The sequence below is a fragment of the Acipenser ruthenus genome, chromosome 10 (assembly GCF_902713425.1).
Source record: "Acipenser ruthenus chromosome 10, fAciRut3.2 maternal haplotype, whole genome shotgun sequence".
NCBI lineage: Eukaryota > Metazoa > Chordata > Actinopteri > Acipenseriformes > Acipenseridae > Acipenser > Acipenser ruthenus.
The window spans coordinates 35,876,287-35,933,913 of NC_081198.1; the positions used below are offsets into that span (position 1 = coordinate 35,876,287).

The 57,627-nt window shown below is 37.2% G+C and overlaps 4 protein-coding genes across 8 annotated transcripts in view; 3 read left to right on the top strand and 1 right to left on the bottom strand.

Annotated features, from left to right (window-relative positions):
- Positions 1 to 17,890, bottom strand: part of LOC117408428 (hyccin 2-like) — a 63,131-nt gene extending 45,241 nt beyond the window's left edge. The window contains exon 1 of the mRNA XM_034013422.3: positions 17,514 to 17,890. The gene's annotated coding sequence lies outside the window, so the exon portion shown is untranslated. The remainder of the gene's footprint in view (positions 1 to 17,513) is intronic.
- A 2,379-nt stretch (positions 17,891 to 20,269) lies between these two features.
- Positions 20,270 to 22,740, top strand: LOC117413489 (NADH dehydrogenase [ubiquinone] 1 beta subcomplex subunit 3-like). Its single transcript, XM_034022718.3, has 3 exons — positions 20,270 to 20,422; positions 21,578 to 21,709; positions 22,364 to 22,740. Exons 2-3 carry the CDS (start codon positions 21,579 to 21,581, stop codon positions 22,515 to 22,517), a joined length of 285 nt encoding a protein of 94 aa, XP_033878609.1. The 5' UTR covers positions 20,270 to 20,422; position 21,578; the 3' UTR covers positions 22,518 to 22,740.
- Positions 22,741 to 25,379: 2,639 nt separating this feature from the next.
- LOC117413297 (CASP8 and FADD-like apoptosis regulator) lies at positions 25,380 to 37,987 on the top strand. Of its 2 annotated transcripts, none has more exons than XM_034022270.3 (10): positions 25,380 to 25,500; positions 29,274 to 29,668; positions 29,839 to 29,944; positions 30,600 to 30,735; positions 31,534 to 31,598; positions 31,806 to 31,872; positions 32,662 to 32,711; positions 33,204 to 33,282; positions 33,755 to 34,238; positions 34,596 to 37,987. In XM_034022270.3, the coding sequence occupies exons 2-10, from the start codon at positions 29,376 to 29,378 to the stop codon at positions 34,729 to 34,731; spliced, it is 1,416 nt and encodes a 471-aa protein (XP_033878161.1). In that variant the 5' UTR covers positions 25,380 to 25,500; positions 29,274 to 29,375; the 3' UTR covers positions 34,732 to 37,987. The 2 variants fall into 2 exon arrangements, with proteins under 2 accessions (XP_033878161.1, XP_033878207.1); XM_034022316.3 differs by having other exon boundaries at positions 32,668 to 32,711.
- A 955-nt stretch (positions 37,988 to 38,942) lies between these two features.
- LOC117408587 (caspase-8-like) lies at positions 38,943 to 51,666 on the top strand. 4 transcript variants are annotated; one of them, XM_034013727.3, is made up of 9 exons: positions 38,943 to 39,047; positions 41,242 to 41,573; positions 42,477 to 42,579; positions 45,349 to 45,487; positions 45,935 to 46,003; positions 48,129 to 48,175; positions 48,971 to 49,085; positions 50,147 to 50,627; positions 50,856 to 51,666. In XM_034013727.3, the coding sequence occupies exons 2-9, from the start codon at positions 41,266 to 41,268 to the stop codon at positions 51,010 to 51,012; spliced, it is 1,419 nt and encodes a 472-aa protein (XP_033869618.3). In that variant the 5' UTR covers positions 38,943 to 39,047; positions 41,242 to 41,265; the 3' UTR covers positions 51,013 to 51,666. The 4 variants fall into 4 exon arrangements, with proteins under 4 accessions (XP_033869618.3, XP_033869610.3, XP_033869604.3 ...); XM_034013719.3 differs by lacking the exon at positions 38,943 to 39,047 and adding an exon at positions 39,119 to 39,482; XM_034013713.3 differs by lacking the exon at positions 38,943 to 39,047 and adding an exon at positions 39,119 to 39,384.
- The last annotated feature ends 5,961 nt before the right edge of the window (positions 51,667 to 57,627 follow it).

Consider the following 57,627-nt stretch of genomic DNA (forward strand, 5'->3'; position numbering starts at 1 on the left):
AAAGAGGAAATACCGATATGACTAGGAAAGGTCAGTGATCTAGGCTGGGACTAAATCAAAACTTTGACAACTAATTGCACTTAATCTGTATTTAATAGCGTTTTCTTTTTGAGTAGAAGAAATAAGATACTTACAAAAAAAAGAAAACTCTATTAAATAGTGTTGTTAAATGCAATTAGCGGGTTGTCTTGATTTGGTCCCAGCCCTGATTTAGTTAATTTCTTGCCTTTAAAGAAATTATGTGAAATGCATTACTGCTCTCTATTGACATTACATGTAAAGTACTGATCTATAGTACAAGGTCCTGCCCAAGATAAAGAGCAAATACTCTAGTTTGCAACTCTTCATCTTGTGTTGATGTGCCAGCTACTTAATTATTTACATCTCGTTGGCCGCGCACACAGACGGTCTACTGATCTGTTCAACACACTGTAGGAGGGTAGACATAAGAGCTTCAATTTAATGATGTGCTAGGAATGCACTTCACTGAATATGATTTATATCCCTGTTAATTATATCATTAGAAAAAGCATCTTCATTACAGTTGGGATCTTGTCTAGCAAAATAGTAATTGCATTTAAATTACAAGCGTTAGTGTTGGATGCTATGGACGAAGAAATATATGTTATATATAATAATAATAATAATAATAATAATAATACATTTTATTTATAGAGCGCTTCTCAGAACGAAAGCGCTGTACAAGAAAATACAAACATACAATATACAAAGGTACAGATAAAATATCAGTTCAATAAAACAAATCAAAAGTTAAAATAAAATCAGCAAAAGCTATCTTAAAAGGTGTGTCTTTAGGCAAGATTTAAAAATATCCACAGACTCAGAATCTCGAATAGATCTGGGCAGCATGTTCCATAGTCGCGGGCGGCACTACAAAACGCTTGGTTATATAATACATCTGGCATCCATAGATCTTAAATTGCAAGCTGAAATGTACACTTGCAATAAATCCCTCAAATAAACAGGGGCAGCACCATTTAAGGCCATTTAATTTTGTAGTCAACCCGATACCTCACAGGGAGCCAGTGCAGTTTATACAGTACAGGTGTTATGTGCTCACAAGACGAGGTAGGAGTTCAAACCTGGGCTGCAGAATTCTGCACATATTGAAGCTTTAACAGAACCCCCAGTCCAAACAGCATTGCAGTCTTGAGGAGCTGAATGCATGAATTAATTTCTCAGCAGAAGATGAGGACAGAAATGATCTTAACTGGGCAATGTTACGCAGATGAAAGAATGACACTTTAGTTATATTTCCAACATGAGCTTCAAACGATAAGATGGAATCAAATACGACACCCAAGTTCCACACTTGAGGTGAAGCTCTAATGTCAGTGCCTTCCACAGCCAAACTAAAATCAATGACCTTGCGCAGCACTTGTTGGGAGCCAATTAGCATAACCTCAGTCTTGTCACAATTTAACTAAGAAATGAAGCTGCATCCAGTGCTTGATATCAGACAGACACTGAGTAGAGGAGTGTTCGCCACACCAGTGTTGGGTTTAGTGTGTAGGTAGATCTGGGTGTCGTCGGCATTAAAAATGAAAGCCAAGACCATGACGTGGAATAATCTGGCCAAGTGGAAGCATGTGTATACTAAATAATAATGGCCCCAGAACAGAGCCCTGGGGGACACCTTGTGTAACTGGGGCAGTATCACATTTATAGTTGCCTTGGATAACAAATTGCTTCCTATTAGACAGATATGACCTGAACCAACAAAGAGATGTGCCAGTGATACCCAAAACATTTTCCATGTGCTCCAGCAAAATATCATGAGCAACGGTATCAAAAGCTTCACTTAAATCCATCAGAAGAATACAGAGAGATCCTGAATCAGCAGCTACCAACAAATCATTTGTTAGCTTCACAAGGGCTGTTTCAGTACTGTGCTTGCTCTAAACCCAGACTGGAAAGGTTCAAACAGCTCACTGGATGTCATATAGCTCTGTAATTGTGATGTGACTAGCTGTTCCAGAATTTTTACCAGGAAAGGCAAGTTGGATATTGGTCTATAATTGTTTAACACATCAAGATCCAGCCCAGGCTTCTTTAACACAGGAGTGATAGCAGCAACCTTTAAGGCAGGGGGCACACTTCCAAATGTTAGAGACTCATTGATGACATTAAGAATAAAAGCACAGGATGACAGGAAAGCAAGCCTTAACAAGAGTGGTAGGGATAGGATCCAGGGGAGAAGTAGTAGTTCTCATTTTAGCCATCAGTTCAGACAGATAAACACTATCAATAGTGAGGAAGTGAGAAAATCTGGTCACCATGGAAGCAGTAGAAGACACAGAAGCTAAACTGTCCACTCTAAGTGCAGCAGACGTTAAACAGGGGGAAGCTAGAAACTGGTTGTTAATGTTACAATTTTGTTTCCTGAAAGAAGAGAGTAAGAATTCATTACACTGTTCAGTAGAAGACAGAACAGAGTTTTTTGTTGGATCAAGTAATTTATTAATGGTGGAGAACAACGTTCTAGAATTACTTCTGCCACCCTCAATTAGATTAGCATAGCAGGTGGATCTAGCAGCCTTAAGAGCATCCCTGTATGCCTGCGCATGAACAGTAAGCCCAGTATACCAGGGGGATGAATGAGAAAAGGAGACCATCCTAGTTTTAACAGAAGCTAAACAGTCAAGAATAGACATTAATATGTTATTATAATAGTTAACAATCATCAAGTAAATGATGCTGTTCAATGCAAAGAGGCATTTTTGTAAGTGCCTCAGACAGACTAGCTGGGGTAACAGAGTTAAGATTGTGAAATGTTATGATACGTTTGCTATTATGAGGAGGTAATGTAATACCCGTATATAGTAGTAGAGCCTTGTGATCAGAGAGGCCCAGATCAATGTCTTCCAATTCAGAAATCCCCAAACCATATGTGCAAACCAAATCAAGAGTATGCGTTGAGAAGTTAACATGCTGTGTGATGCCAAGACTATCAATGGTTGCCAAAAAATCAGCAGCGAGGGTGCAGTCAGGAGAATCAACATGCAGCTTAAAATCACCCAATAATAAAATACCACTAGCTGTTGGGCAGACTACAGTAAGGAGCTCAGATAGTTCAGATAGGAATGCAGAGTTAGGTATGGGAGTACGGTAAATAAGAATAACCAGCAAAGGCTATGAGCCTTTTAGTTTAAAAGCCAAACAGCGCATCCAGTAAAGACGCTCCACGTGGAGTGCAGGATGCGCCCTATAGCCTGGAGATCGCAGGTTCGAATCCAGGCTAGGTCATTGCCGACCGTGACCGGGGGTTCCCAGGGGGTGGCGCACTATTGGCCGAGCACCGCCTGGGTAGGGAGGGCTTAGGTCGGCAGGGCAATCCACGGTTCACCGCGCACCAGTGACCCCTGTGACCGATAGGGCGCTTGGAGGTCTGCAATGGAGCCATTCAGATCTGTGTTGTCCTCCGGCACTGATGGCTTCGCTGTGGATCCACTGTGCGAAAAATGACGGATTGGCAGGATCATGTTTCAGAGGACGTGTGTTTCAGCCAGGGAGTTGCAGCGGTGAACCGGAATTAATAACACAATTGGCGATTCTAAACTGGGGAGAAAACTCATTGACTACGACTAAATGAAAAAAAAAAAAGCGCCAAACACTCAAAGGAAGTAGCATTCAAGTTCAGGTATAATTTTTAGGTCGTAGTTCAAATAGTATACAACTGCTAGATCAACACCCTGTCCAACAGAATGAGCCTTTTCAATGTATCCATATCCAGGAGGTGTAGCCTGGTTCAGCAACATAAATTCATGTCTCAGTTAAACATAGAAAGTCCAGGATCTTTTCCAAAATAAAATAATTGAAAAGCAAAGTCTTATTGTTCAAGGAACGAGTATTAAAAAGAGCAACCCTGGCAGAGTTCCGTGTCAGGGGAAGTCCGGCATTATTGCCGACATCAACCTGGTGTTTTGGAAAATAATTGAAATCCACACCACATCTCCGTGGTACATATTTGGAGCGCTACGACCGTAAAGTGCTGACATTGTGTTTAGAGATAGCACGATAAGTCCACGTCCAGAGCCTCTGTGTAAATATGGGCGCTGGTGCAGAATACCCAGACCACTACATGGTCACACAAACCACTTCTAGGCATAATAGCCATGAAGGGTTGAAAACTCAGTAACGTGGAAACAGAGTAAGTGATCGTAATTATCAGATATAAACAGCAGATCATTGTACAGACCAGTCACAGAACTCCAGTCGATTCAGCAATCCAATGCAGTTTTAGTGGAGCTGAAGAAATCCAACGAAGTATGCCCCAGATGTTGCAGAGTCCCCATTCAAAAGGAGCAGAGCAAACCCGCAGCACACAGAGACAAGGCACAGACAAGAACACAGAGAAGAACAGGCAGGCAAGCAAGCAGGTAAGCAGGTCGAGCAGGCAGGAAACAGGGCACGGATACAGTCCATGGGATCCAGTCAAACAAACGCTCAGACACACTCAAATTAAATAAAAAAAAGTAAAAGAGATCTAAAAATATTACAAAATAAATGTTTAAAAATAAATTAAAATGTTAAAATAATGATAGAAAGTTAAAACCAAAAAAAGCAGTATTGTGAGACGCGGCAGCAAAACACGCACCAGCGTCCTCTCACTTTGACCGACACGTCTGTCTTTGGATATGACGGCACTTCCAAACCCAAGATTTGAGAACAGATTGTTGATTTACATAGTGTAAATCTTTAAAATCTACATATTGCAGGTTGTTGGTCAATAAATTAAAAGACATAATAGCAGACATTGTACAAGGCCCATAATTCCCATGAACCACAGCTGTTTTGTGAAAGCACGGCTTTTGTCATGAAATTAAATGTCAAAAACAGAAGCACATACTTAAAATCCTGTTAATTCAAAATGAGACTTTTCCAAGTATGCTGCTCTTTTAAGACTTTATAAAACATTGATTTGCAAATTCAAGATTCAGGAAGTCCTGCTTTTGGACAGCACAGAAAGCAATTTAAAGAGATCAGCATCTCTAAAAGGATACATTTATCTTCATGCGTCTCAGACGATCCTTGAACAGTCAGATTATTCTACTATAGGCTACAGGAATGGATGGCGGTTGCAAAGAAAAGGAGTTGGGGTCTCTGTTAAAGAGATGAGCGTAAAAAGCCTTTTAAATACACACTATATGCGCTTAGTTAAAATAGGACTCTGCACTAACTCTATTCAATTTGAATTTTTAAAAGTACCAATTACTGTATTAGTTACCTCTCTGTGCTGTAATTGGCTTTGAGGAATACACTAGGGCCCTGCACTCTGCACTCTGGGACTCAGATGGGTGTCCCTGCACTTCTCAGTTTAGGGGAACTCGGATATACAAGGTGGTTAAAAACTATTCAAAACAGATCAATGAAACTTGGCAAGTGAAGGCACCGAAGCATGGGAGGGTACTATAACAGGTGTTTTATTCCTAGATTCTCAAGTAATTCAGTTTTAAAATGGAGATGTTTTTTGGAGGAAAGAGATTTGACGAGAATACACTCTTGTGATCCCCAGTAAAGTATACTGTAGGCTTCTTTACAAAATAAAATAAATTCTATACAGTAGGAAACAGGGTCGCTTTCAAGTTAATAAAAAAAAATGTTTTCTAAACATGTTACTGTACATACAGTACATCCGGTCAATATTTGTTATCAATCAGGATTTCCTTACAAAGAGAAGTTTATGAACTCTGTACACTTTTTCTTTTAAATTCTAACTATGTTAATTGAAAAGACTAACATAACCAAGCACTGTTGTAATTTTCACTGTGGCATCACCAGGAGGGACCTTCTATATTCGCTGTGGGATTGAGGGTTGAACTCGCCCTGCCGAAAACATAAAGTGGGTGAAATCTGTGAGCTTCCATCTTAAAAGTTCACTGAAGAGGAATTCAATCTATATTTACAAACACATATATAAAAGTCAGATTCCGCATTCAAATCTCCACATTCCCCCTGGTGCTCTGCACACCACTGAGCTGCTGGATCTGCTTTGAAGAGTGAGGCAGACATCCTTGCAGGTCCCGAGTCTCCATCAAATCCGCACTCTCAAAATAGATGCATTAGGTTTGGAGGCGTCCACTTCATATACTTCATTTGAAGTAAATCAAAAGTTCAGACTGGCCGTTGCCCTTCGAACTAAACTCACTCACTCAAGGGAGACTAATATAGGATATGAGATACAGTACCATAACAAACCTGGCCAGGCTGTCGGAGATAGAACATTTTATTATATCAAAGGAAATGTGTGCATTAAAAAAAAAAAAAAAGTGTCATTCTCCTATTCTAAATTAAGCCTGTCTGTATTATAGCTACATTACAATACAAACGTACTAAGGAAGGTAGTCTGGCACCCGGTTTGTGAGTTACACACCCTGTCGATTGAGAACAAGCTATACTGGCTGGCTGTTTTTGCAATTCAAACTTTTAGATTTCATTCATCACTGTTTTGTGAGAAAACGGGACAGACAAGGTAATTGCCAGCTTCAAAAGGAGAGTTGGGCAATTAAAAAAAAAAATTTAAAAAGTAAAACGCGCAATATGCAACACACACTTTTGCTTAAATGGACTCCCTCCTCACGTGACTGAATAATTTGTTATTCAAATGGATTCGCCAATATGTATACTGATATATAAAAGCTGCGTCAGTTTCAGGAAATGGGGGAAAGACTACGATATTGATGTGTTCTCTATCCAAGCCTGCAACTGAACAGGTGTGATCCTATGGGCCTTCGCTAGTAATTAATAAATCAATGAAAAATGCACGCCTTTGTCTGGCTTTTTTTCCTGCAGTAGTCAACTTCCTTGTGCCCTGAATTACTCAGCTTTGGCAAGTGTCGAGAACTTTCAAGGTTTCTTTCCACTCCACAACTGGAAGTCGCTTAGTGCTCTCTGTATGTGACTGAACAAAGAAAGCAGTGATGTTTTTTGTTCTTCACACAATGAACACCTTGTTATCACTGTGTACATACACTCTGCCTTCCTTAAAACAATGAACTCTTAAAACCTCAAACAAACCCTGAGGCCTAAATTAATCAATCAACACTTTGTATTTTACATTAGCCCTCAAAATACCATCTGCTGTACGTCCCAAAGCTACTAGATCAGGAGCTGAAAACAACAACAACAGCTCTAAGAATCTGTATCTGTCTGCAGCAGCAGCAGCGGCAGAGCTAGAAATGTGCTGGTATGGTTATTATCGGACCATGTGAATGGAAGTTACGCATTCTTGCCTCATAATGTAACACATCAAGTAACACTCTCCATCTCGGAAATCGATAACCATCTAAAGAAGTCGCTTCCATACTGCCTACAGTGCCTTTTTTTTTTTTTAAAAGAAAAATCTTTAAAACAAAAGCCACTTTCTAAGTTTCAAGACCAAAATAGTCCCTTTTCAAGTGAAGTACATGGAAACCTCTATATGCAAACCAGCTGGGACCAGGAACCACTTTCAAAAATTAACTTGTTTGAATATTCATATTATTACAGCAAAATGTTTAATATCAGGAGAAGGAGGGCTCCAGGTGATCCGCAAACAACTCCTACAATTTCGGCTATGCATTTCTTGTAAAAAAAACATTTCTACACAATCACACGTTGTGCTATTACTAAGCAACACAGCAAACAGCTTTAACACGTGATACATAATTATAAGATAGGTATGTAGTCTGCATTTTTCCCCTTTATCTGTTTTCTTTTATTACGGGTGTGTTTATAATTTAATATATATTACAGCTCCCTTTGATGCAATACCAAGCCTTCAAAGCCGCCATTAACTGAAACAGCTTTCTAATGATAAACAAATACTAATTCAATAAGTTACACACTGAAGGCACATTCATCTTGTCAAAAATTAGAAAAAAAAGCAAATCTGGCTGTTCCAGCCTTTTCGCTCCGCATAAAAGTATCGCACTGCATTGAATATTCCTAACCCGGTTGGAATGACTAAATAAAAAAATAAGTAATAAAAAAAACACACACTAAAACCACAGTTTTAGTACTTTTCATTTTCAACAACATAAAATATGTGCTACAATGTTGCCAGGGATATAGGTCCTATTATTTCCATACATTTTTGGAGTTGGCAATGCTGCCAACTCCCCAGTAATGTTGTTGAAGCTGACACCCTGGGATCCTTCAAGAAGCTGCTTGATGAGATTCTGGGATCAATAAGCTACTAACAACCAAACGAGCAAGATGGGCTGAATGGCCTCCTCTCGTCTGTAAACTTTCTTATGTTCTTATGTTCTACTTAATACAGTTCTGACGTTGTCATATTGAACCAAAATGCTACATATCCTAATCGACTGTGCGTCACCAACCCCGTTTAATTTACACATCACAAATTGCTTCCCACCCACCTCATGTAAACAAAAGAAACAGGAACTTTACCATCAGCAACTTTCAATGCGCAAAATGACAACATTCCTTGTGACCTGGTAACAAAGATTCAAGCCCAGGAATCTCACGTTATAGAAATACTTTACTTTCTACATGTACTTATACATATACAAATTAGTTTCAAAATACTGATGTGAAAAAATGCGTGGCAAGTGGTCCGTGGGAAAAGTCCAAACCCAAGATGGTCCCTTCATTGAAAAAGGTTGGGAACCACCGCGTTACTGTAACGCATGAACAGAACTTTTCATAACTGCTGTTTCAAGGACATTTGGGGTAATAACCATTCATTTCTCTGTCCTGCTCCAGATAGCATGTGGCAGCCGGCTTTCTTTACCCTGATAAATCAGCTGCTCTCCTGCTACTGAAGTGTCATTCATTCACATCCATCATCACATTCTCCACAGTGTCATTCCAGCTCAAGTGGACTAAGGGAGGTTGCTTGACTCCTTACGTCAATTCATTATTTTATTCTTTAGCAATTACATAACAAGAGGCTGCATAAAGGAACACAGTTTACAGTAGCCATTCCACTGCTTTCCCAATGACTCGCATGTTTTTAATGTCGACAGCATTCCTTCATGTTCAGCATTGAAATAGGCTCAAATGGATTTGCAAATGTTTGGTTCACTAACTGCTATAAAAAAAAATCAAATACATTATCACAATTGTATGCATCATTCACATATGAAAAAATGTGATGGTAATACTACATGGCTCAATTTCTTGACAACCGCATTCATACCTTGGCTTCAAACAGTTGCTGGATTTCTATTCAAAAAAAAAAGAAAAAAAAAAAAAAAAAAGTGAGGGGGTATTTAATTGATCCAAGCGGCAGCAGATCATTGATGGAGCCCTTCGTGTCCCAAGAGCTACAGAATGTACACGTCTGAAAGGCCAATGTTCCATTCATAACCCACTTTCCCAATGAATACAACCAACCAGCAGTCTTTACTCAAAAAAGCCCCTAATTTGAAGAAGCAAACTTCTCCCGAACCCCAGTAGTCTGTCCCTGCATGTTGTGTTCACTCAAGGTCATTCAATGACTGCAAACTGCAAAGGCCTGCTCTACATCTAATGTGTGTTTAACTCACTTAAGCCCCCTTATTCGTTCGGAACATGGAATTGCTCCCTAGTCAAAAAAAAACAGGAATTAGACTCTCTCTAGCTAGGTTTATGTGACTTTTTTCATAGCCTTTAATTCCACTGGACATTAATAATACAGTACCTATTTTATTCAGAGATCATTTTAAAACATGGTAATGATGGAATGCCATTCTCGTGGGCAAATTCAATAACTGAGTTTTCAGTTTTGAACCCGTTACATTTCCTACATAGCATATCCTGAGTCAGGTAAAACTTGAGATCGCTGGTGAAGGCATTAGCTCGGTCTACTTGACAGAATTCCAACATACACAGCAAAATAAACACCATGCGTGCTGCAGAAGAAAAAAACAAACAAAGCAAAACACATTGTTCTACGAGGGGAACCGTCAAGGCTGGGGATTGGAAATCCTTGGGCTTTCCTACATCACACATTAGGAGAATTACCCTGCATTTGAAGTAGTACAATACTGTATAATGCGATTGATTTATAGAACCTTAATTAACCAGAATGAACCAAGAAACTTTACACAGGGATCCCACAGGTGACACACATATAACAGCTCAGAGGACCAGCTGGGGGTAGGAATGAGAAGGGAAGCTGTGCGTGTTTGAGGGTTTTACTGTGACGCATATATTCCTTGAAAGCTGTTCTAGTTCCACAACCTATTATTCATGCCAATGAACCTGCCTTCTGTTCTTTCCTTCAGGGTGCATAAGGCAATGCCATGCAAGACTTTACCACTAGGATGAAATCACTGAAAGCAAACATTCTACTCCCTGCACACACTGAGCCTCACAGTATATACTGCAGCATTTCCCTTTCATATCCCAGCAGCAGCTGGGATATGAATCACTCTCCCCCTTCAGCAGCATTTAATTGTTGGAGCTGTTGAATGAAATTTCTGCCTGCCAAGGACAGTGGTGACTGAGGAGTCAGGAGCCATTTTACTAGGGCTGAAACAGGTACTGTGCAGCTCTACACTGCAGGAATCCACTGGGAATACTTGCATGCATGCTGACAAAAATATTACAGAAGATTTCTGTTCCTATTACAAATAAGTAAGGTTGCCACTTTTAAAAATGCATAAATGCCACCATTTAGTTTACTTCCAATAATCGTTTAGAAAATCCTAAAACTATAAACTAACAGAGTATAATTTCTTATTGTTCTTTTTAGTTTGCATGTCTAAGTTATATTTGCATTACGGAACTATGAATGAAAGCAGAAGCAGCAGCTGTACTTTACATCTCCTGCTATGCAAATTAGCCATGTGTGTTTTTTTTTTTTGTTTTTTTTAAACTGCTCACTACTCCACCACAGAAGCACCTATGTGTAAATAACTTTTCCTCAAGGAACCAATGTATTTCTTTATTTTACTTTACTGGAAGAGTGTATTACATACTTGTTGGTAGTAAATGTGAAGTAGTGTTTCATCTCCATTAGAAGGTAGTTTTCATTTAAACACTGTTGTTCAGTTTACTGCAGGTGGTTTATATGTTAACAGAATCATGTTAAAAGTGGTAGGTCTAAACTACAACCTGGTTTAATTCAATGTGGTGCAAAGCAAAAGAGGGTTAGATGCATTTGTATAAAATAATAAAACCCTGTGTTTCCATTCCCTATATTAGAGGTAGCGCTGCTCTACAATTAACAAACCTGTGTATCTGTAAACAGGCTTACTGTAGGGCCTGCGTTTCACAATGAGCTGTTCTGTGCCAAAATCACCCCACCGCCCTGGAAAATGAATACACAGGAATGATGCCCACAGATCAGCAGACAATACAGTACACTCTTACAATTACACACCAACACCATCGCTTAATTAGAGTCAAGAAAGAGAGAATTAGGCTCAATTAACACCACCCAGCTGTTACGCTGTAATGACACAGTGCAACCGATAACTCTGCTGTTTGGGTTTAATTACAGTAAAGAGAGTACAGACTTTCGGAATTTCTTTTTCACAAAAATCAAGACAAATCAAATTCTGATCATTTTAGATTGTATTTTCTGTCCTGATACACTGTACAGTAAAACTTGAAAAGCCTCAGCTACAGTACATATACAGTATCCCCAGTGGGGGTTAATAAACTTGTTTGGGTTTTTTTTCTAATGAAAGATTAATCCTAATGATAAATACAGTAATTTCAGCAGAACATTTTTTTGGGGAGCATATGAGACAAATACAGTAAGAAGACCATAAGCATCCTAATCACCCTTCTTGGGTGGGCCTGGTGGCTGATGAACACAGGATGACCCTCCAGAGCACATGAGCAGCACACGTCGTCATGGAAATTCAGATACTGAATAGGGGGATCTGTCCGTTCAATGATACCGGCTCTTTGAGGGGCAAACACTTGGGGGATTCAAGCTCCTTTTCTCAGTAAATGCAAGACGAGGAAACGTGTGGAATAATTTACCATATGGTACAACTCTCCATTTATGTTGAATGCTTAAACAGTGCAGTGCTTCTGCCATAGGGCAAAGCAGCAACACAATAATAGCTTGGCCAAAATCAGCAGCATTAATCTATTGAACGTTAATTAAAACAAAGGCCTCTGATCACAGGCTGAGATCCCTGTGGCCAGGAAAGACCCGGGGCCAAGATGAAGCATGACACAATCTATTGGACAAATAACCACAATCCACAGCATGTACGAGCGCCTGTGCTGTCCTGACACTAACCTTCTGTGGTTCTAAACAGAGGGGGTTGTTATTGAAACCGCACTGGAAAACATTGCAGGGCTCCTCTGAAAGAAGGTTTAATTACAGTAGAATAAGGGCACCCATTCTGCAGCTCATTGTTGTGTTTGTTCAGTACTGCTGTATCTCAATGGTTTTAAAAAAAAAAAGGATGCTTTCTGATTGCAGGCCGGGTCTGATGGATGGTATTTTGGCTTGAGTCTTGTGTATACCGGTAAACATTTATTTATGTATTTATTTATATCAGCTTACAGTATTTCATCCATGCCAATTCACCTTCTGAAACTGCAGAATTCATAATAGAAACCGAGCACTCATCTGCAATGACAATTGAAAGGTAGACTCCATCTTTCTATATTTTTTTTAAACCCTAAAATATATTGTCATTTTATTCTCTATTACCATTTCAGAACAGGAAAAGTTAAATATTATAGGAATCACACTGATGTTAACAGGAGTGGTTCTTTTGTACAGTACAGTGCCTTCCCAGGGTGTGCATAAAACAGAGATAGTAGAAGTACTGCAGCTGGGTGTTCCTGACTCGTGTGTCCAGCAACCGCAACCTTTATACTTAATAACTCATCTAGTCAAAAATAGAATCGGCACGGACAATACAAAGTGCATCCTGTACAGGACAGAGGATAAGCGGGCTTCGTGTTTTCACAGCTGTGTTTAGTTGCAAAAAAGATTATTCCCACACATACTGCCAAGCAATTTTTAATCTACACTGTAAAACCTCATCCTCTGGCTATCTGCTACACATTCAAAAGAAACTAAAAATACCTTTAGTCAGTACACCCCAATAGACCCTCTTCTGCCAACATCACTAACAGTTCTTAGCAATGATTGATCTACTCACAGCTAGCTTATACAAAGTTAATGTCTGCAATGTGCAAAACCAGCTCACTTCTCTTAATGGGACCACTAGAGGTTTTGGTATGTTTTGGTTACTGTGCTGCATTTTTACAGACAGACACACGTTTTCTACAGCTTCCAGTTCTTCAGAGAGAGAAAAGTAGACAGTATTCACCGCATTCTTGCATTGTTCCATACTGCCTGCAAATATTGGGCACAGCAGCATTGTTACCATGCAGTTATTTATTAAAGAAGACATTTATTAAAAAAGTATACACTGTAGTCCACTCACAGGAAACTGCATTTGTACACGGTCCATGGCAGATCTGCTTCACAGAATTACTGTTATTGAATTCCTCCGACAACAAACTCAAAGAATCACACTAGAACACAAATTGACACACTAGAACTGTGAGAGTAATGACAACAAGCATGTCAGTGATATTCTACTAAAAATCACAGAATTCATTCAAGGAGAGAGAACAGGAAAGAAACTGCAGCAAGCAAAAGCACCACCCACACAATTCCCAGAATAAGTGTGTACCTTTCCTTACATTACTGCTGTATATATTTTTAGCCATTCAATTTAGTAAGGATGCATTTTCTTAATTGTAGCACTGAGGGAACACCAATTAGTTAAGCAAGCTATTTCAAATGTTGCAAAACTGTGAAATAAAACATTTGAAAGAGTTTAAAATAACTTGAATGTATATTATTACTAAGTATTATTTTGGTTAAGGTTTTGTAAGAATTAACATTATTTTATTTTATTTTTTTTTTATATATAGAAGTTAATTATAGACTGGAGGAAACACTTTGAAAATATGTCCCTTTGTCTTCAAGAAGGGTCCCATCGTCATGGCAACACTGAAATATGCCTCTGAAAGATGGCAGTTTTTTTTTGTTTTTTTTTTATGGTGGAGCCCAGCTCTGTCTGAAAGAAACAAGGATGTACGGTGGGAATTAAATAAACACGATGGAATTTGTTTTTTGCAGAAAAGATGGCGAAATTTTCTTTATTTACCCCTGAACAAAGAGAGCTCTGTACTAATCTGAACTTGAAGAGTGCACAACAGATTATGGAAACATAGCCATGATAAAATCCACAAGTTTTGATTTCAGAATTGCATGCCCCCCATTTCAGCCAAATTTATTCAAAAAACACTTTTATGGAGAAAGATCAAAACAACATATTTATAGACCAAAGCAAGCTTTTTACATAAACCACCCAAATGAGTTTGCTGCAGCCTAAAGGTTAGTTAAAACGGATTATAGAACCGAAAATCTCTTAAATATGTGGATTTGTCTCATTTGTTCAATACTATACAGGCTGTCCTCATGCTGCAGACTGAAATTGCCCTAGTTATCCACAAAGACACAAGTGTTTACAGACTTCTGCAATCAATTTCCAGCATTAGTTAACCGAGAGTGTCATTTGCCAGGAGTTGGAAAATGTAGAGTTCAGGATTAAGATTAACATCCAGCACAATCCAGAGTCTCTGGGCACATCATGCGGAAATCAAAGAGCAGTCAATGTTGGTAGTGGGACAGAGTGCTGCGGGAGGACAGGCTCATGGTTACACTCTTGGTGCACCTGATGTAGGGAGGGACATGATGCAATGAATGAAATAGAAAATCTAAAACAACCAGAACAATACATTAGATATTTCATACCCATACAAGTTGCTCTTTAAGGACAAGGCTGATGAAACCACACAGTTGGAGAGAGAGAGAGAGAGAGAGAGAGAGAGAGAGAGAGTGAGTGAGAGTGAGAGTGAGAGTGAGAGTGAGAGTGAGAGTGAGAGTGAGAGTGAGAGTGAGAGTGAGTGAGAGAGAGAGAGAGAGAGAGAGAGAGAGAGAGAGAGAGAGAGATTATTACAGGCAGGAAAAATGTTTTATGGTGAGAATAAGTGTTTTTTTAGACAGTTTCCTGGCTCCTTATGCTGCAAGCTGAATGACAGACATTAAAACATTGAGGAAGGTAAGCAGAGACATGGCTCCCTGTGTGCTCTGCTGGAGGGATTGATTACAGCTTTCCACTGCTTCATTTACAACGCTGTCGTTTTTTACAATGTTTTGGTATTGGCAAGCAGTCTACTTCTGGCTACGTTATTCAAGCTAAAATGGACAGAGCGCATAACAGAAATCTCAGTAAAAAAATACGAATAATCAGTGTTAAAATTCACACAAACACACTCACATTTTCATTTTGGCTACAAGGTCATTATTAGGACAATGTACTGTATGGCTTTTTTTTTTACACCCATTTTAGTATCAGCAGCTTTCTACATAGTGGCACCTGTGTGTGTTTTTTTTAATTCAAGTAGGTCACAAGAGTCTGCCACTGATGTGTGACTGAGTTGTTAAGTATCTTATGCTGCTAGCAAGCAGTCATCCTCAGTATAATATAAATGACCCTGAGAAGTTAGTCTTTCATCTTCACCTGTCGGAATACAGTACAGCACAAATGAAACAAGGCATCTTGCTTTATGAAGCCATTGCTTAACCAAAGTAATACTTAGTAATAATATACATTCAAGTTATTTTAAACTCTTTCAAATGTTTTATTTCACAGTTTTGCAACATTTAAAATAGCTTGCTTAACTAACTGGTATTCCCTCAGTGCTACAATTAAGAAAATGCATCCTTACTAAATTGAATGGCTAAAAATATATACAGCAGTAATGTAAGGAAAGGTACACACTTATTCTAGGAGACTTATTATAGGAGGCTGTGTGGTCCAGTGGTTAAAGAAAAGGGCTTTTAACCAGGAGGTCCCCGGTTCAAATCCCACCTCAACCACTGACTCATTGTGTGACCCTGAGCAAGTCACTTAGCCTCCTTGTGCTCCGTCTTTCAGATGAGACGTAATTGTAAGTGACCCTGCAGCTGATGCATAGTTCACACACCCTAGTCTCTGTAAGTCGCCTTGGATAAAGGCGTCTGCTAAATAAACAAATATTAAATAATTGCTTCAGTTTTTAGTCTTATCCACCCAAACGATAAACAGCTAATGCAGAAGCAGGAGCTGCTGTCACTGCTCAGCCTGGTGTGTGCTGGACAATACATTTTGATTTACAGAAGGCTGCAGCCATGAAGGAAGGGGGGGGGGGCATATTTTCCTTTTTATTTCATCATTTTTGCAGAAAAATCTTATTCCACTACACACTACTTGCTTTCACACATCTAGAAAGCCAACTGTGTTGAAACTTGGCAAGGCTTTTTTTTTTTTGTCACTAGATTTATAGTACCATAATCTGGATAGATATGAAGGAACATGTGTGTCCGTGTTCAAAATGTTAATATAGAAAGAAGATGCATGTAGGGTGTTTTGATCTACTTTCTTAAAGCATTCATTGTGTACTTACTATACAAATACAATTTGAACAGGAAAGTATGTGAATGAAGCCCGGTCCAGGTGTCTGAATGGTACCTCTACTTCAAAAAGGAAACAATTACGTTTTTTAATACAATTCACTAAACGTGTAAATCTATCCACCTTTTAAAAGGGTTCAGCAGTAGCCATGTAGGGGATACAGCCTCGTAGATGGGACACACACACAATGACACCGTACTTTTATTATTGTTAGTTTTATCATCACCACAGGCAACCATTTATTCGATACTGTAGCTTCATTTCACTCACAATGCAACACTGCATTCTACCCGGTCTCACACAGACCGAATTATATTATTCCAATAATATTTACCATCATTAGGCATGCTCAATCGCCTTCTGTGCTATTGGTTTGACACAGTAAATCACATAAGTCACCGCCTCAACCACAGCAAAACAGCATTCACTCACCATGGAATGCAGAGTAGTACAGTACTGTAGTATGTTCAACCCATGTCGCATTACGCAGTCTACAATCATGTGTGCTTTAGTATGTTCTCACTATCGTCTGTCGCAAAAAGCCTGAACAAGCACATGCTTGGTGGTATTACAAGAACATGCAATAGCAACACACACACACACACACACACACAGTGATCCTCTGCATTGCAGCCAAACACGCACACATAAATAAGTCAGCAATCGTCTTCCACGTCTATTGCCTGACTACCAGCGTTTGTCGCAAATAAACAACAAGCTTATCATCTTCAGTGTTTCAGTGTAACAAATTGTGTCACATTCCCATAGCTCTGCATTCCCTGTGGTCAATGAAGCTAAATGCTTGCCATCTGCAATCGCAAAAAACACAGCTCCGTCTGTGTGGTCGTGTACCCACTCACTGCAGCCCAGGCGTTTCCACTGACCACATATAATCTATGTGTGTGATGCGTTTAAATACACCACACAAGAGTACATGTGACGCGAACAGACATCTCATCGAGTTAATATTCTAATGGTGCAATATCAATGAATGACATTCACATTTTTCCCACTGCAGTGCAGTACTAAGTATCTCTGTATATATACTGTTCTTACCTGTGGTATTGTCGCTTAGCCCAGCCAGTCAACCTGAGTCCTGTTTCAATGTAATTGAAACATGTACATACAGTTCCCTTTACACTGCCTCCCTGTAAGTATGCCGCTTGTTAAATTTGACCCCGCGGCGGTATAATATAAAAATACAATCCCATTCGCGTGTGTCTATTTCTTATTATCAGAAGCAGCAAACCACCCAACCGCTCTGCTGACTGTTTCGTTGACTCCAATAACATAGTCTCCTTCCTGCCACTCTACAGCTCCTCACTAAAAAAACCTGCCATTGGACACCGTCTGCCGGTTCTTTAACGAGCCATTCAATTGGACAGCCTTTTCAGGAGCGTCACCAGTTAGAGAGGAGTATTGCTGCAGAAAGCAGACTCCCACAGCGTAGCTCAAAGTTTTTACCGCGATATGTTTTTATAGCCCATCTAACGTTAATAATTCTAATAAAGATTATGAATGGATTAATACATAATTAGGTCATCTCAGTGCAAGATTATGTGCTAATGTCACCTGCATTTAAAAAACGCTGTATTAACATGCACCCTGTAACAACTATCTCCTTTAAAAAAGTGCCGGAAAGATTAATAAAGAACATAAAAATGACAGATCATTTACTCAGTCAACTAGCTAAACGTACAAAGACCACCCCAGCTCTAAAACCTAACCCTAACCCAATACCTACCACTAAACCTAAATTACGAGTTGCGCACGCAACTAAATACAAACAAGGAAGCGTTCCCTGAATTAATAGCAAATTTTACAACACCGAAGCCTACAGTAATGTATTCATTCGTCTGTATTTGTATTGCTGTCTCGTCTTTGTTTTAATAACATTAAGGGATTCTATTTACACAAAACATAAACAACGGAATGGTCAGATTGTGAACACAAAGCGCTTTTAGATACATTGTTACATCTGTAGTGTTGATCGCAAAAATCGTATTTGCGTTTCCAAATAAGCCATTTCCGTGTCACTAATATGTTACAGTACTGTATTTATTACCGACGTATAGCAATTTGACATTATTTTTAATAAAATTAACATCCTATTTGTATAGCTACCGGTAACCCTTTCTCACCATAAGAACACAACGTAGCTAGAGTAGCACACACTACGAATGTGCTTTTTACAAAGAGAGTTTTAAATGAATGGAATAGCTTACCAGCCAGTCTACTCTTATACAAGTTTACCATGGTATTTTTGCACGGTATTTTTGCACTTGTACCTGCTTTTTCCATGGTAATACCATGTATTAACCATAATGTACCTTGGTTTGCCATATTTATTAACATATGCTTTACCATTCCTCGTTGTTCTTTACATTAGTTTCCTATGCTTTACCATGTATTTACTATTCTTTGTTACGCTTTACCATGCATTTACTATGCTTTATTACGCTTTGCTATGCTTTTACTGTGGTAAACGTGTATAAGGGTAGTAGCACTATCCAGTCTGAACAAACAGGAGCGTGTGCAAGAATACCCATTACCTGAATCTGTAGTCCTTCTTCCCAATAAGGGTCTGATCATTAACCGGTCCGCTCTGATGCTTTCAGTAGCTGTGTTAAATAATTCTCATAAGCAAGTTCCATCACAATTGGATATATGTGAATAATTCTTAGTGTGACATACAGACAGGGTGCTAAAGAATGTCCTTACCCTTAACCTAACATTGCAGTGTGTGTAATGGACGCTTTATTGCAATAGCCACACACACCTCTACTGTATGTACTGCAGTAAATTATAAAGTGTACAGGACAATTTACTACAGTATTTACTTCAGTATCCCTCACAAAAAATATCCTATAGGATGTCCTACATGAATGTGGTAGCTGTCCTATAAGATCTCATGACCAGCATTTTGCCTTTTTATGAATATATCTTTAACATACAGAGAGCCTGTAGCCCCCCAGGAGTCTTTACTATAATTAGAATAGCTATTTCTACCACCATAAGAGGAATTTAAAGAAATTAAAGAACGTGGTAACAGTGTGTTCTCACAATATGCAAATTAGTAAGATGTCTTTACAAAACAAAATATATACTATAGGCGTGCTTCAGAGCTGTTACAGCATTGTGCAGTATTTATTATTATGCCATACTTCAAGTTGGCGATTACAGCATTTTACAATATTTACAATGGCCACTGTAGTTAAATGCTGCATTTAAAAAAGAAACGTACTGCAAGTTGCTTGTAATATTTTCTGTATGACACAGAATTAAATATGGTAACTATAGTGTGATTGACACCGCACTGTCAGATGTACAGAGTTCAGTTGGTGTGCGTTTCTTTGATTATAAGGTGTTAGTTGTTAGTCATAATGAAACATCAATAATTTCTTCTGACTTGGATTCCGAAGCCCCTGCCAATACCTAGCCCTCTATTTAAGTCAGTCAGTTAAGAATCCTTAGAAGTGAGTCGGGCATTTAGACCTCTCGTATTCAGCAACGTCCAGAATACGTGCTAAAATAAAATGTACATAACAACTGAATCAGTCCTTAGAGGGACAGACAATTTAAACAAAGTGAGTACTACCACAATGATTTGTTGTCCAATTTTTTATCAGACACCAGCGATCTCTGTAGGCAGATCTTTAGCACTACCTATGTTGCAAATATACTGAGGAATGCAGTTATGATAGCTAGTTTAATGGTAATATTGAGAACTACAGTTTGAAATCCTAAAGAAAAAGTTATAACATATGTAACACTGACACGTAAAAAATGTTATCATTTTAACATAGTTGCAACAGCAAGAGCTAAGTCGACTGTCTCAAAATATTTAAACGCGTTTTGCAGTTGTCTGGGCTTTGTGTGTGCCCGTAGTTTTAAAGGGGCCGTGTCTCTCATCGGCGACTGCAGTTAATTGCTTCTCTACAGAGGTCAACGAGGAATTGACAAAAGTGAGGCTTTTATTTAATGTTTATATCTACATGGTTTAGGTTGTTTGGTTTCTTAGCAACTACCTTTTAATTTGAAATGCATGAGCGATGTTATCGAATATACAAACAATGTGTCAGTTGTGATTATTTAAAAATTCGGGATAACGAGGCCTAGAGCTTAGTTGTTACGGTGTGTGGAGTGTATGAAACATATTGGGTAATGTAATGTTGACAATACAATACAGTACTGTAATTATATTTTAAAAACAAACAAACAAAAAAAAACATTTTCTGGTTTTGTAATGGAAATGTAAGTTTTGTGTCAAAAGAAAAAAACATGTTGCTTATGATGACATTCTCTAAGGTCTCGGGTTTAAATTATTCCCAGTATTAACATTAATACAATATAGCTAAGTAATATAATGTATACGACCGCCACCGCTACTTAATAAACAGTAGTGTCTTGACAGTAGGTTTATGTGCACCCATGACCTTTTTTTATGTTATTATGGCAACTACTTGTTGTGAAATGTTTCTGTTTATTGTATATACGAATTCAAGAATGTACAAGTCAATGATAGATGCGAATGTTTGCCCATTGCTGTTATAAACAGTGTTTGTATTGCCAAGGTTAAGTGTCGATTGTCTTCAGAGTGATGATGACCAAGTAAGCAAACGTATCTTTAAAAAAAAAATCAAATTTTATAAGAACAAATGTGGGAGATTTGGAGCTAGTGAAGCCCCACCCATATATTCATATTCCAGGTTTCTACAGTGATGCTGAGTGAATATGTGCTATTAAAACTGAAAGTGACTTGGTTATTAGTGCCACAGCTGAAAAAGATGGTTCAACTCACATTACCTACAGTGTATGCAAACTTAAATAGAGGATTAATAGATACAGAGTTTCCAAACAATACAATATAGTACAAACCCAGTAGAGAGAGCCCAGTCATTATATTAGACTATAGATGCAGTAACCTGAAGTGAAATGCATTTGGAATATACTATAAGGATGTGATTTTTAAAAAATTTAATTTGTTTTGTAAAATCATTAAATGTACCAAATACTGCACACATTGCGTTAGCTCCTTTAGTAACATTAATATTGTTAAGCAAGATTCTGAGCTGTACTCCTAGCTAAAATGGCAGGCTTTTGTTTTCTTGTTTCTGAAGGATGGGTCACGGCCACGAACATGGACATGGCCTTTCAATGCCAGATTACAAACAGTGGAAAGTGGAGGGGACCCCCCTTGAGTTCACACAGGAGAGACTGGCAAGGAGGGGGCTGAAAGACCCCTGGGCTCGGTACGGAAACTGAAATTGCTGTTTCGGAGAGAACAATGTTCAACCCTGTTAAGTCATCTACACTGGACCAGATGCCATACTATTGAATAATAACTCATTTTGTACATGCTTCATTCTAGAAATGGGGGATTCATAATATTGGTTATAACATGACTTGGCTTTGTATTGAAGGCCTCTGCTGCACTACAAGCATAAACACCATGTCCACGCGTTCATCAACACTTTTTGTGTTCCTGTCCCCCATGACTGTCTACATATACATCTCAAATGAAGACGTGTTTAGTAACGTTGTTCATGACCCTGTATAGTATTTTTACATTTTAACATATTATTCACTTTTTGTCCAGGAAAATTACCTTCTGATGATTCTACTGGGTTTTATCATGATTTAAGAACATGCCATCTCAAGTTGTCTAGGTCTAAAGTTTAGTATGTCGGAATATGAACCCTTTTAACCACTTTCTATGGTACCTATCTTAATTCCACTATTTACAACTGATGTGTGCCGATTAACCATAGAACTGGTCAGTAAATGTGATTAATTTATCCCTAGTCTTGAATTGTAAGCAATGGTACACAATTAGGTGTGGGTGATATTCTTCAGAGTTCTGTGCATATGATAAAGTGCTGCATTTTTTTTCCTGTTTTCTACAGGAATGAGGCATGGAGGTACATGGGAGGCTTCGCTAAGCCAACGACCTTTAAAGATGTCTTCTTCAGGGGCTTCAAGTGGGGTTTTGCAGCTTTCGTTGTGGCTTTGGGCGTTGAGTATGCCTTGTTCCCTCCAAAGAAGAATGGAGATCACTAGAAAGTTCAAAATTCCCAGGACGTTAAACATGTGATTTAATATCCTTACAGGAGAACGTGAAGCCATTCCCACATCACTTGAAGATATTCCGATATCCACAATTTAACAGAATACAGTGTAGAAAAATAAGACAAAACCTTATGCACCGCTTCTCCTGAGTAAACTTCTGATGTACAGAAAAACTAAAATGCTTTTCTTTAGAAATAAACGCTTATACATTTAACCATATTGTGTTTAAATTTATTTCAACTTTTGTGTTATATTGATTTTTTGTTTTACAAATGCTGTACCTAAAATCAGAAGTTTAAAATAAAAACACACACGGTTTCTGGTTGTAGTAAAATAGACAGCTAGAATTTATAATGAAGTCATGTTTTAACGCAGCTAGAAATTGCGTTAATGATGGAGGATACACACTATGTTTGAATTATGTAGCGTCTTTCATCCACACAGGATGTCAAAGCACATAACAAATGCATAGTAACCTGAAAGCCCTTTAAAGGTGTTATTATTACTACTACTATCCCTTTTTAAGCATCCCTGTGCAGTACGCAACACCATGTAATTTTTCTGGCAATTTTTCAAAAAACTTGTTTGGGGAAAATGAACTCAAATCAAGATAGTTAAGATACAGTGGCTTAAATTTAAAATATTCACATGGTATAAATAGTTTAAAAAGTCACCTCCAATAAGGTTCATAACCTGCCAAAAAAGGTTGCCCAAAATCCATACCCACCCTTCAAAAAATTTGGGATAATACCTTCATACTTGGTACATATTCTAGTTCCATTATCGGTGTTGTCCAGAAAAAAATAGAAATAAAAAATGAGGTTATGTATTTTTTTTATGACTAAAGTCTCACATATACATGTAACTAGACTATCAGACAAAGTCAAGTGAAATTACATATGACGTAACAATGCTGTCGCGGGTGAGCAAAGTCGACCTCCACATAACAAAACAAGTACACAACAATTTGAAGAAAAGGTCAAAGTGAAACTTTATTTTCATGTAGTTCCACGGTGCATATCAATATCCACCACATTTAAAACAGTAGCACAACTGACAGCTCCTTGTTCATTACGTTAGATCAGCATGCAGATAGCAACAGCTCAATGCACAAAGTTATCTTCCCTTAGAAAATAATGTGATATCTTGTAACAATTGTAAGTCGCCCTGGATAAGGGCGTCTGCTAAGAAATAAATAATAATAATAGAGTTAGTGAAAACCACACGCTATGCTCTTCGTCCGGCTGACACACCTGCTCATAACTAATTCATACAAAGGTAAGAACGCTTCACTGTGTCTATTTTTACTGTCATGATGGTCGTGTCGTGTTGAGTTGGGGGGGATACGTCTATTATATGATAATAAGTGTTTTTTTTGTGTATGACTCCTCCCATGTGTATGATGCTTATGACCGTCCCTAAACAAAACTTCAGAAGGAAAAATAATAATGTAACTGCGTATGTGAAACTTACCAGTTCAACCACCTCCTGCTTTGCTCCCATTGGTCAATGGCATATCTTTTTAAGGTGGGCCGCAGGAAAACTAGGGGTCTGATTTTAGTGTTAACCCGATTAAGCCCGATTATTATTACAGTAATTAAAAAAAATATCCCGAATTGTGTCAAAAATTAGTTATTAAACTCAGTGGTTAATGTTGTGTAAGCATTATAAATCAATTATACTTTCTTACAGTGGCTTAACTTTGATTTAAAGTGGGGGACAGTTTCCGAAGCTGGGGCATGCATGAAGATTATTCTATCTGAAATAATAACATGTTACAAACAAGTATAACAAAACATTGTACCCCTTGTCTAATTAGAAGATACAAAGGCATTCCTGCGGCAATCATTCAAAACTATTAATTGTTGGCACAATGAGTGTGCCAAATAGCTATATTATTCAGATTTCATGAGAATTGGCCTTGAAATATATTTCTAGAAACGCTGAGGTTTCCCCACAATTGAAATACGTAGATAAATGCAGTGTTGCTATTAAAATGATGCTAGTACTGTATTGGTATAAGAAAAGGATGTTTTTAAAAAGTATTTTCAGCTGCCATCCACTTAAAATATGCAGATATAGCTTGAACCTCAAACCGCAGTGTATCGACGATAATGTAAATAACACCAAGCTCCAAACTTTAAACGTGTTCCTGTTAACAGGTAAGAACTCAACTTTACTTTGATGAATACGATCATGTTCATTATGGTAATTGTTTATTTATTAGTTTGGTAAAATGTGACCAAGAGTGAGTTTTTGGAACATTGATGAATAGAGATGCGAGATGCAATGTATTTAAACAAGCAAAATAATTTAGAATCAGTAAATATCGTGATTAATTTGGTATAATAATTGTGAAAAAGTTATTGTTAATGTATTCGGTTTTTATTTATGTCTATATTTGCACAAAGGTCATTTTGCTCTTTTAAGTTTAAGTTTTTCAATTTAAAATGAAAAGTTAAACTGTAAGTACGCAAGCACCTCAGTATGATAAAAATAGTAAATAACACGAGCTGTGGTGAATGACAAACTTTTAACAATTTTCCTGTGTTTTGCGTTCTCCTCTGTCTTTGTCCACCCGTTTGCCATTTCCCCCCAACATTACTGTGATCTCAGGCTGTATACAAATTTGTTAGCCGGGTTCTTTAAACTACGCTCCAGATCCTCGTATTAAAACACCTTCTCTGATCCGGCTCCAGTGACCCCGGATCCGATCCCATTTTTCTACCCATTGACATCTATATTGACCAGTGATTATACCAATACATTATCGTGAAATAAAAGTTTTAATACTCCTGGAATATATATAAAATAAGGTTTCCAACTATTTATAAAATATTACTTGATTTAACAAAGAAGGCAACAAATACATCATGTGTGTATTCAACTGCTATCCTGATCCACCTTAAAAACTAAATCTTCTTTCACTTTCAATTCTGTTGTTGGACGTGGCAAACAAACACAGAAGGAAGAGGTATGTTTCTAATATATCAATATACATATACCGCATATACTGTAGAACCGACAACACTATATATATATATATATATATATATATATATATATATATATATATATATATATATATATATATATATATATATGTATGTCGCAGTGAGCAGAATAATGCAAGAGCATGTGATAATTAATCTGTGTCTTTCTCGGGCAATTCCCTTTGCGATTAGTCACTCCCACCTGAAACAATTGAAAAGGGGCACATTCGTTTCAGCTACTTTGCGCTCTATGCAAATGATTTCTTTAGAAACAGAAACAATGTACATTTAAGCATTCATGAAAACAGTTTTATAAAGTTGCAATTGATGCAGACCATGTTGAGACACATCGACCTAATTTTAATTGCGTAACTAAAATGTCTATAATTATTGTGTGTGGAAAAAACGTTGAAGATAGAACTGTCTTCACCAGATCGACGTCAAAGTGCCATTTAACTTAAACCAGCCCAAGACGCCTACTTACTTTTGAGTTTCCAGTACGAGTGAAAAAGTACCAGAACATTCGAAAATAACTAATCATTTACTTACATCCTCCGTACAGACAAAATACCAGAAACCCCTTACCACCATTTACTCTACAGTCTACGCAATAGCTGAAACCCCTTACCACCATTTACTCGACAGTCTAGCTGAAATGGAATACAGTTGTAAAATGTGTGCTGCGGATAGATTTCATATTGTTTCATTTGTCAGCCGGGATACAATAATAGTCAGTAAACAATGCACAGGGAATAATAAACAAACATAATAATAATTAATAAACACGTAAATTAAATATACAATTATAATTGTAATATCGGTATGAAATTGTTGTCAGTGAAATGAGAGTTCTAGTATTATTTTTTAAATCCGTGACTCACCATGATATTTAAAGCGGAGTGCGGGGTACTTTTGATAATCTGCATAAACTACCAGACCTATCAAAATTTTGGCGTTGGAAGGAAAGTACTGTAATTTGCCATTTATAAACTTCTAGTCAGATTTTGAGGCACACTTCACATGTAAACCCCATTGGAGGCAGAAGGTATGTTTGTAAAATGTTTCTGCTGTATTCTTTTGCACCTGGCATAAAAAAAAGCGTTGCATTATCTGATACTGCAAGGGTCAGAAGAATAATTATTTTTAAATGTATTTTGGCATGTTATTAAGCGTTGTGGTACACTGTTATTCCAAGCTGTCTGCTTAGTAAATGACATGTTTTAATGGTGTAGTCTTGTTTTAATTCTACCACATGTGTACAACAGCGTGGAAGTTGCATGAAGGATGAAATACCTCTAATTACGACTTTTAGTGGGCTGGTTCGTGGTGTGAATCGATCTTCAGATTGTCTCCACATGAAATAAGGGCGTCTGATAAGTAATAATGATAATAGTAATGGAACTGATGAAGCAGTCTATGTAGACCTTGTCACCCAGAGAACATTTACTTTAATAAATAACACACTTCTCTTATAGTAACGTCTTTGACCACAGTTCTACATGTACGATGTTTTCTATTGAAAGTTCCTAATGGTGCTGTCCAACAGGCATTATTATAAAGAAGGATATACTGTATAGGACAGCGCCAATCACTTACCAAATGCTTTGCATTTAAAATATCTGGTTAACCACAAGCACTACTTTAAGCACAAAGTCATTTGCATGTGTTGTATGTGTGTGCAGCTGATTTTTCACTTCACTGACTGTTTCTAAGACACCCGATCTGATTGAAATTAGTCAATTGAATGTGCCAGTAGGTACCTACTAGCCTCCCAACAGGTAGAGTGGGTCTGGATTAAGCTCTTTAATGGATGTGGGATGTGGTAGCTACTAGAGGCTGCTAAAAAACGGTGTTGAAATAATAGTAAAAATTACTTTAATAGTAACACAGTTAGGTAGGGGTTGAGATTAGGTTTAGGGGTAGAGATTAGGTTTGTTGTAGACATTAGGTTTAGGGGTAGAGATTAGGTTAGTTGTAGACATTAGGGTTAGGGGTAGAGATTAGGTTAGTTGTAGACATTAGGGTTAGGGGTAGAGATTAGGTTAGTTGTAGATATTAGGGTTAGGGGTAGAGATTAGGTTTAGGGGTAGAGATTAGGTTAGTTGTAGACATTAGGGTTAGGGGTAGAGATTAGGTTAGTTGTAGACATTAGGGTTAGGGGTAGAGATTAGGTTAGTTGTAGACATTAGGGTTAGGGGTAGAGATTAGGTTAGTTGTAGACATTAGGGTTAGGGGTAGAGATTAGGTTAGTTGTAGACATTAGGGTTAGGGGTAGAGATTAGGTTAGTTGTAGACATTAGGGTTAGGGGTAGAGATTAGGTTAGTTGTAGACATTAGGGTTAGGGGTAGAGATTAGGTTAGTTGTAGATATTAGGTTTAGGGGTAGAGATTAGGTTAGTTGTAGACATTAGGTTTAGGGGTAGGGGGTAGATTTAGGAGTTAGTAGGTTTGTAGGTACCTACTGGCCCATTCCTATGGGGTGATTTTTGCTTGGTAACGTCAGATTGAATCGACTGATCTCAATCAGATTGTCTGTTAAGAGAGATGGTTTGCGTTAAAAACACATGCCACACATGGCAAACCATGGAAACATTGGTAACGTATACTATAACCATGGGAAACAGCAAAATTATTGTGTACATTTACTGTGGGAAACTTTTGTAAGGGATTATTCTCCAAAATACCGTTCTGTAAAGGTTTTGAGTCTTGAGTATTGTAATTCACAGGTGGTACCTAAACTTTTTTTGTTTAGTTGTAGGCCATTCCTTTTATTCCATGTATTGTTCCCAAACAACAATGTTTTATTGAACAATAAAGATTAATTTATCTTAGGTTGTTTTGTGGACTCCAAAGGTTAACAATATACAAATTAAGTACCAGTACATGTATCATTTCCTGTGGAACTTTTTTTTTGTGCTCAGTGAAACTCATGTATAATGGAATTTACTTCTGCTTCTCCCCATGCAAACTATAAACTTCCCAGTTTATACTTTACCACTATAAACTGGCAAGGGATCTAGTCACAGGAGAATGAAATGCTTCCTTCACCACATGGGAGCATGCTGCTTTTCGTTCCATACCAACTGTAAGGATAAATGAATAGAACTTCAACCTCCAATGCCTTCTAATTAAAGTATCTATTTTAACATTTGCATGGAGTTTTCATTCCACAGTGAAGTAGAACACCTGTGCATTTTACAAAACTAGAACCAAACAAAAGGATATATCCCGAGCACCCTCCGCTCTGTGAATTGAGCCCTGCTCACAGAGCTTCTGCTCATGATTTACTGAGAGAAGTTCTGTTACGGTATGTTAAGTTCAAGTTTTTGCGAAAAGTAAAAACAAGACTGAAAACAAAATAAAAAAATCCCACTCAAAAGGGAGAATGTTTTTTAAAAAAAGCCTTGGTTAATAATATGACACATTAAATATTTATTTATTTATTTATTTATTTCTTAGCAGACACCCTCATCCAGAGCGACTTACAATTGTTACAAAATATCACAGTACAAAATATCACATTGTAAAGTATCACATTTCAGAATATCACATTACAGATAAGAGCAGTTGTAAAGTACAATAAAGTCAGTAGCAAAATATCAAATTCAAATAAAAGCAAAAAACAGAGAATACAATAAATCATTACATGTAAGAGCTGGTTCGACTAAGACCAGTTAACTTATATTAAGAATATTTGCTTAAGCATTGGCGTCACATCTAAATTGAAAATAGAACCATTGTCTGTTTTTTTTAGGCAGAGACTGTGTGGCGTCGGAGTGTGGAAGAGTGGGTAATGGAGTCTTGAAACATGTACAAGTAAAGATTCTGGTTTAGTCTTCCTGACTCACTTACTATAATGGCTGAAGGACAGTTATCATTAACAATCAACCGGATCTATGAAGAACTGTCCAGCGATGAAAGCCAAATGTTAATCTATTTGTGCAGCGACCTTGATGGTGGCTGTTCGAAGCAAGACGTGAAGGAAGTTTTGAAATCGCAGATAAAAAGTGGAGTTGTAGACCATCTAGTTCTGGCTGAATTGCTGTACAGAATCAAAAGATTTGACCTTTTGAAAAAGATACTATGTTCAAATAAAAAACAAGTGGAAGCTCTTTTGGGAAGTAGACTGTGCACTGTTTCTGCATACAGGTAAGGCTGTGACTTCTATTTTCTATGTCTGTACATCTGTTCTTTCTGATTTATGTCATTACCTGCCTTGCTTACTAATTCTGAATTCTGTGTTTTGCTGAAAATTTTAAACACTCAGTCATAACAAGTATAAAGTATAGTAACATCTGTTTCTTGTGTTCTTATTCTAGGGTGCTCATGGCAGAAATCAGTGAAGACCTAGATAAAGAAGATTTGCATTCACTAATATTTTTATTAAATGACAGTATACCAAAAGGGCGGCTTGATAAAGCTACGGTAAGACTGGTATTTGAATTGCATTTACTCTAAATGTTGATTTCATGGCATTATTGCTTGATAGCATCTTGGCCGAATCCATTTGACATCCTCTAAACAGCCTTTATTGGAAAATTCATACTCTGTTATTTAGTTGGAAATGTATCATGCTCACATATTTCACGCTTCATCTTTATAATGTAGTTGTCAGGAAAGCGTGTTTTATTAAGATATGATATCAGCTGCTGTATGGTGATGCGGAAGTGCGTGGGTGGGTAACGTCAATGAGATTGAATGTTTGATAACAACTTGTAGTTTATAAATGAGTTTATTTTGATCCACTAAAAATCTGTTAGACTGAAAAGCAGACCCTAAAAAGCTCTTTATAAAAGAATTAACTTCACTTTTTCATTTCTCACCTAGATGCTCACACATATTAAGTAACAATTTAATTTATTTAATTGACTCCCAGAGAAAAACTTTTCTGTCTGATCAATGAAACCAGTCTGTAAAACTCACCTTGTGCCAGTTTTATCAACCTAGGGCCTGCTGTCTTCAATCCAGTATTATTAACCCTAATAAAGGTACTGGAAAAGCATGGAAAAGTATCATAACATGCTTTATTATAACCAGACTGCCCTGATTTTATTTATTTATTTATTTATTTTTGCTGCAGAGCTTCCTTGATGTGGTGATTGAATTGGAGAAGCATGATAAAGTCTCACCCAATAAAGTGGATTTAATAGAACAGTGCCTGCGACACATCCACAGGAAAGACCTGGAGAAGAAGGTGCTGAAATACAGGCGCAGCAGTAAGAACCCTTATCCTTGATCTGTCTGTCTGTCTCTCTGTCTGTCTCTCTGTCTGTCTGTCGTTCCATCTCCATCTATCTATTTATTTATTTACTTATGAACACACGCCCATACATTTCCTCAAATATACCAAACAATCAACAGTAAAGTACAGATCTATTCCTGGTTTTACTATGAGTTTATTAATACACACCTGAGCTTTATACCTATACACTGTGACCTACGAAGCTCATAGTAAAACCTGGAATGGGTGAAACTGCTATGCAATAGGAGTCTTATTTCCATCCCTGCATTGTGCATTCAAGTAGTAATGCAATGCCGTCTTTGTTCAAATACACAGTCCTCATTATAGGACCTCCACTATAACGCCACATGCCATTCCTTCTGATGTGCACAAATACAAACCCATGCATTTTGCACTCACTTTACCAGCAGCTACTGTAGAAAACCCTCGTTGTTTACTGTACGGAACACACCAGTGTTATTGTTGTATTGGAAGATGAAACATTTTGATTGCTAACTTGCAGTTTGTGTAGTTTATTGGTTATTTTTTTATTGGCCCTCGTTGTAATGCCACCCTTGCAATAGCTCCAGTTTGGTACCTGGCCCGTACTTTGTGATATACTGATGAAGGACTGTGTACAGCTGTAAAAAAATGTAGGAAATTAGCTTGTGAGTAAAACTGTAACTAAGTAGATCCCTGTACTTTGTGTCTTTCTTGTGATCCTGCACATAAAAAAAGCAAAAGAACAAAAGTATATCTTGGGTCTAAAGAAAAGTGTTTTTTTAAATTACAGGTCAAGCTTTACGGCCAAACATTGTCACGCACAATCAGAGGGAAAAATGTTTGCGTCTCTCGCATGTAAGTATATTGAACAAATAAGTGGGTCATTCCACTGTATTCGTTTCTCTGTGGCAATTCCTACACAGCATTGCAGTTTGAGTTCGTATGTGAAAATATCTAGCAATTAGACTTTACTGTATGTGTAGCTTATGAAGTCTGCAATTTTATTTCTGTTGTAGCTTCAATTATTTTATCTGTTATCAATACATATTTCTTTCACCCAAGTCACAAGAAGCTGCCAGCGCACCACCTCTTCCTGCAAGAATCTATCAAAGTCCTGTTGGAGCCCAGGGTAGGCCGCAGTGTTCATTTTTATCCTCTCAAACCCCTGTCAGGCTTTATCAATGTAATTAAATTGGCAAGCAAAGTGGGCTGGGGTGCTTTCATGGATCACCACTTTGATTCCAGTTTTTTTTTTTTTTTTGCTGAGTCATTGGACCTTGTTATTTCATGTGCTTACTTTGTATGTATACCTTACATTGTGATCCACTTTGAACGGCTTGCTTCAGTGCGTAAAGAGCTCTGTGTGTAGAGTAAGCATCATATTAGAGTGTTCAGTGCTTTACAATATTACCGTTCTGTCTTTCACTACTTGTTGAACAGTTGTCCTTTACAGGGTTGCAAGCTCGCACTTGTCCTGCACCCAGATCCTCTCTTGTTTAGGTGTATTATTGAAATAGCCAGTAATCAGGTATTGGAGTAATGAGACCCCTGCTAAATGTGCTCTAAACTAATCGTTCTTCTCCCAGCATGCACAAGTCTCAACACAGTGTGTTGGTTTACCAAGGAATTGTATGCAGCTATAAGAAACAAAACATTTATTTAACAGGGGGCCTGGTTGCTCATACTGGCTCCTGATCGTTCTGAAACCCAGGACGGGGTGCAAGGCTAGTGTGAGTTTCTAACCCTGTGAGTTTCTAACCCTGAGACATCTCAAGTTCACATTAGCAAACCATTATCTATTTCCATCTGTGATATGCATGGGCTTGATATATATCTGAGCTGCCCTCCCAATACAATACTTTGTGTATCAAAAGGACAAATCAAAAGTAGAAGAAAAAAAAAATGTTATCTGTTTCAGCTGCAGAAAACATCAAAGTTTCCTTCCCAGTACCTGAAACGGGAATGCAGGTAAAAAAATATATATATATATTTCAAGCTTTCATTTAAAACTATCCACGTACAGTGTTTAAGATGTAGGTTATCTATATTATTTATTTCTTAGCAGACGCCCTTATCCAGGATGACTTACAATTGTTAGAAGATATCACATTATACAGATATCATATTATTTTTACATACAGTTACCCACTTATACAGTTGGGTTTTTACTGGAGCAATCTAGGTAAAGTACCTTGCTCAAGGGTACAACAGCAGTGACCCCCACTGGGGATTGAACCCACGACCCTCCGGTCAAGAGTCCAGAGCCCTAACCACTACTCCATACTGCTGCCCTGTATTAGTGTATGCATATTCAGCTGATTCTATTAAAGGTGTCACCAGCTATATTGTAAGCTATTTGGTTTTCTGAATGATCTTCCATGCATAATGTTCTAATCTCTGTAGGCTTTTCTGTGGTGATAATCCTATCACAAATCTGTTTCCTCTCTCTGTGTGTCACAGAACCCTGGAGAAGTATACAGAATGCAGAGACATCCTTTTGGAGTTTGTTTAATAATAGACTGCGTTGGCAGTGATGGAGGTGAGGAGATATGTTTTGCTCTGCTGAAAGAATGCTTGATGCCATTCTGCTGTATACAGTATTTAAATGGGGGAGGGAGAAACAAACAGCAATTAAAATGACATTTGAAGCTCTTTACCTTTTTATGTAAACCAGCCAAATATTAGGGTGGAGCTGGTACTATTCTGGGAGCACTTTTACACAGAGAGGGAAAGTGTGGGTTTACTTATTTGTAAATGTACAAATTCACTATTCAAAGAGCAGCAAGGGTGCTAATCCCAGTGTCCTGACTAAATCACACCACATCCATGTGACAAAGAATCGGCATTTATATCTGGGACAAAACCAGAAGCTGCTGTGTGCTGGAGCAACATTGTGCAATTCGCTTTCCATCTCCGGGTGTGGTTGCCCATTGATTGTAAATCAACTTGAGGCAATGCTTCTGTGAAAGGCAGTATATACGTCCTATAAAGAAGTTCCTTGTGCCTTACAGATATGCTAAAACACACCTTCAAGAGACTTCACTTCCAAGTCATCCTGTACAAGTGGTTAAGCCTAAGTGACGCCCACTCATTGTTAAAGGAAACAGCTAGGATGAGAGAGCACAGGAACTCGGACTGCTTCGTCTGTTGCATTATCAGTCGGGGCAGCTCCACCAAGATGATAGCCACTGAGAAAGAGGGTCCCGGCATCAGCTTCGACACAATAAAGCAGCTCTTCACTGTGGAGCACTGCCCGGACCTTTCGGGCAAACCAAAGCTATTCTTCATCCAGAACTACACCATTCCAGAGTGCTGTGACTACAATGACGTGGAGGTTGATGGGCCTTTCATTGCCAGTAGGGTGGAGTATATCCCTAATGAAGCTGATGTTTTTTGGAGCTGCTGTAAAACGGACGCTTGCATTCTTGAAAAAGTGCATCATCAGTCAGCATACCTACATGCTCTCTCGGCATCTCTACTAAGGGGACAGAAAAGGTAAAACACATACTCTGCAACCACAGGGTCTAGTAAATGTAGTCTTCTTCTTGTTTAGATTAACTTTGTATCATTTTCTGTTTGTCGTCACATCCTGGTGTCTCATGTTTAAAACGCCGGTAATGACTGAAAGAGAAGGTGATATAAAGGGAATCTAAACAAAAGGAACACATTAGTTAAGATAGCTGCCATTTTATACCTGTAAAAATATTTACCAAATCAATTCAAGAATCCCTGTTTACACTATTTCACCTTAAATCAATGTAAAAGACAACAACAAAAAAATCTAATTAAAAAGTAAATGTAAATTTTATAAACACAAAGAAAATGAACTGAAATGGTCATGCTTTCTTCCAGTAACAGGCATCTCATTGACATCCACACTGAGGTGAACAGTGTGATCTATGAGAAAAACGGACAGCAGCACAGAGAGACCTACACCGTGGATCTGCGCCACACTCTGCGCAAGAAACTGCTCTTTCCTCTAAATTAAACTGACTTTGTGTTTCAGACATTAAATACAGGCCGTATTTACTTACTGCTCAGTAGAGAAGTGTTTTGAGGTATTATCTCCAACTATAAAGTTGGGCTTTCTGTATATTTAATATTTATGTTTACATACTGTAGTTCTGCAGCTATGAGAGACTTGCTAGTCTTTCCTTAAAAGAGTGCAAAGCAACTGACGGCGTCTTTCTGTATGTTTGATACATTTATCTACTCAGTTGAGGAGTGGTATTCAGTGGCACCCACAATGCTTCAAGTTATTGTTTCCATCAGGAACTAAATATTTATTTGCCATTGGTGTTGGCTTTCAGGGCAGTGCACTTCTATACAGTCTATGAAAGTAGTGATTTAGTGAATGCTCTGTGTTCATAACTAGAAAAGAAATAAAGAAAGCTGGAAGTTAGAAGTAGTCTACTGTCTACTCCATAACTGTGCATCATCTGCCTTCTGCTGGATTCAAACAGTAATGCAGTTTTATTTTTATTTGCACTAGGGCTAAAGCTATAGCTAATTTTTTGATACACAGTATTGTCTCAGTACCTTTAACCATGGATATAATGAATCCATGGACATTTTGACACTTGGATCATGTAGAATGTCGGGCCGATTGGAATAGCTTGGGGTGCTGGGTGAAAAACAATACAGATCAAAGACTTCAATGAAATCCCAATCTGTCTAAATGGACGACAAGTACTGAAGGAAGTTTTGGAAGGGTAGTCTTGAAGTTACTGAGGAAGTGTTGATGGGTGATTGTCTTACATTAGGGACTTCTCAAGTGAGTAGCTCTTTTAGGACAGGTAAAAACACACAATGTATAGTTTCTTTAATGTATTGAGAGGTGTTGAGGAATACAGGAAACAGAGAGATGGAAACAATAGATTGATAAGAATGAAGATGTATATTGTACGTTGTACGATTGCATTACCACTTGTACAGTCATGTAATGTAATCTGAGGAGAATTGAAAGGGTTTTAGAGACCATTTCAAGATTTAAAGTACCTTGTTCTCTGACAGTAACTGCACATTCCCGTTCCTGGTTTGTATACTACAGTGCTGTGTGAGATTCAGTTGCTGTTTGTTTTTGTTTTTAGATGTATATTATCTAGTAGTTAAGCAATAAGGCACATTGTGACTATAATTTAACAGCAACAAAAACTGGTGTGTCTGGTGTGATGACAAAATGGCCCATTCCAGACTGAAAATGAGCTGTGTAAGAAAACGAAATGCCAGCGAGGAAGCTAATAACAGCAGCTTGGAATCACCCAATCAGAGTGATCTGCTCATCCAAGCCGCTGTTTAATTGTGCAGAACTGCAAACTTTTGTTGTGCATCTGTACAGGTTTAGTTTTTTTTATTATTGTTTTAATTATTCTTTGAACTTAAAGGGGCTGTCCTGAGCTGGTAAACACACAAAAAACCCCTAAAAAAGTCATCCTATTCAGTAACTCAGATGATGAGCTCACAGATCTTTTCAGCCTGTGAAGCCGCGAGCAGAGCATTCTTTATTCCACAGGTAGGTGCTCCCAATACTGAAACTCGCTTACAGAACAACACAGTCTTCAAGCACATTTGTTCAGTTTATTATAGCATTACTATCCTCTGCAGTGGTCAATACCCTGTCTTTCTAATGCACTTTATGTTTTAAGAACGGCAAACAAACTCAAATTATAAATTTAAACGTATTCAGTGTGTGTATCAATAATATATTTTATTATTTAAATATTATTTTATTTTGCTTTTTATTGTTATTGTTTAAAATATATCAATGCAATATACTCGGATAATAAAGGAATACTGCTATACATCTGTTATATATACTCTTATAATAATCATAATATGAAATATGTGCATATTGTGTGTCTTAGGTTACAGTGCCATAGCCATATTAGACTTCACTTAAGTGACCCTAACCAATGTTGTAAGGAAACTTTTTTATTCACCACTTTTATTACTATGTAAAGCATGTTGAATGTATGCAAAATACAGAGACAAGTCATAAGGAAAGATACACCCCAAACAGACGTGTGAAATGTGCATGTTTATTCTGCCCGAAACAGAGCTGCAAAGGCAACATCACTGGTATTAGTTAATACCTTGTGCTTTAGCCATCTGTAAAACACAGACCCGATCTGGCATCCCCTGAAAAAGAGTGTCAACCTCCTAGGGTGTTTTGTTCCATAATTAAGAAAGGCAGCTTTCAGGGCTGGACATTTCCAAAGGTTGACATCCATCAACCAAACTTGTTTGATCAAATTCAGAATGTTTCAGAATGCTGACCACACGTAACTGAGGGAGGGTATATTTATTTTTGACCGGACTCTGTATTTTGCCTTATACAGTGGTGTTCATAAGTAGTGACACACTTCTTCATTTGTATATTATTTTCCTGTGTAGCAAGCTGGGTATTTCGGTATTACCGCCCAGCTGACCATTACATATTCAGCTCAATTCTTCCCTTTTGTGAATCGTAATGCTTGAACGAATATGGCATTTACTCAGCGTTGGTTTTAATGAAATGTTTTAAAGCTGGGGCATAAAAAAAGATGGTTCCTGGTCAATTCCCACTCGAATGCTGAATATATTGAGCATTCTAGGATTCAGTGGAACAGGCTGGCTGGTTGGTTAAGGGTATTGGCAGTTTAAACTGATCTGCTGATAACAGTGGCCAACAACACAGCCCGGGCTTGCACTCAACAGTACTAGAAGCTGCGATCGACCTAAAGGTCTTACCAGCATTGAATGGGCGTCAGGTCTTATGAGGAAAGCTTGCTCTTCATTTCTGTTGATTTTATTTATGGTGTACAAAATATGTATGGTCATTGAAAGCTATGTAATTGACTGTCAATTTCGTATTTAATTAACTATTACAGTACATTCAGACAGCTAGAGCTGAAACCACACAGGAAGGAAGCCCTTTCCAACAGATCTGTGTGAGTTATACTATATGAAACACATTCAAATGTATAAAGCATATATGTCATACTGGGCCCTTTTCACAAAACTGATGTGGTAACCATGTGGTGACTGACAGGGTTACCATCTTTTCCACTGGGAGAACTGATATAAACATTTCCCTTAGCATTTAGAGACAATTCATTGCAACAGTGGTCAATGTAAAAATGTTCTTAAATTTAAGATAATTCCTCCACTCTGTATAACCTGCGAGTTGACTCGACATGGGCGTGACCAGGGCATGACACTTGATTGTAAGCCTTGACACCAAATAAAATGCATTCCTAAATTCATTTGAAAAGGTTTATTCTTTTCTTTTTTTATATTGAGTTATTTAGGAAAGAAACTACAACTCGACTGGCTTATAAAAAGCTCCACTGTCTAAGTAAAAGGTTTATCTAAACAAAGTATATCCTGTTGTATTACAAGAACTACATGCAAACTATAAATAACGTATGTATTAAATGAATAATGCTATCCACATGTCCTGGTTTTATACTTGCAGCCACTGGCACTTGCAGCCCCCCCAAAAAAAAAACTGTGCTCAAACCCGATGCCCGATTTTAACCATTTTTAGTAAACATTAAGCTAGCTTTCTAACATTACCAGATCTTTCATCACAAACAGTTCTACGCCAGATTGTCACAATCAAGAGAGCTGCAAACAACACTTTACAGGCAAGGGTCTCTTATCGACCTTATCGACAGACAGAAGAGTCAGGTTCGGTTTCTGTTGATGTCTCTGGCGTTGGTGGTTTAGCTTTTTTGTTGTAGAAAAACTCCAAACGTAGCTGTCTTTTTGCCATTTTAACAGGGCTACATCAAATTCACTCCGTTTTTAGCACATATTTTCGCTGACTGAAAAAGTGAGTCTCACACGAGAACAAATAGAACGGTGAAGGGTCTTAGACACTCTGGTTATGTTATTGCGCACTTACGTATTTTTAAATAATAAACCCTGGCAACAGTGGCTAACCAGGATTGCAAATAAGGAACCGGGAATAAGTAACCAACTTCCAGGTGGTGTAAGATATGTCGTTAGGCGAGTGCATTCTACGTAAATACATAGGCTACTCATTACACAGTAGATGTCCTCTACCCCATCTATAAACTACACAGCATATACAGTCATAGCCTATATGTTACATGCATCTGTACTCTCATTGGTTAACAGCAACGCGGTAAATAAAAAGTTCGCTCCGTAAGCGAAAAGAAAAATCTGCGCCGCCCGTGTCGAGTCCGCCCCGTATAGACTATAGACTGTGTCCTGTCCTGCTGGCCCTACTGCCTGAGACAAGAGGAGCGATGACCTCAGTGTCTCTCCTTGTGAAAGCGCTGACGTGTAGAATGTAGGGTGAGTTATCAAGCGTGAAGTGTATTGTAATGTCCTCCGTGTCCATTAGGCGGAGTACAATGGCTACATTATTACAGGAATTCCATATATAGCTTCAGGTTGTGTGATATGGCAAATTAAGGCATATAGTTGAAAGTGATTCCAGTGTAAAGTTAGCGCAACTTTTTTTTCCCTAAACATGGAATAATTTGTAAACAAACTGTTTGTTCTCAGTTTGACATAGAGAATTTGAACTGCGGAAGGAAACAGTAATACTTCTATAGGAAAGACTGAAGAGCGTTGGAATAGTAGTAGGATTGGACTGTATAGAGTTTGTGGGATCACTCAGGAGAGCACGGTTAGTAGGAAGTTCATTATTTTTACAGGGATAGATTTCCTGTTTCTGTAAAACAAAACAAAACAAAACAAAAAAACTGTTGACAAACCAACAAAAACGTAAGTCGTCTCTAATTTGATCATGCTTTATGTTTTGTTTGTAAAAAAAACAAAACAAACAAACAAAAGTCTTAAAATGCTGCGTATATACTTAGTCTGGGTTCGCTGACACAGTGTTATATATAGTGTTCTGTGTGTGTGTGTGTGTGTGTGTGTGTGTGTGTGTGTGTGTATATATATATATATATATATATATATATATAGTATACTGTAATTATTTATATGTTGCGTACATTTGTCATTGAAAGAACTGAAAGTGAAAGGGTAAAAAAGCGAAACAACGTTGTACCACTTTTTTACGCGTACCACAAAATAACACAACACATGTATATAGAAAAAAGGGTAATTTATACATTTTTTGTGTTTATTTAGACTGTTTTGTTTTTGCGACCGTTTCCAAATAACCCGATTTATACATCGTATTTTTTATTTTTTTTTATTTTTTATACAGTGTATTACAGAAAAAAAAACCCAGCTGGAATAATATTTTTTTATTTTCACACAGGACAGAAACCAAAACCATATGATATGTGTTATTTAAAGATTGTAACTTTAAAGCCTGTTTCAAAGCTCTTTTCAAAATGGCCGCTCCAGTGCACTTGGTCAGATCTGTTCTCTAAAAGTCACTGCAGGAAGAGCTCTAGAGCTATGGCTTTTCTGTTCCTGTCACATCATGGCTTGTTGTTGCACTACCTGTTTGACAATGTGGGTACAAAAAAATATGAAATTAGATTTATTTCTACTTAAATTTTTACGTGAATCACACTGGTGTAATAAAAATGTATTTCTTTTTGTACAGGGATCCCTTTATATGTTTATCTGACGCTGAATTCCGCATATCGGATTAGTAAAGAAGGGTTTATATAGCTAGCCTATGGCCAAAAGTTTTACATCACCAAGAATTTTAGGGTTGAGACATAATTGAGATTTTTACTTAACATCATGTAATCAAAAAAAAAAATACAAAAATATATTGCAAAAGTACTGGAAGCCATAATAGTAGTATTCATGTTAGATTCCGAAATGTCAAATTTTTTGTTAGTTTTTTGTTAAGTATACTACAAAGCTGTATGCAATTTTAATATATGAATGTAACATTATTCAGCAGGTTTCATTTTAGTTTATGAAGCAAAATGATGCAAAACGTTTGGCATTAGCTGTAGGTTAGTCCTCATTATCGGTCTAACTTGCTCCACGGGTTCCGTTCAGTTAAACCAATTACCAGGATCATTTGTTTGGTACGCTGCAATCATGATTAAGTTAGTACAGATTTGCAGGATTTTCTAGTGTGCATTTTAGTCCACTTGATGTGGAATAAATCACTGATGCAATTGATCCTTTAGGTTCTAGTTGTTTAGTCTGTACAGAAGTTTTGGGGGTAGGGATTATTGTAAGAACAAAAAAGTTTTATAAAACTAATAAGGTAGTAAATATGTGCCAGCAATAAATGTTGTGAAACTGTTGCAGCTCTCAGCACGTATTATTATTATTATTATTATTTTATTTTTTATTAGATCAAACAGTTGCGGTTCAGTGGCTCCAGCAATTCCAGACCTTTGCTACTTTATCCCCTCCTCCTTTCCTACAAACTAGAAATAAATAATCGCTATATTCCACTGTAAAGAAAAGGGATCAACGATTGAAATAAAATAGGTTTTTGTTAAAAAAAAATTGATTGTAGCATAGAACCTATGAAGAAGAGTTTCCAATACTAAAGAGAGACTGCATTCATGTAATCATTTTTATTTCTGTTTTCCAGGCTTGAATACATACTGTACCTGCTATGGCTAGTATGGACAGAAAAAACGTGTTTATAATTACAGAAGACCTGGGCAAAGAAGATGTAGCTGCAATGAAATTTCTGTGTTTTGATCTGATCAGCCGTAACAAACAGGAGACCATAACCGATGGAAAGGGCCTCATTGTGGAATTACAGTATGCTTCTTTGGTGGAGGAGGGAGACTACTTTTTTATCGCTGAGCTCCTATATCTGATAGGTCAATTTAAATTACTGAGAAAATTAAATCTCACCAAACAGGAGGTAGAAAATAAGCTTCAAGATAGAACTGTGGCAAAAGTTTCACCTTATAGGTAGGTATCAAATGCAGCATCATCATCCTTACCTTAAAACACTTAATCAAAAGAAGTTAAGAAATCTATGATAAGTAATGCAATTAAACAACCAGCCTTTGAGCAGTACTAGTCAAAGTGTTGTATAATTTTATCATTAAGTTTCCTTTTAGTATTACTCTATTAATTATTCTTATACCAGCATCACATATACAAAAGTCCCTTATGAAAATCATTCCCCAACTTTTTTTTTTTTGTACTGTTTAATATAAAGTTTGGCGAAATACTGTTCCCTGTCAATGGTGTCTCCTTGCAGTACTTCACACCTATACATGCCTAAATACTGTCCCCTGTCAATTGTGTCTTCTTAAAAATGAATGTGCTCACCTAACTTTTTCTAAACGTAAGGCCAATAAAATCTTAACATTTCAGACCAGATCTTAGGGGGAACAAATGTAGTAATTGATATCATTACTGTATGTAAATCAGTAACTTTGGACAAGAAGGGTGAGCTGTTCTGCAGCCATCTGTCATATTGCTCTTTCTCTGTATGTAGAATGATAAACCCAACACTATTTTAGAGAAGTTTATCATGTTTTTCATTCTTGATATATGATACATTATTTTTGTTCTTCAACGGTCTTTTAAATGGTGAAATTGGGGTCAATTGATCTTAAAACAGGCAATTAGGCTTTTCTCAAGCAGATCTAAATACTGTTATTACTTTCTTGAGACAGACAATCAAAGACAAAATATAGATGAAAGTGCACGCAAATACAATGTTAGACACGTGGGGGGCTGTAAGAGCCTTGGTGCACAGGAGGCTCTGCTTGGCAGCAGTAGTATTTAGAATCTGTTGCCTACTGGTTTATTTCATCAGATCTACCCCACTGCCTCCCAATGTGTGTTTTCTGCATTTAACAGAAAACTGCTGTATGAGCTCTCTGAAGAAATCAACACAGAGGATTTAAGGGGCATGAAGTTCATCCTAGACAACAAACTAAAAAAATCCACACTGGAAAAAGAGGTATTGTTTTCATATTTTTTTTTCTGTTGAGAACCGCAATCTAGATTGATTTAATGCATATTGGCACATCAATCTTCCAGGTTTGATATCAGGGGACACTTCTTTGCGGGTTTTTTTCAGTCTAAATTGTACAGAAGCACCGAGAACAACGAGCATAGTGAGTGTAAATTAAGAAAGTGATTCTAATCTTATTGTATGTCTTAAAAATATTCTATCACGCAAAAATCAGAACAGAAATAATGGAGAAGATTTTGTACATTTATGCTCTGAGCACACTCTTAAACTCAGGGGAGGCGTTTAAGGATGTCAGAGATGTTTTAAACTTCTGTAAGTGGTTTTGTTCATGCACTGGGCGTGCTATATGTCCAGACAACTTTTTAATAGTCAAGAAAATCACACAGGCTCATTTAATTGGAAGTTTTAACGAATCAGAGGAGTAGTAGTGCTCTTTTTAGTTTATTAAATGCTTTAAAAATGTGATTGGTTGGTTGCGCAGACCACCGTAAATCCCAAGTAATAAGCAATCTGGACGATCCAGTGCTTTTACAGGTTTAACAATATTAGTACTTCAATATAGTAATACAAATATGGTTATCATATATTTAGCCTTCAGGCTCTAATCATGCAAAAAGCTAAAGCGGTCACCGCTAAATCCTACAGCATACAATATATCACTCTCTTAAGACTAGAACATAATTTCTATACCTTATAGCAATGCATCCAATATAAATGAGATATAAATTCAAATATATGCTTACCTTCCAGTATATGGAAGTGTAGTGTAGGTTATATTGAAAAATAAGAACTGTCTTCAAAAGGCAGAGCCTTCTAAATACGATCAAACAGCAATCAGTTTTTCAGAGACCCTCAGACCATGGAACACGTCAGCTTGCAAGATCAAGTTCAATGGTGGTGAATGATGTCTTGCTCTGGGCTTATATGGGATTTTCCCTCCATTGAATACACCAGGAGTCCCAATTAAATCTGACCATCAATCTGTCTTGACAGTTCTTATCTTTGACTTAATGATATATTCTAGGAGGATCCGGTCAACTCTTTTTAAAAACTAATTGGAGTTATATAAAAAACATAAAAAATTAATTGGATATAACTCCTTTCCCAAATATTGGAACATGATCTCATGGTTCTCATTTTCAACCCCTCCTCTAAAAAGTCAGGTGAACCAAAGTTCACAGGATCCTTGCTACAATACAATACGATACAAGTTTGTATGTGTATTAAAAGAGATGCTGTTTTATATATAACATCAACTTTCTGTGTGATTATATTAACTTGGGTTTACAATATATTTCCTCTTAGCAGCATATTATGTTACCTTTTCAGTGTGTTGTCAATGGGCCAGTTTAACTTCATATACAAATGTGTGTTAACAAAGTATTGGACAAAGACTGTAGGGGTTTATCACAAGCCTTTGAATAAAACCACTAAGTATACCGTGGTTAGTTCAGTTAATTTAGGCTATAATGAACATGTTAAATATAATAGCCTTATATTAACTTGTACCATGCTTGGACCAAGCCTGACCTCTCTCTGTTTCTAAAAGTTGCACAAGCAGGTTTCAGGCACCCTGTTTACTTGCCATGGCTAGTGTTTTCATTAATGTGAAACTCCACTGTCAGCACTTTTCCAAATTCACCGCATGAAGTCATTTTTGCCTCACAAACATCATACCTTTCTGATAAGAATCAGATAAGAATCTATACTGTAGACAACCTTACTAATTTAAATGAAATGCTCGCTTCGGCTGACAAGTTTTAAAGGCCATGGATTCAAAACTGCCAACAGCCAGTAAGTCTCGCTTCGACTGCCAAAAATAACTTTCCATGCCCAGCACCGCTCTGCTACAAGCAGGTAAAGGCAGGGCTAACAAATCAATTATTTTTCTTTAGTAAGTCTACTGTGTACTGAAGCTATTAAATACAGTTTACACTTTAGTGTCTTATATTCAAACTTAACAGTTTCTCTGTTTTTTATTGCAGTAAAACCTTTATATAAACTAACCTTTTATATTATTTAGTTTAATTGATATTGTAATGTCTAAAATACTTTTTATTTATTTGGAGACTGAACTAATTCTTAAATTGATCAAATGAACATTAAAATAATGACCTTTTGATACCAGGAGCTCTCTCTTTTTCAGACCTTACACAGACTTATTCAAAAGGATACAAAATACTATTAGCAATGTATATCATTCTATAGCATCCAATCCATATCTAATCAGTCAGCTTGTTCCCAGCAAGATTCAAATTCTCCTCCTGGCTCAGCTTGAAGTGGCTCTGCGAACACCACAACAGGCCTTACACAGATCTGCTAATAATATTTTCTACTAGTTTTATATTCTTTAAAACACATTACAGTCATTACAATATTTGTTGCAGTTTCACAAATGTTGAATTTGTATCCCGATCTATCCCAAAGATCGTCCTGCTTCCAGTAGTGGTGACAGTCTTTAAAAGAATAATACCCACAAAAATAGATTGTTTTTAGTAACAGACTCAGTATTCCTCCCTCTGAAACCTGTATACTAATGTTAATTCCAGCAGCCAATTGCAACAACAGAAAAATATGGCTTGACACTTTGAGGTCCATATTTTTGCACTGCAGCAAAAGCTAGTTAACCTGCCCATTACATTTTGTGTTTGTTGAATGTTTGTACTTTGTGTGTTGCACTGTGTTACGAAAATGTATTTGTATTTCATCTTGTCTACACACACACTGTTTGTGTATCTCGTGTTTTTTCTTCAGTCTGTATTTGATATTTTTACGGAAATGGAGAAGAAAGAAATGCTATCAGAGAGCAAACTGAGGGAACTTAAGGACATCTTAAGACCTGTTTCGTGTGTTCTTGTGAAGAAAATAGAAGACTATGAAAGGAAGCTTCAAGGTGACGATCTAAGAAAACACAATAATTACTGTTAAAGAAAGCTGAATGCTGTATGCTCTAACATATATCTGTTAAAACCAACACAACACAGGACAGATTCTGTCATGTGTAATGAATTGGCATCTCAGCCCATTGAAGTGAATGGAAAGACAAGGGCTGGACACGAACCGCAAACCATACAGTTCAAAGACAAATGTTTTACTATTCAACTAAAGAGCAAGCTCTAGTTGAGAGGTAAACACGTGTCTTTTGCTGATGTCAGTGTTCTTAACTCATCAGCCATTAGGAGGAGATACATTACATATGCCAAAGTGTGTGCCATTGTTTAGTCACAGGAAATCAAACACACTTCTGAGACTTAATGTTTAAACATGTATTTTGATTGATATCTTACACCATGTTGTAACAAACACAGCCTGCCTTTTGTACTGGTGTTTTCTTTTTAAGGTGGATTACAACAAACTTCCATTCTAGATTCAAATTTGTCCCAAATGACCTTGTCTGTCAAAAAACAAGGTAAGACCAGGTTTCAATTATTTCAGTCATGTCACCAGTAGTATTGACTTTGTGGTTGTACCCTGTGATTCTGACAACTTCTAGATTATTTAAATATGTTATTTGCCCTACATTAATATTATACAAAGGAAATAGACTGCTTAGAAATAGTTACAATACCACCTTACATTAGGGAGAGTCTAGGCAGGAGAATATGAGGCTGATCTTAAACATTATATTAAAGCATTGTGATTTAAAGGTACTCGGATTGAAAAAGAAATGCCTGAAAATCTATTGAACCCGGCTTTAAGTCCATATTTATATATTGATGTTTGTTTCCTGCAAAACTATTTTTTAACTCTATTTTCATCTAATTAGCGACTGATAAACAAAGCAATTGATTTCACCAGTATACACAAGACCTCACCAGCAGTGTCATAGTGCAGCACCACTGGTAAACTCTTTATTGGTTAATCAGTTACTAATTTGTTTTACATGAGACTAAAATGAAGATACAGTACAGTATTGGGTAGAATAGATTTCGTTTAGAATAGATTAAGTTTTAGTTTAATGTATTACCTTTACTAGGACCAAGTCCTTTAAGTGTTGCAGCCTTTTGCCATCATGCTGCTGTCCAGTGTCTAATATGTAAATTGGGGAGAAAATAAAAATAATAATAATAATTGGCGACTCCTAAATTAAAAAAAAACAAAAAAAAAACATCTTCATAAGTAGCGTGATAACACAGTCAATTGATATAAAGCATGCGTAAATGACTTGTTACTGATAATCTCAATATTTTTAGGAATGTAAGTTACTTAACATACTTTGTTTTCAGTCAGTTTGTTGTTCTTTCTGTTCACAAGAAGGCACATGTGAATCAGCAAGTTTTCATCAGCTGAGAGGGATAATGATTTAATAGAACCACCGTTTTAAAAAAAAGCTAACAATTCATCTGCATGATAAGCATTTCCTCCCAGAACCCCTGTTCATTTTTTTAACATTACCAGGATGAGACTGTGAAGTAGGCTCTGCTGAAACCAGACTAATGAACTGATTATATAGAGAGCACCAGTGGTACTGAAGGTACTTCTCGAAATATATAGTCTTCATTACTGACAGGGAAATTCGTTCCCTAACATTCTTCTTACAACCAGAATCTGCTGCCAACCCACATTTTTTTCTTTTTCTGCAGTGCTGAGTGTTATTGAAATGGTTTATATTATCTGTAGAACTGCCTGTTTGTATTGCAGCAGTATTGCTTTCGAACCTCCCTATTGACATCGGGATCAAAGTTGGACAAAAAAAAATTTAAACAATAGATGGCTAATTGTAGCTGTTTGGTTGGCGCGTGTTTCCATGTAGACTGCACCAATTACTGATGATTCAGTAAGAAGAGTCTCAACAGCAATGACTCTACAGGCCAGTTCGGAGAATAGTCACGATGCAAATGCACAACATCCCTAAAACAAGAAATGGTCACGTATCAATCCCCAATCATTGAAACATCCCGACTGCCCTGCACAATATTGACAGTGCTATGGAAAGTGTTTCTAATTTTGTTGTCCAGCGTTCCTTCAGAAGTGTGTAGGGGATTTTAATTAACAGCTTCGCTCTGATCTCTGTGATCTTACTTGCTGTTATTTCTCTTCTCTCTGTTTTACTTCTTTCTAAGGGCTTCTGTCTTTCTGTCAACCTTGACACTGGTCTTTACCCTGGATTAACATGCTTTGAAAGACTACAAGGTAATACATCTGCTGCAGCTGTTTAATAACTCCTTTCATCTGCCTGGGCTTCCTTAACAGTGCTGCACTATCCTTCACATGCTGGGCTTGGTAGGATTTTTGGTTTGGGTGTTTACCCTGCGACCAATCAAGTGCAAAGTTCAAGGATAACTAACAATAGAATAAGTGATCTTACAAATTATTAATTTAGAAAACAAAAAAGTACTTCCGTTTTAAAGTTTTTAAGACAGTGGCATTTTAGCCTGGGTAAAAACAAGGGGTAACATTGTTCTCAGATTTCAGAGGTTTTTAATGGGGTTCTGTTTCCTGGAAGCCTTTCATTTAATGCCACTGCCATAGAATTAACAGAGGCAAGAATTATCAGAGGGAAGTTGTTTAATGTGCTTTTCCTGTTTTAAAAGATCTGCCCAGAAACCAAGAGGGATCACAAGGAAGCACAGAGGGACAGGTAACAGCTTTGTTTGTTTGGCTTTTATGGCATTTAAATTGAGAGTTCTGATAAAGATGAGGTCTATAGTTTGTGGAAATGAAACATCTGTGTGGGCTTTTGTGATGCCTCGTTTAAGTGGAAAATGCACGACAGACCTCGATTTACTGACAACACAAGATCGCAATGAAACACTTGTTACAGTGTTACACATGGCAGACAACTAGAACTCAAGAGCAGCTCCTGAACTCATGCAGCAGTCAAGACACCTGAACACATAAATGAAAACAGTAATAAAAACCATTCAAATATACTGCATCATAAAAAATAAAAAAAAACTAAGAAAATGTCATTTGAAGGAACCAACTTTTTAAATATTTGGAATAATTTTGATAAAACACTCCTGGGTTTTGTTGGTGAGCTTAAAATTTCCCCTTATATATATATATCCATATATATTTATATGCTTATAAGCACTATAATTGCATCTCAGCCTGTATGAAAAAAAGTAATTAAGAAATGTTACGTTATAATGATCTTCCCAACTAATTTTTTGTCTTTTAAACTGCTGTCATTTTTTTGTTTAAAAATTCCAAGCACTGAAATGGCCCATTTTGAAATTCCTACACCAGACTAGAAGTCAGAAAACAAAAACACACACAGAAAAAAACTGCCTTTGATATATGCAGTTATAACCTTGTAATTCACTGCAGACCATCCATTGTTCTATAGATTGTTCTATATGTGTACTTCAGCCATAGAATAGTAAATACCAATAGTAGCCATAACAGTTTATATCTGTACTTTTTTTGACAGAGTGCTGAAGAGTACACAATGTCTAGTAGACCTCATGGATACTGTCTGATTATCAACAACTTTAACTTTGAAAACACTGAACTGGACAACAGACACGGAACTGATATAGATGCTAGTAAGTGTGGTTCTGTACTGGTGCAGGTTGGAGCCATCCTTTACCTGTACATTGATTATGGGAAGATGCTGTCTTCCACAACAAAATCCCTATGGTCACGGGCACATTCTTCTGGGGTTTTTGTTTGTAGGCATTTTTGTACATTTTGCCACAATTCTGTTTTAAATCCTCTGTATCTTAACTGGTAATACAGCTCGAAGTCCCGCTAACAAGCCTCCATCCTGATTGGAATCTCATTTTAAATCTCGCAAGCGGAGTCTCCAATAGAAATGTAGGAAGGCGGGTTTAAAGTATTGAGAACGAATCAATGATAGATGCAAGTCAGGAAGGCAGGACATTGCCCAGCAACACTGGGAAATGTATTTATTATTATTTTTGCAGTAGGTTTTATTTATATAAAGTCAACGTGAATTGATTTACCATTTCCAGAGTTTTTCCGGTGTTTTCTGGTGTTTATTGGCTGTCCACCGATTAAATTTTTTTTTGTATCGGGGGTGTTTTATCGGTTAAAACTGAAAATCAGAAGCCCTAATTACATTTTATGCTGTTTAGTTGCCAAGGGGGTTGAAAATTGTAATAAGAGGTGATGACCCATGCTGTGACAGTAGTTCACAATGACCTTGACAATGACAGTGCTGGCTCAGCTATTTGATATATCTAGGCAACCAAAATGTAAACTGTGTAGGCATTTCATATGGAGAGCTGTAAGGTAGGAAAAAATACAAATAAACACATGATCAGGGGTCTGTAAATCCTTAAAAGCGTCACTGAAACTTCTTAGAAGTCCAACAAAACAATGCCTTCAGTATTTTTGATATATTTATTAACCTTTATTTTACCAGGATTAATCTCATTGTAACTGGCCAAGACCACTGATAATTCCAGTACTTACACATTCCCTTTAAAACACATTTTAAAAACAACTGTCAAATGCAGTCTACAGCAATAGAAACTACTTTTTACTCCTAGCAAGTCAGGCCTCACTATTTCAGAGTTACAGTTTAAAGAGATTTGTATTTTAAATAGTTGGATCGTATCTTCCTTTTTTGTCTTATTTGCAGGTGCTTTAAAAGAAGTGTTTGAATGGTTGGGTTTTGAAGTGAGCAAAGCCGACGACGTGACGGGTGCTGGCATGCATGGCATATTGAAAGAGTATCAAAGCAAACCCCACACAGATTGCTTTGTGTGCTGTATACTCAGTCACGGAGAAGAAGAGTGCGTCCTTGGAACAGATGGCGACAAAGTCTATATCAGGGACCTTGTCTCCTACTTTAATGGGCAGAACTGCCCATCTTTGCTTACGAAACCCAAGGTCTTCTTCATTCAGGCGTGCCAAGGCAAGACGAACCAGCAGTCTGTGCAGGTTGATGGAGATGAGCCTGGCTCTGCAGCCCTTGAATCTGATGCTTTTGCAACTCCATTCGATGCAGATAGACTCATAGGGATGGCCACTGTTCAGGACTGTTTGTCTTTTAGAAGCATACAGAACGGCTCCTGGTACATCCAAGCTCTGTGCAAGCATCTGAAACAAAGCTGCCCAAGGTAATCACTTCATCTTCCTTATCGGAATCACTTCAATAAGAGACTAGCTTTTTATCTTGGATAGTTGGGTTATTGCAAACCAGATACGCTTTTCAGAGTTTAAATGTATTTTTTTACAGAGAGTATATCTTGAGTATAACACCCACTTAAAATACTCCAGGAAGCTAAGTCAAGAAGATCATTTAACTTGTTTTTTTCTGCAACTGATGTGTATGTTCTGTTTTTCAGAGGTGAAGACATCCATACAATCCTGACAAAGGTCAATAATGATGTGAGCAAAGAGCAGGGCTATATAAGAGATAAACTAATGAAGCAGATGCCAGAGCCAAGACACACCCTCACAAAGAAGCTTGTGTTCCGTGTGCCTGTAAATTCACAGCCTTGAACCAAATCTTTGTGTCCAACCTAGAATGATATTTTAAGGACATTCTGGGTTGGGACTACTATATGTGCATTCTAAAATGCACTTGAAAAATGTACCATTTAATGTTTCACCTTTACCCTTCTTCTGTGGCTGCAGTAGCAGCAGATCCACTGGAGCAGTCTTTACCACTGTTTAACACAATCTCTTCTAAAAATGCACATATGGTAATTCGTCTCAACGATTCAATTGTTTAAATAATTTAAGGGTAATAGAAAATAATATGAAATACCTCTGTCTTGATTAGTGCCCTCTGCAATGCAGTTCTTTTACTTTTGCACCCTTTGATAACATGTGAACATGCTATACTTGTATGTGATAAACTCCCTGTGTGATGTGGTGTATATAAATGTGCTTGTTATTTCTATTCTAATTTTTTACTGTCTGTATAATTACAGTTGGTTGAAATAGAGCACTGTCGCTTTAAGAAGCGTGACTTAAGCCTTTGAATGATGCAACCTTGCAGGCAGTCGTGTGTGAATGAGGTGTGATGGTGGCTTTCTAAGATGGACGTTGCAAGTTTAAACTCTAGACAAGTGGAAAAAGGGAGATGTCTAAAAGCCTGTGTTGTATACGATTGTCACGAATAAAGAAGCTGAAGATGTTGAACTGCAACAAGTTATGTGTCGTCTGCATTTCTTTGGTGTTTCACGGAAAGCACAAACCTTTAAAGAAGAGGAACAGGAATGGGTAAAGCAGGCTGCAACAGTATATATGGTGACTACTACAACAAGTATTGATATACCTGTCAAACAGGTTATGATTATTAACAAAAACATAAACAAAACATTGGTCACTATTGACAAAAATGTTTTTTTTTTTTAAATGGCTGTTTTAAGAAAAGCTTTTTCAGGTGCTTATTAAACATTCTTTGCAGCACTTTATATCATAGGTCATGAATAGTGTAATACTATCTTGTAATAACTGTTTAATACCAATGGTGTCTGCTCTTACATGGCATCTACTGTACAGTTGCATGGAAATGGCTGATTGGTAGTTATCCAGTTATTACAACGTTATTACATGGTTATGTATACCCCTAAGTGCTACCACATTCTATTAAGAGAATAACATTCTACCATCTCTAAAACAAGTGACAAGTCTTTTCATTTACTGCAAGCTTGATTTAATTAATCTAAATAGGCTTTTGTGAATGACCCAATTTTAACAACTGCAATTTTAAACCTCTTTTCAAAGTGTGTGTTGCCCCAATAGCTACTGTAACATTTAGCGTTTTTAAATATCTTCAAAGACTGTAACATTTAACATTTTTTAACTATCTTCAAAGATAGTAGAAATGCTTGTCAAGTAAGTACAGCTACATATCCTTTGGGTGTTTGAGTTTTTTTGTAGGTATGGCAGAAGTATTTATCATAATTTAACATCAGTGTTCATCCTCCAACTACAATAATTGAAATAAAAGGTTCTGAATCCTGCATGATCCTGTAGAAGCAGGTCGAGGGGAACTGGAAAAAATCCTTGCAAATGTCTCCGAACATAATTTTTTTCTTGCTGAGAAACTCATCATACTTGAATAGTAGTGTGCGGTGCTGATGTTTTGAATTATGAATGCATCCAGGGGGGAAAGGGGGCTCTATAACGTTTTGTTGGGGTGTAATTGTAGATCATGGAGACAATTGCATCACTTGGACATACCTGGTTGGCACAGAAAACCTCCCCGTTATCAGTTGCACAGGCCCATACTTAAGCTGGTGCTTCCTTACCCAGCAAACTACCAGAAGAAACATGCAATGGGATCTCATTGGAGGGCATCAATCAAGACTCATCTTTGCATTCCAAAGTGATGCAAGCCATGGTCATATAATGGTATGGTCTGATGAGTCTTTTCCATTCCTTGACCGGAGGGTTGTGGGTTCAATCCCAGGTGGGGGACACTGCTGCTGTACCCTTGTGCAAGGTACTTTACCTAGATTGCTCCAGTAAAAACCCAACTGTATAAATGGGTCATTGTATGAATAAAATAATGTGTAAAAAATAATGTAATTGTATGTAAAAAATAATGTGATATCTTGTAACAATTGTAAGTCGCTCTGGATAAGGGTGTCTGCTAATAAATAAATAAATAAATAATAATAATAATATTTAAATTCAAGGGAATACCTCAGCATAAACTCTTTGTTCCAACTGTCTATGTACACTGGTCATCATGTAAGGTAATGGCTGGAGATGCAGGAATACACAACTCTAGTTCTACATAATATATCTAATAATTCTAGGAGAGTTGTAACTTTTGAGTTTACAATATTAAAATATTAAAACACAGTCACTGAATCCACTTAAAAATAAATTAGAAACAATTTGTAGTATTGTTTCAAACAGTAAGTCACACCCTGAGTATAATTCTTCTGTGATGGAAAAAAAGATGAATGGGAAGCGATTGGATATTTGCTTTATTGTTTTAAATTTTTTAATGTACTTTTTATTGAAAGGTATATTATGTTCATGTACAACTATATGGGGTTGTGGGGATGCTGTTCTCGGTATCAATACATACCGGAATACACGATTCTAGTTTATAATCATATTCTTTATTTTCTAAAGACACCAATGACAATTACCTTTTAACTTTGTCTTTTGGATGAATTTGAATGCATGGGTTATTTTGAATTCCCCTGCATGAAATTAACAATCTAGTATGGAATTCAAATTCAAAGCACAATGAAGTGAGTTCACAAAAACAATATTCAAATGGCATATTGTGGTCAGCTGTGCTGTATCAACACACTATGAATTAATTAATCAGGCTGTTTTGCAAAAAGCTACTAAACCATAAAACAAAGGAGAAACTGCTTTGCTACCTACCTGACTGCACTGTTCCTTTCCAAATTGTAAGGTAATTCCGAATTTTAAAAAAAATAATAATTTGGAAATATAAAAAAAGGAACAATTTCAACTGCAAACTTATCTACTTACAGTATCTTAAAAAAATACTTCTAGTTGAAACATTTGTCATTGAACTTATTAAGTTTCTTTTAGTGTTTCTAAATTCAGCATTATCAAGTGTTTAATAGATATGGATGATAGAAATTTACATTTGTGTAGCTTTTTTTTATTCATTGCTGTAGTGCAAACTACAGCAAAACTTTAGCAAAACCACCTTTTTTTAAACCTAAAAAACTGGGCTACATTTCCATACAATTAAAACGAAAAACATATTTTTGTTATAAAGGCATCAATGGCATTTATATTGTATTCATGCTGTTTTTTCCTAGATTTATGTGAGCCATTATAGGAAAAAAAATAACATAGCTGTGGAAATCTCCAGTACAAAATCATCTGTTTGGAATTGTTTGATTTTATTTATTTATTTAAAAAGCACATAGAAGTGAATGTTTTAGTGGAAACAAGTAAAACATCTTTTTCAGGGCCCCTTGTACTATACATGCACATCATATTGATTGCTCCTAATGCAGACCTGGACATCAACAAGGCACAGGCACTCTAGTACTGAACTACCTCTCCTAGCGTCTCTCTCCGGCACGCCACTTTTCTATTATTAATACAGAAATGTTTTATAAGCTTTACAAACATTATTATAGGTGTAATATTTCACAAGCCCATTTGTGTTTTTTAAAATAAGCATAAACATAAAATACAGAGCAAGCTTTTTTGCTGGGGCTGTGACCTACAATTTGTAGTTGTTCATTTGTAATTTTGTACTGTTCTTAAAAATATGTAATGTATATTAGATTTACACATTGCATACTTCAGTTGCAAAGTGATAGGTATCAAAGTCTTCCTTCTTAAATACAATCAGACCCTGTATCTTATTATTCACCGCAAGGGTTCATCCAAGTCTTCATGTCGATTTGGAAGGATTGAAGTCCCTAATATGTTCTGAAATTAAGTTGCTTAGTTTAGGTGCATATTTTGAAATGGTATGATCATGACCCCTCTGTATTTTTTTTACAGAGACCAATGCTCTGCGGGGGATTGTAGATCAGTCATCTTTATATTCCTCTGGTACACTAGCTGGTGGCGCCATTGACGGGAACAAGAATAGTGACTTAGAATAGTGACTTGCACACAGCCTGACTCTTCCTGCTGGCGGAGAGTGGACCTGAAGAGCGTCTATAGATCTCCACTGAGATCGTCACCAACAGGAGAGACTGCTGCCCTGAGCACCTTCAGGGGGCTGAAATCCGTGTTGGTGACTCGCTAAAATGTCAGGTAGCTTTTTCAATTGATCAGTCACTGAGAGGAGTTTTCCCCTTTCATTAAGAGGTAGCAAATTCTACTTGAATAAAATGTATTAAAAAATGCACCAATCTTCTAGCTCGCTTTACTTGTAATCTATATTCTGAGAAATTATTAGAAAGTGTAAGAAAACAAAGCCTATTGTTTCCTTAATATCTATTGAGACCCTGAAAGTAGAAGCACTAGGCACGACAAACAATTTCAAATCACAGTAATCAGGTTTTTTATTAACATACAGGGACAATTATACAGATACATTCACTACGACTGGAGTATATGAGCAACAGATGATAGGTTAATACTTTCCCATAGCTGTTAGCTCATGACAGTTGGTGATGTCAGCTGTGCTCTCTTCTCCTCCCTTTTTCCAACTGCCCTGAGTCTCCAGTGTACCACAATAGATATATCCTCCAACCCCCACCCTCTACTTGCCACAGCTCACACATTCCCCAGATAAGACGAAAGAGCCCCTCTCCTTATCTCTCTTTTCTCCAACACAGACCCTGTATGTCTCGGCCTATCTTGACTTGGCAGGCAGTCAGCAACTCCTCACTTAACAAAGAACAGATGTCACCTCTCCACAAGGTTCTCAGACATTACATGTATTGAAAAAGTTCAGTTCTCAGCAAGAAGGAGTTAGTTAATTGAATGATTAAAAGTATATTAAAATAGTAAAATGGTATTAACGTACTAGATGTTACAAAAGTTTTAAACAATTCCTGATGGTTAGTTATGATGATTTCATGTTTTTGTTTATTGAAGGTGTCACTTATTTCCAGGTGTGGAGCCATCACTTCAGTGTCTCACTGATCAATGCATATTGTCAGCTGCAATGGGATGATAGGTCACTACGTGAATGTCGTTCTCCCTCCAGAACTCCAGTATCTGACCTTGGTGTTCCATGGGTTACGGACCTTATCCCTGAGTGCTAATGAGATTCAAATAGTAGTACTTATTTCCAATACATACATTTGACTACAAGAGAAGAACAGCCACAGTGAATCAAGTTACATGATTACTGGTTGCATTACAATTATTTATACATTTCAGCACGCAGGTGGATTTAGCATACTTACAAAAAGATTAACATACTTACAAAAAAATAAATGAAGAAACCATACCATATACCTTAGACCAAAACCTTTGTATAGTATATTGCAGCTACAATAGCATTGTAAACTATAGTAACGGCTGTGCATTAAACTGTTCTACAAGGGCAAGGATTTTGCTTTCTTATTGTTTTGTTTAAAATAAAATTTAAATAAATAAAATATGCCAATATATTAATGTTTGCCTCTTGGCAAATATATTTTAAACTTTCAATTTCCATCTAGTAAAACAACAGATTTTGCAATTGTTTCAGGTGTGGGGAAGATTGCTACACTGGTTGCAACTGATTTGGAATTACAGTAAAAAAAAAAAGAAAGAAAGCTTGCTACCTCCTATCTTTCAGGAATCACTCTACAGCTGAATTCACATTAACCCTGTAATACTACAAGTAGTAAAATATGTATTTAACACTGAGGTCTGTCCTGGGACAGAAGCTGATGTGTACTTTTCTTCATGGACTGTGCTTGCTGGAGCAGGCTGACTGGCTCTTTTGTTTATGTAAAGGTGTGGGTTAGAGTTCATACTGAAATCGGAGCGGAACTGAGCAGTCGCTTCATAACCTGACTGCGTTGCTACTGACACTGGCCCTGCTGTTTATTTTCATCTCACAAGGTATTAGCCCTAATAGGGCACTTTTTTTTTTTTTCACTTCCAAATGTTTTTATACAGGGCTTGTTGAAGAGTCAGGTTTATTTAGCAGCTTTTTATCACACACACAAAAAAGTTGGCAATTATTTAAGCAGAGTTTAAATTTTTGGTTTGGTCTGCGTGAAGACTATGGCCTGGGTGAAGCCTGTGGGGGACAGGCCTACAGAAAAAAATATATTTATTGTTGCACACAAAGCACAATAAACAAAACAAAAGGAGTGCTAACTAAACCTTCTCTTAAAGTCCAAAACTATAAAACCGGACGTTTAGCCGTTTACTGGTAACCAAAATACTATCAAAGTATCAAATATCTTTTTTTGTAGTCCTGTCCCCCTCCCCCTGACCTTCACCTTCACCTTCACAAAGACCTAACCCATTTCAACTCTGCTTAAATACCTGCCTGCTAAACTAGAGGCAGCTGTTCCTCGTTAAATTAGTGCAGGTGATTCCACTGGCTCTACCCCCACCCTTAGGCATTCTGGGGGATGTAGTCCTGCAGCAAAGCCCTGGATTGCATCTTTCTTCTCTCCTCCACCTGCTCTGCCACAAGCATTTGTATTAAAAATTACAAAATACAAATGTAATGAAAATACATTTATTTTT

Excerpts from the sequence above, each read along its gene's own strand:
- LOC117413489 (XM_034022718.3), top strand. The coding sequence starts at position 21,579 with ATGGGTCACGGCCACGAACATGGACATGGCCTTTCAATGCCAGATTAC. Across the intron at positions 21,710-22,363 it reads CTGAAAGACCCCTGGGCTCG|GAATGAGGCATGGAGGTACA; the intron begins GTACGGAAACTG and ends TGTTTTCTACAG.
- LOC117413297 (XM_034022270.3), top strand. The coding sequence starts at position 29,376 with ATGGCTGAAGGACAGTTATCATTAACAATCAACCGGATCTATGAAGAA. Across the intron at positions 31,873-32,661 it reads AAGTCCTGTTGGAGCCCAGG|CTGCAGAAAACATCAAAGTT; the intron begins GTAGGCCGCAGT and ends TATCTGTTTCAG. Across the intron at positions 34,239-34,595 it reads CTACTAAGGGGACAGAAAAG|TAACAGGCATCTCATTGACA; the intron begins GTAAAACACATA and ends GCTTTCTTCCAG.
- LOC117408587 (XM_034013727.3), top strand. The coding sequence starts at position 41,266 with ATGGCTAGTATGGACAGAAAAAACGTGTTTATAATTACAGAAGACCTG. Across the intron at positions 49,086-50,146 it reads CGGAACTGATATAGATGCTA|GTGCTTTAAAAGAAGTGTTT; the intron begins GTAAGTGTGGTT and ends TCTTATTTGCAG. Across the intron at positions 50,628-50,855 it reads CTGAAACAAAGCTGCCCAAG|AGGTGAAGACATCCATACAA; the intron begins GTAATCACTTCA and ends TCTGTTTTTCAG.